General features: G+C 35.3%; 4 protein-coding genes and 1 non-coding gene across 11 annotated transcripts; 2 read left to right on the forward strand and 3 right to left on the reverse strand.

Moving 5' to 3' along the window:
- The first annotated feature begins 2,397 nt into the window (after window positions 1-2,397).
- LOC133295597 (syntaxin-121-like) lies at window positions 2,398-4,308 on the forward strand. Of its 2 annotated transcripts, XM_061494435.1 has the most exons (3): window positions 2,398-2,554; window positions 2,591-3,086; window positions 3,836-4,308. In XM_061494435.1, exons 1-3 carry the CDS (start codon window positions 2,504-2,506, stop codon window positions 4,189-4,191), a joined length of 903 nt encoding a protein of 300 aa, XP_061350419.1. In that variant the 5' UTR covers window positions 2,398-2,503; the 3' UTR covers window positions 4,192-4,308. The 2 variants fall into 2 exon arrangements, with proteins under 2 accessions (XP_061350419.1, XP_061350418.1); XM_061494434.1 differs by having other exon boundaries at window positions 2,398-3,086.
- Window positions 4,031-9,800, reverse strand: LOC133295598 (33 kDa ribonucleoprotein, chloroplastic-like). Of its 5 annotated transcripts, none has more exons than XR_009749370.1 (5): window positions 9,337-9,800; window positions 9,042-9,143; window positions 8,118-8,409; window positions 7,875-8,004; window positions 4,031-4,121 (listed from the first exon to the last, which is right to left on the reverse strand). XR_009749370.1 is itself a non-coding variant. In XM_061494437.1 (5 exons), the coding sequence occupies exons 1-4, from the start codon at window positions 9,712-9,714 to the stop codon at window positions 7,876-7,878; spliced, it is 906 nt and encodes a 301-aa protein (XP_061350421.1). In that variant the 5' UTR covers window positions 9,715-9,800; the 3' UTR covers window positions 4,031-4,121; window position 7,875. The 5 variants fall into 5 exon arrangements, 3 of the variants coding, with proteins under 3 accessions (XP_061350421.1, XP_061350420.1, XP_061350422.1); XM_061494437.1 differs by having other exon boundaries at window positions 8,113-8,409; XR_009749369.1 differs by lacking the exon at window positions 4,031-4,121 and adding an exon at window positions 6,156-6,432.
- A 2,151-nt stretch (window positions 9,801-11,951) lies between these two features.
- Window positions 11,952-17,470, reverse strand: LOC133295601 (nuclear transcription factor Y subunit A-10-like). 2 transcript variants are annotated; one of them, XM_061494441.1, is made up of 6 exons: window positions 17,339-17,470; window positions 16,376-16,699; window positions 14,664-14,770; window positions 14,502-14,570; window positions 13,422-13,562; window positions 11,952-12,712 (listed from the first exon to the last, which is right to left on the reverse strand). In XM_061494441.1, the coding sequence occupies exons 2-6, from the start codon at window positions 16,635-16,637 to the stop codon at window positions 12,314-12,316; spliced, it is 978 nt and encodes a 325-aa protein (XP_061350425.1). In that variant the 5' UTR covers window positions 16,638-16,699; window positions 17,339-17,470; the 3' UTR covers window positions 11,952-12,313. The 2 variants fall into 2 exon arrangements, with proteins under 2 accessions (XP_061350425.1, XP_061350424.1); XM_061494440.1 differs by lacking the exon at window positions 17,339-17,470 and adding an exon at window positions 17,138-17,223.
- Window positions 17,471-30,590: 13,120 nt separating this feature from the next.
- On the forward strand, window positions 30,591-30,697 carry LOC133295606 (small nucleolar RNA R71). The gene has a single exon (XR_009749373.1). It is a non-coding gene; the product is annotated as a small nucleolar RNA R71 (small nucleolar RNA).
- A 37,940-nt stretch (window positions 30,698-68,637) lies between these two features.
- LOC133295603 (uncharacterized) lies at window positions 68,638-70,622 on the reverse strand. The gene is made up of 3 exons (XM_061494442.1): window positions 70,168-70,622; window positions 69,236-69,340; window positions 68,638-69,137 (listed from the first exon to the last, which is right to left on the reverse strand). Exons 1-3 carry the CDS (start codon window positions 70,492-70,494, stop codon window positions 68,826-68,828), a joined length of 744 nt encoding a protein of 247 aa, XP_061350426.1. The 5' UTR covers window positions 70,495-70,622; the 3' UTR covers window positions 68,638-68,825.
- Window positions 70,623-72,089: the final 1,467 nt, after the last annotated feature.

Consider the following 72,089-nt stretch of genomic DNA (forward strand, 5'->3'; position numbering starts at 1 on the left):
TAGGGAAGATATACGATATGATTTTTCCTTTGCCAAAAAGCATTCGGAAGATCAGAACAAATTGTATTTTGGATTTGTTCAAGCAAAACTTTGATCTTTTGTTGAACTTCAGGCTGCTTTAACTGATTTTCAATATTCTTAAAAGAAATTTCTTCTTTAAGGAAATTGATTTGTTTTTGTTTGTAATGGATAAAATTCAAATCTCTTATGATGGGTTTCTTAAGAAATTTAAAAACAATTGGTTTGTCCAAATGATAAGTAATTATACCCTCATCTGTGATAGTTAGAGGAAAAAGAGATTTGATGAACGGAGTTCCAAGAATAACTCCATTTTTTAGGTTTTTAACAAGGAGAAACGGTGTTTCAACTTTTAAATTATCATTTTCAATGATTGCTTTCGGAAGTTTATAATTAACCTGAAGTTTTGAACCACTAGCAGTACTAAGCCGTTCAGAAGTCTTTTCAAAATATTTAGTAGGAATTAGACCTTCTTGAATGCAGTTTGAATCTGCCCCTGTGTCAAACAGAGCTTCAATTTCAAGGTCAAAATTACCTACATTGAGTTTGATTGGGATATAGAATTTTTGAATTGTTAATTGATTAATTAATCCTAAAAATTCTTCGTCTTTAAGATTCTTATCTTCATCTGGTTTAGACAGAGTATTTTCCATACTCGTTCCCGTTGATTCTTCATTTTGTAATTGAAGAAGGATGTTCTGATGAGTTTGTTGTTGTTCTTTGATTTGTTTAACTTCAGTTTTGAGAATATTGATCTCATACTGAAGATCTTGGACAGTTATAGGTTTGACAGTAATACTCTTTTCAAGTTTTTTAAGGGTATCTTTAAGATTAAACTTATTAGGAACCAACAACTCTTTAGATTTAGAAGAACTGGTTTCCAAGGATGATTTTAATTTTGCTAAGTAAGCTTTCTTTTCATGGGGATCACTGATTGAATCTATGACCTCGAACAAAAGATCTTGTTCTTTAGTCAAGACATTAATTTCTTGCGAGGTTTGTGAGTCCTCACTAGAAGATAGATCATCTTCATGAATTTGGTTTAAATCTTCTGAGGATTCTTTTCCAGATTCTTCATCCGAGGACTGGATTAGAAGATTATTGATTTGTTCTTCAATAGAAGGATCAAGGTTTAGGTTATTTAGTTTTTTCTTAAGCCTACAATATTTACTAATATGTCCAGGTTTACCACAGTTGTAGCAAATAGTTGGCTTAATTGGTTTGGATGTATTTTGTGATTTATTTGTTTCAGTATTTGGCTTAGGATTTTCATTTTTAAACCTTTTATTGTAATTGGGTTTCTTACGAAAATTCCTAAAAGTTTTAACCTGTTTTTGTTCCTGTTTTTTATGTTTTTTAGGTTTTGTAGTACAAGGCAGACCAAATTGTTCACAAAATGATCCTAGATCTTTACGATTTTGAGTTTTTTCTTTTGCAAGTTGACGTTGGATTTTATCATCTTGACAGATTTTTAAAGCTACCTTTTGGATATAAGCAACTAATTGTCCATAACTTAATTGCTCATAAGGGATATCTCCAGTTAGAGATTGATGACGGATTTTATCCCTAACTTTGTCTCCTAAAGATTTTGGAAGACCAGCTAAGAATTTTTCTTTCCAGAAAGGTTGTAGGTACAGCAGCTGCAGAAATCATTTTGCCTATATATATATATATATATATATATATATATATATATATATTTCTACATACACTTTTTTTTTTGGAAATATTCCAATCGGTTCATCGCTTCGCGACTGGTCCGATTCGGGACAGGTCCAGGATTAAGGCTTTAAACCACTCCTAAAGGTGGTACTTGGGAGGATCGAACACATGCTCTCACCCCCACCTGCTTAGCTCCCATGCGCCAACTGAGCTACCACCATTCGGTCATTTCTACAAATACTTTAGATAAAGTTATCTACAACTACTCAAAAACTACATCGTTTTGATTAATGAAGGGTGTTTCTGTAATTTTATATTTTGTTTATCATATGCATTTTACTGAAATACCCTTCATTAATTCACCTAATATTTACAAAAAATACCCTTCATTAATCAAAACGACGTAATTTTTGAGTAGCTTTAAATAACCTTATCTTATTTAAAGTGCCCGAAAAAATATTTTTTTTTCATATATATGGAGCCGCCATTTGTGCAAGACTTACCAACTTTGAATAAAATAATCCGTGTTTTCCTAACTGTTTCTTATATAATCAAAATGACAGGTTCACATAGGATTGCAATTTGAACCAGTCTTGCCCATTTGCCATTTATTATTAGTCAAAGAAAAATCAAAACTCTTCGTTCAGAAGCACTGCATTGTATTATATAAATATTTACGTCCTGAAGCCATAAATTTGATCAAAATAGATACATGCTCATTCAGATTCTCTGATCATATTCAATTACACTCAACTTCCCGAAAACCCTTCTCTCTGATCCATTCTTTTTCTGCGTATAACCGAAAACCAAACCCACAAAAAACATGAACGACTTGTTCTCCGGCTCCTTCTCCCGCTTCCGCAACAACGAGCAAGTCTCCCCGGACAACAACAACCACCACGTCATCCAGATGACCGCGGCGACATCATCATCGCCGCCGTCTGACGGCGGCGTCGTGAACCTTGACAAATTCTTCGCGGAAGTTGAAACGGTGAAGGAGGAACTGAAGGAGCTTGAGCGTCTCCACGAGAGCCTGCGTGGGTCCCACGAGAAGAGCAAGACCCTTCACAGCGCCAAAGCCGTTAAGGATCTTCGGTCCCGCATGGACGCTGACGTGGCACTGGCCCTCAAGAAAGCCAAGCTCGTCAAGGTCCGGCTCGAGGCGCTCGACCGGTCCAACGAAGCAAGCCGGAACTTGCCAGGTGGAGGACCCGGTTCATCCTCGGACCGGACCAGGACCTCCGTTGTGAGCGGATTGAGGAAGAAGCTGAAGGATTCAATGGACAGCTTCAACAACCTCAGACAACAGATATCCTCCGAGTACAGAGAAACCGTACAACGTAGATACTATACTGTCACCGGAGAGAACCCTGATGATAAAACCATTGACCTCCTCATCTCAACTGGTATATATCGTTTCACAAAACTTTATATTATAAAATGTTCATAACCTCTTCACCTTGTTTAAGAAACTTTTGTTTGTGTTCCATAGGTTAAAATAATTCTTAGGAGCATAATATAAATTCAAGTTTTTGACAATTTTGAATTTTTTTATGATCAAACTCAAAGGCCAAACATTAATTAAGAGTTTCATGTCATAACTACTTGTGTGTATTAGAATTCAAAAGAAAAATACAATATTAATTATTGATTCAAGTTGTCATGAACTTATTATAATTAATCAAAGGTTCAAGTTTTAGAATATAAAGAAAATGATGTTGGAAGAACTATTCCTAAATAGGTCCAATAATACTTGAATCGGACTAATTAGTAGATAAAGGTCTATTGTTACCTATTGAACGATGAACGTGTAGGAATAAATTTTTTGTTATATTTATGAGTACAATAGTAGAGGGCGAGTTGTGAAGCAGTAATATAATTGATCACGAGTTTGAGTAGAGGCACATGAAATAATGTCCTTGCAAAATACAAGAATAAGGATGCATACAATCTGTCATCGTCCCTAGTATCTATCAATAGAATAATACCCAATTTATTATAATGCATTTTGTATTGTGAATTATTTTTGTATTCAATAAAATTTACTTAATAACATGAGAATGGTAGAATTTTTTTTTTTTTTTTTTTTTTTTTTAAGATTGTTAATTAGGGTGCACTTTAAGATTGATGGTACATAATAATTGTGGTGGAGCAGGTGAAAGTGAAACTTTCTTACAGAAAGCCATCCAGCAGCAAGGTAGAGCTAGTGTAATGGACACCATCCAAGAGATTCAAGAGAGGCATGACACGGTGAAAGAGATAGAGAGAAATCTGAACGAGCTGCACCAAGTGTTCTTGGACATGGTTGTGTTGGTCCAAACCCAAGGTGAACAATTGGATGACATTGAGAGCCACGTGGCACGAGCCAATTCGTACGTGAGGGGTGGGGTCCAGCAGTTGCATATTGCTAGGAAGCACCAGAAGAATACCCGAAAGTGGACCTGCATTGCCATTATAATCCTGCTCATTATAATCTTGATTATAGTTCTTCCTATTGTTTTAAGGAAGTGACATTTTCAAAGGTGGACTAGTTCAAAGCTTATCAGTCAAGTCAACGATCTTTGGCATTGCATTAGAAAAATACCTTGCTTTTGTAATCAATATTGTTTTTGGTCACATGTGTTGCTTTACCCCTTCCATATATTGGTACCTGCTTGAAGATTGGGACGTTTTAGCTTAGTTTCTAGAACCTCATGGTCATGGTCCTTCAGGGTACAAGTTACTATGTAAGACTTAACTACCATGATATGAAGAGACCTCAATGAAGCGATTTTATCCCGTTTTGAGGTATGTGTGAGGAGAAGGGAGAGGTGATTGTTCATGGTGGTAATTCTTTAATTTGCAGATATGTATTTTTTTGGCTTTATTGAATTTTAAATATATAGCTGTGTGCTATGTGTGAATTACCTAGTTTATATGTTGCAGGATTGAGTTCAATTGTTTTGCACTTTTATGCTGTTGTACAAAAGAATAGCACCTTATTCAATAGCATTACTTTCACATACTTTTGTTATTGTTGTTATTTTTATTTCGTTAAAAGTCTTTGCTTCTACTATTAATATTTTCCATACAAAAGTGTTAGCTTGAAATTATAAAAATATATATACATAATCTTGGAGAAGCATAGCAATTCAGGCGATGCACCTTAAGATGACCCGTAAATAGCGCTATAAATCCCGTAAATCGACATATGTCAGCTTAGACCTAATCTAATATATTAATAAAATAAAATATGCTCATATTTTTAAACAAGCAAATTTACAAAATAGGCCATAAGATCTAAAAGTATACAAACTAACTTATATCATATTATTTAAAATAAAATAAAAATTTAAATGTATTTCAATAATATTATTTTTATTAGCTTTATGTTGATAAGTTTTGAAGATTTGATAGACTTAAATATAAACAATCTAAGAAACTTATGCTAGATGTTTTGATTTTCGAATATAGGCCATGACATGCCTAAAGTTTAACTTGCACAAGATTAATAAGGCAAGCCACACTAATAATTGACTTAATTTTGCATTACGTTTTAATTTTTTTAGCCTGACTAGACTTGAATCAATTAAGTTACCATAAATATAGTTTAAGAAAATATTTAAATAAAAAATACTTTTTTATTTATTTTTTAAAAAACTTATTTTAAAACGACGTAATTTCGATCAAATTTATTGAAAAAAAAGTCAACTCAATTACCCAAACCGACCAAGATCTAATTTGGTTGTTAAAAGAAAATTCTAATAACAAAATCAAACCTAACTCGATTTGGTTTTTACTTTTATTCAAAACCAACCCAAAGTGACGTGATGTCTGTATATAAAATAAGAGTATGGTAAATCAAATAATAAATTTATCTCTCCTTTTGGATGTTTATAATTTTCCATGATCATAAAAATAAGTAAGTGTTCATAAAATATAGAGCAAATGTTCATTTCAATCTTTCAATGAATATACTTGACATCATATTAGTCTTCCATTTAAAAATATATCAAATTAGTTGTCAAAAGATATATGCAATATAAAATTGAACCTTTAATGTCATTTCTACCATCACATCAGTATTTTAAAACTCGGACCGGTCATCAACTCGGTCGAGTACTGAATTACTAGATCATTGATTCAATCGGATTCAACCAAATTTACTGTTCACATATTAAAAAAATATAAACATATTACTTATATTAAAAATTCACATAAAAAAACTATCAATGGGCTTTAAATAATAAATTGGTTTTCAGTGATAGCAAATATTATATACTTGTAGGCTTCTAGCTCTAGACCATATCTTAACATTGGATTAAAATTGTAATATAAGCTAAATGCATCTTTTGTACCTTCACATAACAAAAATAAACTAAATCATGATAACAAATAGTAGGCATGAAATATATACTAAGGAGAAAGTGTCCATCGTTGAAATGAGACTATCAGTGTTTATCCCCACTTAACTTCTTGAGATCATTATAAGATGCAACTAAATTATATAAACGAACTGCACTAATCAAAAATATCTTCTTGTTTTTTCCTTACTTTTTAATCATATTTATTACAAAATATGAATATGATTTAATTCAAGAGTTCTCAGTAATAAAGAAAAAAGGGTCAACCGGGTCACTGAGTCTCAATCGGGTCAACCGGTCCAAACCAAGTTGACTACAGAACCGGTTCAAATGACCGCTTGGACCGAGGAAGCCACCGAGTCATCGAGACTTGGGTCGACCCGGCTGGTCCGAGCCGATTTTTAAAACACTGCATCATATTGGTAGCTAAAATAACATCAAATTGGTTCTTGAAAACGAAAAAAATGACATTAAATATTACTGAAGAAACAATTTGATGTCAATTTTTAATGAAAAACTAATGCAATGTCACATATATATTCGGAGAACCAAAATATATGATTACTTTCAAGTTTAATAAGGGAGAATTTAGGAGGGATTATATGAAAATGGCTCATTTTCCTCCTTTAATTTTAAAAACTTTAAAACAAGAGTGAGGCTTACTTACAGCCTTTCCTTCAATTCTCTTACATCAAAAAGTACCATAATGATATCTCATGGCAGACTACAAAGCACGGACACGCTTTATTTTTGAAATTGTGCGTGTCGGATACAGACACGCTCCGACACGTTCAAACACGCGGTCAACATTTTAGGACACGTGGTTAATTTTCCGACACGCTCCGACACGTTTTTTCGACACGCAGTCAACTTTTTACGACATGTGGTCAACGCTGGGACACGTCTTTTTTTTTTTACTCTTAATTTTATTTTATTAACTAAAAATAAAAAAATCATTTATAAATTAATTTTTTTCTGTTATGAAATTTGACATGAAAAATTAACAAGATACGAAAAATTATTTTTGTTTATATTTATGTTATGAAATTTGAATATTTGATTGGTTATATAACTTATTATGGACTGTTATATCTATTAAATATAAATTATATTATATATTTTTATAATATTATTTAATATCAAAACGTGTCCCGACGTGTCGAAATATGCCATTTTTTAGAATTAACGTGTCGTCGTGTCCGTGTCCGTGTCCGTGTCCGTGTCCGTGTCCGTGTCCGTGTCCGTGTCCGTGTCCGTGTCCGTGCATCATAGATGGCAGATGTAGCCAATGTGAGGGAGTAATGGATCTAAGTTCATGTGAAAAATTCTCAGCTGTCCATATACAAATGAATGGTAATGGAAGAATGTATTAAGATAAAGAGCATAAAAAAGAAAACCATTGATTTGTATCTGGTCGGCTGAGGTCCTCTCATATGACCTTATGTCACATGAGAGCATCTATTCCCATGTGAGGGAGGCTGTGCATAGTGGTAGAAGTTTGTACTTAGATATAATGAAAAATAAAAAATAAAAATGATGAGGCTTTTATGCTGCATTCATTATTTTTCCAAGTGCCAACAGCATAAAGTTCAGGACTAGAGGTTCTGATCTATGTTCCCTTAGCTTCCATTACAGAGCTACAGAATTAACATCAACCTTTTATATATGTCCAGTTCCAGTATATGTTCAGTAACACAGATACATCTCACAACTGCCTTAAGGTGTAATTAGTGTATATGCCAATGTGACTAATAATTGACTACAAATATGACAGGAGGAGCACTGTGCACAAAGCTAAATGGAAGAACATATGTACTTTTTTGCAGGCAAAAATAATGCTCAATCATATACCTCATGTGCTGACACTAAGCAGCATTTCCAAGCTATGAACATTATTTCCTGTATTTTCATCAATTACCAGAGGAGATGATGGCTTTTTGTCTGCAGCCGAATTCAGTATTAAGGGTCTGCCTTGAATCTCCTGAAAACAGTACATTACAAATGCAAATAAAGTGGTTACATAGTTAGATTAATATGTAACAAGATTAACACACAAGTTGCAAAACTATTCTACCAAAATTGTTCATACCACACCATTCATATCATTCAAAGCAGCCTCTACATCCTTGGCAGTTTCAAAAGTGACAAATCCATATCCCCGAGATTTTCCTCTGTTCCTTTCATAGATGACCTTGGCACTCAGTAAGCCTGGCTGCTCAGCAAAGGCATCTCTAAGACCCTGGGAAGTCAAACCCCAATCAAGGTTTCCAGCATAGATCTTGTGAGGGCTGTCTACATAGCCTTTGTATTTTGAACCCATTACTAGCCCTTCATCTCCTTTGGGAACTTTAGGGACGTTTACCTTAATAATCCTACCTCCAACTTGCTGTTAACATAGCCATTCGAGGTTATCAATTCGCAATTCAAATCGGGAATAGCCAAGTTAGTTTTTGAAACATGAATCACAAATCGTATCGAATCAATTGTAAGATTGAGAGACATAATAAAATAGCTTGAAATATATCACATAGATGATGGATAATGCACAATGCAATGTTTTAAACTCGGAAACTAGAAATTGACAAAATAATTTAATCAGAAGTCTTGAAAAACAAAATCATAAGTCATAACCGAATCACATAAAGTGACCACACGAAGCTTATGTTTCAAAAGAACGAAAGAAGAGTAATGATATAACCAAATAAGCAAGTGATTGTGTGAAGCCTCTGTTTCACAAGAATAAAAGCGTTTAACATTCAATGTGCAACTTACACCAGCTTAAAATGATCCTGGCCCTTAATAAATTACCATCCAAAATAATATAATAAGACAAGCCAAACTAAAATGGGATCTCCAACTAATTGATAACCAAGTTTTGATAGTGCAGGAAGTTATTTTGGTTGTGTCCATCTTCACAAATCACAATATTATAATAGAAAGAGTACCCTCCTTTGCAATATGGATTCTTTCATTTTCAATGAACAATGAAACACTCATATGAGAATCAACGTCACTTACAGAGCCATCAAACATTCGAATTGCTTGTTCAGCATCCTCAACGCTCCCCATTGTAACAAACGCAAACCCTCTGCTTCTATCCGTAATGTCATCATACACAATCTACATTATTCAATCCAACAAAAATAGGCACAAACACAATCCAAAATAAGATTATATTAACATAACCCAATAAAAAAAATCTTAAATTTATCAACCAAACAAGAAAAGAATCACAAAAACTGAAAAGGGGTGGGAAAGAGAGTAAAGAAAAAACATTATATGCAGAAGAAGAAGGGGTAGGGAATTTGCAAACCTCCACAGAGACAACATTGCCAGCTTCACCAAAGAGCTCAGCCAATTGGGAAGAAGGCAATGAATAAGGTAAGTTTCCCACAAAGAGTCTCTCTGATTGGTTAGAGTGTGACACCTTTGGCTCTGATTTTTGGAAGGTTTCAGGTTCAGGGTCTTCTTGAGTGACTTGGAAATTGTGGGAGGAAACTGAAGGCAGGTGAAGATGGTAGGGTGAGAGATGAGAAATAGTGAAAAGTTTGGGCTTGAGGTTGAGGGGTTTTGGGGATTTGGTTCTTTGTGGGAAGTTAAGGGTGTGTGAAATGGAAGAGTTGGTGAAGGAGAGGATATAGATTCTGTTGCAGATAGAAGATGAAGCAGTAGGTGTAGAAGCCATGCTCATGGAGACTGACACCCTAAAAAATCAGACAGGATAAACCATTTTTGCAGGTAATAGGTTTGGAAAAGACTAAAATTATGTATTGGTGTCTAGAAATTTACAACAGCCACAATTCCAAATAAACTTTTTTTTTGGGTTAATTTCATCTTTTTCTTCTTCAGTTGCTACGCCTTTAAAATAGGAAAAAGACAAAAAAAAAAAGAAAAAAAAAAAAAGAAGAAGCTTAATTACATGTTTATTATGCACGATTTGGTCTTATAGTTATTTTTTTCCTTCCAAATTTGTTTTTTTTATGTAAATAAATCAAGTCCTTATTTTTTTAAAATGAAGAGTCCATATTAAAAAAAAAACAAAATAAAGTTTTCTAATTTTTTTTTTTTTTTTTTTTGATAACAAGTTTTCTAATTTTTAACATAGATTGGTTCTGGTTCGCCAATTTTTCGCATACTTCATCTTAGATGTCAAGACAAGAACAACTCCACGTTAAATTCTATAAAATACTTTAGAGAGTTAATTCTCTTTAAATAATATTCGGGATTTGTCTCTGTTTTTCTGTATCAGTTTTTAAATTCATTTTTTTAGGTATAGGATATTATGATTTTTATTTTAACTATTTCTCTCTAACATTAACTTGTTAAATTACAATGTCAATTGATTTTTATTATTTCTCTTTTTCTTGAAATTGTGATATAATAATATTAAAAAAAAGTAGATAGAGCATACATAAAAAAAATATATAAATTTTTTTTATATATGTAACTTTGAATGAGACAACAAAAAATTTGGGATAGTATATTATACCTATTTTTTTCAGGTTTATTTTACTTATTTATCTCCAATACTGGTGAATAAGAATTTCAAGAGAAGAGAGAAAGAGTAAAAGATTTTGATATAACATGTTAGATATAAATAAATAAGATGGGTATACAAAATGAGGAAGGATATTGTAACAACCAACTAGTGTTACTACTAATTAATTTTACCGTTAGATCAATTATGTTGATCCAATGATTATATTTATTTTCATCTTTGTATGGTTACGATTCCCCATATATAATACTTTATATTTATTTTCACTATAATTCTCCATATTTAATGTTTTCACATTAAATATAGGGAATCATAATCATACAAATACAAAGATGAAAATAAATATAACTGTTAGATCAACATAATCGATCTAACGATGAAATCTGATTGATAGTAACATTGATAATAATATTAGTTAGTTGTTACAATATCCTATCCCACGAAAAATAAGTAGGTAGAATATTATATATGGGGAATTTTTTGATAAGCAGTTGAGAAGTTTCTTGTTTGGATGAAATAAATAATGTTATGAAGTGACATGATTCAAAATGAGGGAGTCATTGTGCAGGATCCGCTAACTCTTACCACCTTATCTACTTTAACCTAGTGGCTCCTGGGATCCACCATGAGCATTCTTATTATCTTATCCTACTTAAATCACATTTCTTATTTTCTTAATCAAATTTTGGAGTTACTTCATTTATCTTGTCCACATTAATAACCAAGTGTTAGGAGGAAGAACTTCCCTATGTAGTTATCTTCCTTGTGAGTATGTATGGGCTTCCGCAAGTCTAATTTGCCCTAAACAATATTGAAATCACACTCAACATCCAAGAATGGGATTAGATAGGTGTAAATTATTTAGCATCTGCTTTAACGTTTTTTTCTTTCATAAACCAAAAAAAAATGATATCATGAAAATAAATTTTTAAAAGCTTATTAAAATGTAACTTAATTATACATTACAAACATATCCCTCTTAATAGAATATGAGAAATATATTTCTGCAGTTGTTGCAGAAGTTTTTATCTGCTAGATATTATGTACTTTTCGAAATATATAGTGTAATTTTTTGTCACGAACTTTATTACAAGGGAATCCACTCCTTTGTTTTCAAAAAAAAAAAAGGGGCCCACTCCTTTTTTGTGGGATCCATTTCTTTTTTTGTGAGAGTCGCAGACAAACTTTCCTATAACAATTGCAGACTTAAACCCATAGAATATATGGGGATGATCATTCTTGTCATTCAGCTCATGGATTGATGTGGCTACCAAGACCACCAATTTTTCTTGAAATTTGTCTACCTCTTGTTCCTTGTAGGAAACTAGACCTCCATATTTTCCAAATGCAAAAGACAATATAATTTTAACATTTCCAGAGGAGAAATCCAGATCAATATTTTATTTTTGTAACAAAGATCACATGCCAAAGTTCAAGAATACATTGCTCCACAAAAGTCAGAAATCCAGAATAAAACACCAAGCCTAAACATGATTAAAGAAGCACACATATAGCTAGAATTCATGCTTTTATTTGAACAGAAAGACACATCATAGTCTAATGTATCACAAAGACAGAAAAAAAAAGTACTATATAGTTATAATGAGCCAAGGATGAGTTGCCTGAGCACCAGCCAAGAATGATTTGCCTTAAAACCAGATGTTGGGGCAAGCCTCCAGAATGAAATTTGTCACAGTAAACACTTGAAACTGCAACAAAACTTCTTCATCTGGTTGCAGCAAGGATGGGGTTTGGTGCAACATTGCACCAAGCCCACTAATCTCCTTGCCAATCAAATCTTAAGGTTACAGCAGTTTCCTGCTGCTGCAACCCAATTTGTAGGCATGGTACCTATCATATCTGCCAGAGTGTGCACAGAAGATCCAAGATGATTGATAGCAAAGCTATCAAGAGTTTCCCTTGAATACATGCTTGTCACCTCTGACCCTGAGATATTTGAACTGCTTCCATTTGTATCCTTTGATGTGTTTAAAGTTCCAACCTCAGATTGCAGGACTTCAGAACTCTGAGAGCCACTAGACTGCAATTTTTGGCCACCAGTTTTGTTCACTTCACTTCCAATTCCACTTTTACCATTTCCATTAGTAGAAGTTTTTGTGTTCAAGAATCGGCCACCGTTTCCTCTTGGTCTCCTCATTGCATGTAGATGGCGTGATTCATGCATATATGGCTTCAAGATAAACACAAAACTCAAATTGGTATAAAAAGGACTAAAGGAAACAACCCTATTTCACAAGTAGTCAAACATTGTCATGAGGAAAGAATGTGATTTATCTTTTGACTGAATAAAGGAGTATCATGCTGATGTTTATTAGCACTATCTTTGGTTATTTGAATATAAATTGCCTTCTGAATGAAATTATTATTTAAAAGCTCCAACTTATTTTATGGGTACTTTTCTCATAACTCATCGTCATACTATTTCTGCTTGACATAAGGGAAGGTTATACTTACTACCATTTTAGGTTTATCACTCTCATTATCTATTTGGTTATTGTTGGGTTAATTAGAAATCAACGGTTGAAAAAGAGAAAAAATTAGTTAACGTTGATTTCGAATTAATCTAACGATAACCAAACAGGTAGTAAGAGTAATAAGTTTAAAATGGTGGTAAATATAACCGCGCCCTTAACACAAATACAAAAGAATAACAGTGGTTTGCTACGGAATATAGCTAAGAAACAAAGTGATCTTTCCCCATTGTCTCTTGTCTTGCATTTAGAAGTGCAGATGGCTTTGGACCAAGACAATGATAATGAAACACTTTCCACATAAATTTGGTCAAAACATCCTATCACAACTACATTGTTTCAAGATCACATTATCCTCGTTAATTTTAGCATGACAAAAAGATTGAATTCTAATATGATGGATCATACCTTGCGACGTCTTGTCAATTTTTTCTCAAGTACAGCTTTTGCTCGGGATTGCCGGCGTCTGATGATTCCATGGTACTGCTTAGCATTTACATAAGTTGGTCCATCATCGGATGTCAAGTTAAGTGGAAGCATTATACGTCCCTAATTTATCAAACATGGATACATATATGAATTAATAATAGTGAAATATTTACAGCAGATAAACAAATGATAACCAAAAGCAGAAGATGAAGAATGCATACATAAACTGCAACTTAGACTGCATTGTATAATTTAATGTCAAGGGTTTAGTTCACTGCATTCCAATTTTGTTCTTATTTGTGTGTTAATAATATTAACTTCATATTGTCACCTTTTACATCCATAACGATAATATTGTTGTTTTCTCATTACTTATCTTATAATTTAAATAAAAAGGCTTATGTAACATGTCTAGAAGTTATGCAAAACCTTTGTTGCTCTTCTTTGATTTGGCATCAGAGTATAACATGGTGATGGTACCTAATTTCCCTACTACAACACATAACTTAAAATTAAGTACCAAATTAAAATTAGTATCTACAGTACAATGGAATTCACAACTATAACTTGAAGATGGGAACAGGATATATGCAGCAAATTGACAAATACATAGGAACTTGTTAATATATTATTATAGGACCAAATCTTATGCTGCTTGTTCAGAAATTTGCTTAAGGTTAAAAATTACTAGAATCAATCTTATGTATTTATTGAATTCTCTCTTTCTTCCTTAACAAGTAACTTATTCAATTGCCATTTGTTTCAAACCAAATAACTAAAACTCAGTAACTTCTATGGGCATGTCCAACTGCACATCCACATGAACGTGTAGATTATGGGTAGAGAGACATACAAACACAGTAATGACATATTTCAGAATTAACTAATTACATTTTAAAATAAGACTCATAAAAACACTAACAAGATAGATCTAAATTGATTTCTGGCTTTCTCATGTATGCATATACTATACATAGATCAAACAAATTCCCATTTAAGCATGTTGAAAGCATTGAATATTTTATATAGAATAAGAAGCTAGTTGAGGAAAAGACAAACCGAAATTTGAGGTCCATAAGTTGAGAAGAGCCCATAAAATTGATCCATGTAAGGATATTTTGCATAGATCTAACAAGGAAAGCATACCAAACATAAGGAATTTATGTCCAGCATAAATAAAATACCAAAACATCAAAGGGATCCTTTTGTGAGAAGTTTTACCATAGGCTGATTAAACCCTAGCTCAAAACGATTGTGGGGCTCAGCAAGAGATGACTGCAGTGATAAGGCCTGAGTTTTCTGTGCATCACCTGACATTTTACAATCATCTGAAGAAAACATGTCTGAATGGTCAACCACAAGAAAATTCAAGTTTCTCACTTCAAATATTTGTAAAAAGAATCTTTTCTTTAGTAATGTAAAGCAACCAAAACTTTAATATTAGTGTAAGTCAGTTAGCATAATATGAACACACTTTAATATCAGTAAATCAACTTGAAGTCTTTAGATCTTTCATATGTAGACATGTAATCAATTTCCTTGTGGTCATGGTAAGGGTGGAGCTAGAAAGGTTATGTTGGGGTGGCCAAAGAAGAATTTTTTTTAAGGGAATAATTAAAGAAAATGATAGTATGGTTTTGTTGAACTGTTAAAGGAAACAATTGAAGATAAATAGAGTTAAAGGACAAAATATTGTCACTTATTATTTTGTACCATTATGTTGCAGTGTTTAGTTATAAAGAGGAAGCATCTCCATCCCAAACATAATCCCACTATTCTATCATCCTCTATCTATACTTAATGCTTTTGCATTGTACATGACTGGATGGGAAACACTACCTCCACCCCTGAGCCATGGTAACCCATCATTCTGAACAATAAGCTCATTGCTTGCATATCTTTCTTCTCTCAACCAAGAATGTGTCTTTTAAAATAAAGGCCCTCATAACCAAGCTATTTATCCATGTCCTATTCATGGAAGCAAAAATAATTCAAAAGTTGACCATAAAAAGCTATGCCACAATGCATTTCCAACATCCAGAGCTCAATAAAAAGGAATATTGTTTGCTTTATCGGTGTCAAACTATGCACAGCCGTGCTAATCTTACTACGGATTACTTTCTTAGTAAGAAAAGTTCAAGAAGAGTGAGTAAATCATGCTGAAAGCAGGGAGGGCGATCAAAGCTTTCTAGGTTAATTGGAACTGGAAATTGAAATAGACAAATGAAATCATAGACTTGAAGATAAAGATATTTTTTTGTAGAAAGTTACATCAACACAATGAAGGGTACAATGAGATATTAAGAGGAGATATCTGAAATTGACTCAGGTCAAGTAGTTATGGAATGTAACACTTCTTTCATTCTTTTGAGTGCTGAACATTCTGTCTCATTTCTTCATTTAGATACTGTCATTCTCTTGTAAAACTTTGAACCCATCTATATTGGATTATTATATTATTATTGCTACCCAACTCGAATCTGACTAGTCAAGTAATCGATGAACCGATAGATAATATTCAAAATAAAAAAGGACATAAACTCATTACACATCCTAAGTTATTCCTTAGCTATTTAGGAGAATTGGCAGTAATTTCAGTGCAAAATGGAAATTAATTTATACAAAAGTAATTTTCATTTTCAAAAAAGAGTAGGCCATCTAAATCTGCAGATCCCCTCAATTTACCTTCCCCAGAACAGAAAAAATTGCACAATTTACATGTTTCTTTATCATAAGCCAGCTCTCATGATACCCATCTCCCAAATTTTTATGGCAAAAAGATGGACTAGAACTAGTGTTTGTGATATCAATCTGTTGTATATATAAAGTCACAACCATTTCAACAATTCATATAAATGCCTAGTTTGGTATAATCATGAGTAGCAAATTATGAAACTCTAATAGAGACACACATCCAAAATTATATTAAATACCTGGAAAGATGGTAAATTGGGTTGTATGTCCTTTATCCAACAATTGTTCAACTCCTCGTACTGATTGCTTACTTGTAGCAAATTGGTCTACAAAATTGGAAAGCTCCAATGAAAAGGGTTTCATTTGGCCACAAGATTCTCCATAAACTGATTGAGACCCAAAAGCACTCCACCATGGTGCTGAAGTTGCAGATGACAACTGTCCAACAGAATTGTGGACAATTCCTTCATGTTCTTTTAGATAAACAGTTTGCATCGCCATATCTAGCCTCCAATGTGATCCAAACGATAATTTATTCCTAATTTGATAAACTGAACTAATTCCTGTAAACAAAGATTGAAAAGTTAGTTACCAACACTAGTGAAATAATAGTACTCAATCAAAAGAACAACTTTCCAACAAAGACAAATAACAAGTGAGCTTGAACCATAGTTTATAAAAAAATTAGCATCAATAAAAACTTCAATTTCCATAGCAATCTATAAAGAAGTTTAAGATTATCCTAGAAAGCCAAAGCAATAAGGACTCAACACTTTGATGCTCCAAAATGAAACATGAGAGTGAAGATAAGGAGACAAAAGTAAGATGAGAAAAAAATAACTTCCAAGATTGAGTTGACAAGACCCTTTACTTCCAAGAATTAAAGGGTCAGTGGTAAAACCAAAAAACATACAAAAGAGCAATAAGTCAAGCTCAATAGATTGAGTTGACAAGACCCTTTACTTCCAAGAAGAATAAACAAAGATAGGGAGAGCATTCACATCTCAGAGAAGCAGAATAATGAGAAGCAGCATCAGTTTCTATGAAGAAGCAGATAAACCCCATTAGGTTGGAGTCATGTCTGTACTTAATGAGGCAAAAGTGCACGCATACTCATACAAAGAAGAGAGAGAGAAAGAGAAAGAGATAGTGAAGAACAAGCAGAAAGAGATTATGGAAGAGAGCGGATAAAGAAAGCTTACAAGTGCAATGAAACAAGAAGCCAAACCACCAATGGACTTTGGCATTCATGGATCACTAGTACCCCTCCCTTTAGTACCATGTTGTTCTATTTTTTATTTGTCAGTCTCTCTCACTCATCACTTCTCTTTTCACAATTTATAATTCAAAATTTATCCCTTGTTTTTAGATTACTTATAGAATAACTTGTATTTTCATATTCTGATTGCATTTTTAACATGTAAGAATATAACTTCAGACATATTAAATAATAATTTGAATATCAATTATAAAAGAGATTTTGATATATTCTGTATTATATCATTCTATTAAAAATATAACATGTAGCATCTCATAGCCACATATTTGGCTAATAATAAAATATTATTTATGCAAGATTTTTTATTTTTTTTTCTATTATTAAGTGGCCGCGCTTGCTTAAAATTGTTTATAGTTTCTACTGTAAAGAACCTTGGGATACACCACCCCAAAAGCTAGCTCAAAGGGTGGGAGTGCCCAAGGCCTTATAAATGCCATATTAGTTGCCCATCCAATCAATGTGGGACTATATATCTCAACACGCCCCCTCACGCAAGAGCCCTTTAGGCTAGAAGCGTGGAAATTGCACAGGCCCATTTTTGGTTTACCTTTTTGTGCTTTTTTTATTTTAATTCCACTTTTTAAAACGGGGGACGGTGAGGCTCTGATACCATGTAAAGAACCTTGGGATACACCACCCTAAAAGCTAGCTCAAGGGGTGGGAGTGCCCAAGGCCTTATAAATGTCATATTAGTTGCCCATCCAATCAATGTGGGACTATATATCTCAACATCTACCTTCCTCTTCTCTCCTTTTTGCTCATTCAAAGTTTGTCAAACTGAGGAGGGTGATGTATGGAGAACATGGCCAAACAAATGGCAATATTTTAACAGCCATGGAGCTATTAGTGGTAAAGTTTATTAACAGTTTTCATATTATATTATCCTCACTATTGCAAGTGGAAGTGGATTCTTCATGGTAAGTTTTTGATATTTGAATGAAAGGTGGTCCTGAGTTTGTATAGTTAGTCTTATGGTGCATGAGTTGGCTCTGGCCCATCAACTCATGTGAGAGGTGCCTCCCATTAGGAATAACCTCATTTTTCTATTGAAAACTTTGGTTATTCAAGAATCTCCCGTTTCTTTCTATGGGATTTGCTATGTGTGAATCTAATAGTTGTTTTCATCACTTAAAACATTCCTGCCCCTTGATAATTACATTTGACTTAACCAATTGATTCTTTTTAGTTTAAGTAATTTACACTTTGTTTCAAGATATTAAAACCTTTGAATTTTTTTTTTCCAGCATCCTTTTAAATTATTTACTTTTCGGTTTGCCCATGTAAAATGAGATGGTGGGGTGTAGATAAAAAGAAATTTACATACATTAACTATTCATAATTAGTTTCCTTCGTGCCTACGGTGTGACCTTTTTCTTATTATTTTTTTGTATTAAGCGCCATAATTTATTTGACCATATATTAAGTGTCATAATTAGCTTAGCTGGCATTAGAGAAACGGTTACCTATTCTTATAGCAGCAATTAATTAGTAACTCCTAATAAAAAGATGCCTGTTTACTAGACCTTGTTATCAATCATAGTTTTCCTTCATGCTTCTATTAAAATTTCAAAATTAATCTATATTTATCACTAAATTGTCTCACAAGTAAGCCAGACGAACTAAAATCTCATTAAATGATTAAACTTTCACAGACCAAACATGTAGAGTAAAAGAGCTAATTAATATCATACAAGTAATTAATATGGTCAAAGCAATTTCAATTTTGACTACTAATTATAGTGTCAGCTGTCCAAACTGAATAATACTCCTTTACTAAAAATAAGAAAAAATTAAACCCAGTGACAGTAAACATAAAAGGGTGGTGTGGTTTACCAAAAAAAGAAAAAAGAAAAAAAGGGTGGTGTGAAATAATTAAAGTTAAATAAATTATTTTTTTTCAACTTTAATAAGTGATATACCGAGTCTCCAATACTACATGAGTACTAGAAATATTTTTCATAATTATGTACACTATTCAACTGATCAATTAACTCATGCATGTTTCTCAACTAGCACCTAAATCCCGACATAATTGCATTACATACGGAGAATTTTAATTATATTAATTTCCAAAAGGCAAATTGGAAAGTTGAAGGCCAATTCAGCTTATGAAACTTTGTAGTACTTGTTAAGCTAGTTATGTCACATTCATAGAATCATTCTAGGAGATGATACAGTAATTAGATGGGACCATTTAAACTAGAACTTCTAGCCATGATAAATCACAAGTCAAATCTTTAGCCCTTTGGTATACAGTAACTACACTACAATGCACGTCTAAATGCCTTCACGCTTCAAGTTTGGGCTGTTTCTATGGCCGGCCATAGGAATTTCTGTGTTAAAATATAGTAACAAATTTAAAAGAAATAGTTTATAAAGATTTGGCTCTCCGAGTCATTGGAATTCAATCGCTGATATGCAGATTCTGCTTTGAGCTTCATTTTCATAAGCCGGCTAATTGTATTTAAGACCCAAAACATTTCCCATTTAAGGTGTCTAATAAAGTCAACTTTCACTTATCAAGAACTCCTTTGTGGCACCATATGGATCTTTTTCATCACCTTTGTTGCTTTCCCCCCTCTTTTGTGATATAAGAACTTTTATCACCTAATTATTATATTATATAAGTTTCTTCTGCAATTCAAAATAATATCGTTTTAGGATTTAATAAAAATATATATAAAGTATTTTAAAAAATTTATTTCTCTTGTATCATCAATTTTATTAAAATACCCTGCATTTTTTTTTAAAATTCCAAAACAACGTTATAGTGTATGAGATAAATTCATCTCTTATTGTAAGAAAAATATTAATCTCTTATTTAAATGAAATGACCATATATCTTTACCAAAAAAAAAAAAATGACCATATATAATTATTGGGTTCTTTTTTTTTTTGCCGTGAATACAAAGAAATTATTTGTGTTGATCCCAAAACGATATTTTTTTGAGATTGAAATCAATGTGTTTTTGTAATTATAATTTATTCAAGGTTATAACAATTTTTATCATTATAATATTTTAATTTTTCCACCTAAAATGATGTCATTTTAGAAGTAAATGTAGATAACTTCTATATATCAATAAAGCCATAATTTTTAACCACTAACTAAAAGGAAAAAAAAATGATAAGAGAAAGGTATTAGAGGGCAAGGAGCACACACATTAATATCAACGAGTTGGGACTTGTCATAGTTTTTTTATTCGTAAGATGCAGTCGCTGTCTCGAGTTTATCTTTATTGTTCCCTTTGTTATATATTGTGAGTCACAGAGATAAGTATGGATCTTTCTTCTTTTCTCACTGGTTTTTTTTTTTTTTTTTTTTAAATGATAAGTGTGAGGTTGGAATGGCTAATCAAATTGGAAAAGAATATATTAAAGAAATCAAATCTTACACCGCCTACTATGTCTTCCTGTTATGTTCTCCCTAACATAACAAATAAGGCAATTTATGGTATACTAGCATCCATTAATGCTATTGTTGAAAAAAAAGAAAAGAAAAGAGAAAGAAAGTGTTCCTCTCTGTTTTTAATAGTGTACTACATTTTAATTAGATTAGTTTGAAGGTATATATTGCACTTACTCTACATATAGAATCGTTGTTTACATTTTCAAAAAAATAAAAAAATAAATAAAAATCGTTGTTTACTCTCCCCTCTTTCTTTCTATGATGTAAGGTTATTTTCCTTTTATCTAAAACTATAGAAGATCTGTAACTCAAAAAAAAAAAAAAAAAACTATAGAAGATCAGAAACCTAGGAGCATCGAAGAAGATACCTAGTTATCTCCAAATTCTACAAAAAGTCATGGTGGGTCCTTATCATTTACCCCATAATTTATGTCCTACGTTTTCATCACTTGTCACATCTTCAAACGGTAGGTATTACTTTGGATTGAACGATAATGTTTATTTGAAAAAAAAAAAAAGACAAGGTCCATTGTCCCTCCTGTATTGTCAAGAAGTCGGAATTTTTGAAAATCCAAGAAAACTGTTAATATATTTTTCTTTTGTTTTTATTTCATAAATTTGTTTGCATTCAAGTAGTCAATATAAGTGTTGAAATTCAAAAGATATTGTTCCGGATGGCCCAACGCCATATTAACCAATGACTTAAGCCCATATCCTTTTTCTCTTGTTCACACTCAGTCCTACCAACTCACCAGCCTCTCTACCCCCAAGGCGATTGCATTCTTTAGGTGAAACACCAAAATGACTTACCTTGGGATTCCAACTCCCTAGGAGACCGCCTCAGACATCATAAGTGGTATCCCCCCTACCATCATACGTTGGCGTCGCCAGACGCAGAGGTCGCATCACTGCTATCATAGCAGTGTCAGCCACCCCTAACTGATCCTAAGGAGGGTTGACCTCCTCTCACCAACCCAGGAAGGATCGACCTTTCCTTCACCTATAAATACCCTTTCCCACACACAAGGAAGGGTATCTTATGTATCGTTATTCTGCTCATTTATCTTGAGTCACATACACACACATCCTACCCCCATTATCATCTGTTAGCTTTATACTTGGGATTGTATCTTCTAGCTTGGTCTTTACCTTTGCTAGAGGTATAACACATACAATGACTCTATCCCCGAAGGGAACATAGTGGGCTTATAGATCCCAACAATACAGATACATAGATAAATAATTTATTAATGATCAAATGCGAGTGAACATAATATGGGAAAAGTGTGTATCATTTTAAAGGATGTAAAGTTGTGTCATTTTAAGTGAGAGAAAGAGATCGATAAAGGAGGAGAGAGAGTGGACAAAAAATATAAATGTGTAGATCCCACCTCTTTGTGAGAGAGAAATGACATAAGTTGTGTCATTTAAAAGGACAAACACTTTTCTCATATAATATATGGGTTCGCTTTTTCTGCAGTTATTGCAGATAAATTATCTGCAGTAAGCCCAATATGACGTCGTTTTGGGGCAGAAATCATGATATTTTTGTAATTTTAATTTATTTTAGGATTATTATAGTCTTTATAATTATAATTTTCTAATATTTCAATCCCAAAACGACGTCATTTTGGAAGTAAATACAGATAACTTATCTGCATTAATTGCATAAATATTTTTCTGATAATATATATAGGTAATCTATGAGTGAAAAAGAAGGCTAAATAATTACAAAATCAATCATAATTGATAATGGAAACTAATCCTAATTGATTTCCATAAATCAGGGACATGATGATAATGAAATTTTTTCTAATTTTCTATTGGTCAAAATAATTTGGTTGATCTCACCCTCAATCATATCACTAATTGCTTTATTTTAGGAAGGAATCAATATCTAATTGGTCAACACTCTCCCTCAAGTTGGCCCATAGATATTTATCTTGCCTAATTTGTCAATTACTACATGATAGGTCTTTCATGATAAATCCATGACTTGGTTTTCATTTTTAATTGAGAACTCTCATGATCCAACTTTTTCTCTAATAAAATGACTGTCAACCTCAATATACTTGGTGTGATCTGTGATCATATTTGACAGAATTTCGGGTAATTTGGATCACGACTTTATTATCACATAATAGGTCCATAGGCTTAGAACATACCACTCTTAGATATTCCAGAACTCTTTGTATCCATAAAAATTGACACACGCCTTGTGGCATACCTTAAAATTATGCTTCTTTCACTAGATCAAGCAGTTATCTTTTGCTTCTAGCTCCTCTACGTGATAAGATTTCTTTCTATAAATGTGAGATATCTTGAGGTAGACTTCATTGTGGATTGATCTTCTAACCAATTTGCATTTGTGTAACCTTTTATTGCGGAAGTCTCAGTCGGTTTATATAATAACCCGAATAATTAAATTACACTAATTAGATATTAAAAGGTGTAATTATAGGGTCAATTAGAGGAAAAGCTAAATTTAGAGTCAAATCACTTTTTGGGACAAAAGTGAAAATAATACAAGTGCTTGGTTATACAATTTATGCAAAGTAGGTGAGATCCAAAATAAATTAAGTGTGTAATACACTTTTCATGAACCAATTAAGTTAAGGTTCCCAATTAGATTGCCTAGGATTGGATTGTAAAAAAGGATAGGAGTTAAGGGAAAAATGATCATCTCACCCCAAAGTATATTAAAAATCCTCAAGACACACACACTCATCCCATTTTCTTCTTCCTCTCTATCGACAACCCTCCCCTTTCCTCCATAGAAATTTTCGCTACCTCCATTGCTAAGTGAGAAATCCTTGGTTTCATCCTTGCAACTCACTAAGCTCTTCACTTTGAGAGAGACCCATATATTGTCTTCAACCTAGGAGCTTTATTGAGAGAAAATAAACCACCAAAATTATACCTATTTTTATACAACACTAGGGGATAGTCAAGGAAGGAGGTTTTGGTCTCTTGGAGGCTTGTAGACTTCTCTTTTCTAGTGGTTGAAGCCTTGAGGTAAGAAATCCTAACTCATTTTCAGCTTCCATGGAAGTTTCTTACTTAGGGTTCATGAGAAATTGGGTTATGAATTGTGATTTGGAAGTAATGAATTGATGGTTAGGTTATGCTCATTTGATGTAGGAATGTTGACCCTAGTGGTTGATTTGTAAAGAGATCTCCATTGGACCCAACCTTGATTTAGGGTTCCACTTTGGGGTTTCAAGAATTGTGGTAAATCCCTAAATTTATGATATTGTTAATATTAAAGGACATAGTTTGATTTTAATGTATATACATATGTATTAATTGGAACCACACCCTTTGAATAGGTATTGTGGGTGATTTTGGTGATAATGGATTTCTTGGGTCAAGAAGAATCTAGATGATATAACTTCAAAGAGGTAAACTCATGGACTTTAGAGTTAATCCTCTTTGTTGTTCCACTATACTGCATGAGGAGTAATGATTTTATGGATTGATATGCATTGTGTGTTTAAATGAGTGGTGATGCATGATATGATAATGTATGCTATATATAAATGCATGATTAAGGAGATTCCCTGGCCAAGAGAATATGAAATATGGACTTTCCTTGGAATCAGAGTTGCGTGGAGAAAATTTCTCGTGGTTGACAATATGAGCATTCCTGTGTTTGGCAAGTTGGCCAATGGAAAGGGTCTAGTGCTATTATAAATGAAATGATATAACACCTCGCATAATTAATTATAATATCAAATGTTTAATTGAGGGATAGAGGGTTCAATTAGTGAAAATCCTGAAATTTGGGGTCAAAATACCCATTAGGGACAAGATGATAATTTACCAATTGTGTAACCCTAGATAGTGAAATGATAAATCAGAGCTTAATTTAAGGAAAATAATACCAAAAATGGATTCAGAATGAAATTTGAAGTCCGTAGGCATGTTTTGAGAAATTTGATGAATAGTAATTTTCACCGGGTAAAATACTGTGGTATAATTTTATCGGTAAGAGTAACATTGGAAATACTGACCTAGGGAATAAAATATGTAGGGTTATGGTAAAATTAATGGATTGTGAATTTGGTGAATTAAATGGGTAGGTTTAAGTGAGTTAAGTGATAAGTGGGATCCACCTCCCACATAAATAAGTTCAAACAAATGTGGAGGGGTCATTTTTCAGCACACTCTCTCTCCTCTCTTCTTATCCCTCTCGCAGCTCTCCATCGTTTTTAGGGCTTTTAGAACTACCCAAATTCCACTTTGAGTTAGATCCATTTTATGAGAAACTACGAACTACAAACTTGTTCCCCTTGAGATTGTGAGTGTGTTCCATGTTGAGTGCATCTTGTGAGGAGCATTGTGTGAAAAGTTCTTCCTCCTTGAGCATTTTGAATTTGTTGAGTAAATGAGTAACTTTGGAGCTCTCTTGGCTCGATAAATTGATTGGAAACATATCCTAGGATCATTTGAAGACCATTGGTGGAAAGTTTCTACACTCTCTTGGAGTTTTCATGGAAGTCATAAAATGGATGAGTGTTTGGTTATATGTTGATGAGTTGTGGTAGTTAGGAGCATTAAATGGTATGTCTCCTTTGGAATTAAATGCTTAAAATGATGTATAATGATGATTGAACCAATAAAATTTATAGTGATATGTAAATTTTAACTTAGTGAAATTTATGGTTGGAAAGTGTTGAAAATTATAGTGGTTGATGGACCTTATGTGTAGTTATTGGGGAATTTAATATGGATGTTGGATTAACATGAAACATGTTTGAACTATTGAAATTGTCTTGGACCTTGCATGTTGTCACTAGTGGCTATGTAAGCACATTTGAGGGAAATTGTGGTTATGATCAATAAATGTGGTTGTTGGAGATGAAATATAAATTATTGGAGAGATTAAAAAAGAATGTGAATGAGAGAACCTTGAATTATGGCAATGTGTAATTTGGCCATGTGCATAGGGTTTAGGGCTAATGTTTATTCTTATGTGGTTTGGTATTAATTGTGTTTTGCGAAACATATGGTTGATCAGGGTACATTGATCAATGTAGGTTGCCTATCTCGAAATCCATAAAAGAGGGTTGAACTTGGAGCTAACGTTGAAGAGCTTGCTATAAGGAGTTCTTCCAGGTAAACTTTTGTTGTCCTGGGGTTAATCCCATGGTGTGTTTCACCACGCCCAAGTTGGGGGGTAGTAGTTGGATGTGTACTCTTTGATTCTGCATTATAGAGTATGTTCATGCATTATTAACATGTTGATTGACATGCGTGTGGCATGTTGTGTGATATTCTATTTTGATATCTGGCCAGTAGATTTGATTGTTTGGACTTCATTGGAATAGGCTCCTTTGAAGAGTTTCGGTCGGGTTTTATCGTGGGGCTGTTTCTGGGAGCGGTACTAAGGAGATCCAAACATTGGACTTTCGCTGGATAGGTCTCTGTTGGGAGTTCCAGTCGAGTTTTGCCGTGGAGTCACCTCAACCATGGGAGAGGCACAAGGAAGGTTCCCGGGAGTTGTATAATAGGGTCCTTGAATGAATCCTTGTGTGGATGTTCTTGGATGTGAGCCCAGTGATTGATATGATTTTGTATGTTATACTGTTCATATGTTTATCATAGCATGCACATTGAGTGAGCCAGTAAGATGATTGACACTTCAGGATCCTTGGTTTACTGAGATATATATGTATATCTCACCCCAAGTTTCGAGGCACCATTTAAGGTACTATTGATCAGATTGGAGCATCGGGTAAAAGGCCTGCTTAGAGGTGGAGATGGATATATGGAGTGCATATGCGTATATAGCATTCTGGATAGATTTCATTTGATGCACATTATACCATTATTTTGTATCATGGACTTAAGTTATGAACATGGTATTGCATGAGGTTATAATTGTCATGCATTCGTTGTTCATAGTTAGTTCTAAGTCATTTGATCATGGTTTGTATTTTGGGTACATGTATATACATGTCTCACATGTTATTTTGAGTTATTGGTGAGCATCAGACATATCCATTGCCACTTGATGTATTTGAGATATTGGTACTCTAGCTTATGTAAAAATTGCCAACTGAGGTATCATATATATGTAATCATATAGATAATGTAAATGATATATCTATGGAAAAATATATGCATGATGGAAGCGCCTTAGGCCTATTTTAGATGTTGGAGTGTTTGATTTTGTGGGATGATAGTTGATTAGGTATATGACTGAAAAATTGACAATTATTGAAAATATAAACAGAGTGTTGTCCAGATTTCATATACCATATGATAGAAGTGGATCCCTTGGCCTTCTTGGAAGTTATAGATATTTCTTTTAGCTTTCTAATGAGACCAAGATTATGTCAATTGGATTAGTATAACTTAAATTATGGAGGAAACACCAAAGTAGGTTGAAATCCCCTGTTTTGATGCATATCTCCCGACCCACGGCGCTTTTGGCGCCATGGTGGCACTATTAGTGCCGCCAAACAGTGGGAAATCGTATCCTTGGCGCTATAACACTGTTTCATGGTGCTATTAGCGCCAGGTTGGCGCTATCAGTGGGGGCCCTGTGAGTTTCAACATCTTTTTCTTAGAAAATTCATAACTTGAGCTACGGTGCTCCAAATTAAACGCGGTTTAAACCCACGCGAAGCTAACAAAGAAATATATAATATAGCAATAGATGACAACCATAGAGGTATTATATAATTCCTAAAGCAATAAAAAGCTGAAGACATTTAGTGTTGAATATGAATAAAATGAATATTTAGCTTTGTTGGTTTATGGGAACCACTTAGCAACTTTAAAACCATGTTGTATGATGTTAAGCTATAACAATTATATTTCGCGTTAAGAATTCAGTTATGACCACAGTTCGTAAAATGTTTTAATACAATTGTTTCAAAAGTGAGAACGTTATAAAAGTAAAAAAAATTTCGTATTTTTAAATGAACTGTTGTGATTGTAACTGCAGTTAGTATCATAATTGATGATAACATTACCGGTATGTAATGGGGTGTTACAGATGCCATGATTATTTAATGCATATATATCATGAAAGTGAACTTAAGGGTGGAGCAATTTCTAAGGACCTTTAGTTTATAGAGATAATTATCTCACCCTGCATAGGGATTTATATTTCAGGTACACCAAGAAGTGGAGATGAGATTTCCCATGGCAAGAGGTCAACTTAAGGATTTATGTCATGAATATTTTGGATTTGACCCTTTTTGGCATAAGAATATAATAGGACTATATTTTGAGATGTATATGGGACTCATGTTTTACAAGGTGTTGTAGAATTAGTCATGCATGTACCTATGCCAAAAAAGAGAGCCAATAGGCTTATTTTGTGATCTTGAACATAATAAGAAATGTACATTTTGATTTGTCAATTGTGGATGGCTTTATGTAAGAATCACATTATAAGGATTATATGGATGATACATTGTGAATGATTTTGATGGCTTGATGCCAATGGTTAGGAACTCATAAATTAATTGTGTATATTGATGTATATCTTTCATGGAAGATGGTCATATAATCTGTTAGGTACCTTTAAAAATATATAGATACCTTGGAGGGTAGTTAAACGAACCAAAAGGACCATCTCATTTCCTAGGGAGCCCACAAAAACGCACTCTGAGACAGTAGGCAACCCCTTAAACGCGCTAAAGGAATCCGAAAATGCTCACTCGAGTGTGCTAAAACGTGCTATGAGTATTCAAGACAATAAGCAACCCTTCGAGCGCGTTAAAGCTCTCTAGAAACGCATTATAACTCGCTAATTGGGTGAAAGAATACCTGTTATGTGTGTTACAACACGCTAGAGCGCTCTACAGCACGCTAAGCAAGAGGAATTTCACATATAGGAGCACGCTAAAACGTGTTGACCTTGCACTTTAATATTGAGTTTTGCCCCTTTTGGCCTATGTGGGCCACATTTTAGGGGGTTGTAGGATAATGTAGGACACTTCTAACTAATATGTGATCAATAATTAGGGAAGTATCATTGAACAAGAAATGAATTTTATAGAGAAAAAGAAAAAAAAGTTATTTATGAATTCCGCAATATTAAATAAATATAGCTACGCTTAATGCCATAATCAATGATAATACATCAGGTGCACATGTGGTGTTATAGTTTGCAGGATAGCATTCCAATTTCAATCAATAGATCCAAGACATACTTCCACAAAGGGATAAAAACACCTTTTTTCCAAACTTGATACTTCAATACCTAGGAAATAGTGTAGTTGTCCTAGAACTTTCATTTTGAATTTGGTTGCCAGGTACTTTTGTAGGATCTCCATCTCTTCTATGTCATCACCTATTAGAAACATATCATCCATGTATACAATGAGAGATATTACCTTCATTTTCTTGTGTTTTACAAACAAGGCGTGATCACAATTACTTTGCTTATATCCAATAACCTTCGTTTTTGCAGTAAATCAACTAAATCAATCTATGGGTGATTTTTTCAACATGTATAAGGAGTTCTTCAATTTACAAATCTTTCCTACATGCTTGGTTCCCGGGGGTAGTTCCATGTACACTTCTTCTAATTTGTCGTTTAGGAAGGCATTCTTTACATCAAACTGTTGTAGGGGCCAGTCCCTATTTGTTGCAATGGATATAAAAAGATGACCTCAATGTTTAGCTTTGCTACTAGTTCACAAGTCTCATATAATCCACCCTATAATTTTGTATCTTTTTCCACAAGTCTTGCTTTGTACCTATCAATGTTGTCACCAGCCTTAAGTTTTATTATATAGACCCATTTACATCTAATTATTTTTTTCCTTTGGGTATGAGACAAGTTCCTAAGTTATGTTCTTTTGTATGACTTTCATATCTTGATTCCTTGCCTTTTTCCACTTAGGGTCAACTAACACTTTCTGCACACTACTAGAAATATATACTTTGGACAATTGATCAACTATTTGAGCATAGAAATATGACAATATTTTAGGAGAGGTATAATTATAAATGTGCTATTTGACAATGTCATTGATATCAAGTTAATATGTTTTCTAGGAATATCTTTGTTAAAACAAAGTGGGTACCAGGAAAAAGGTTCTAAAGTGGAAGCATCATATGGAGTATTCTGGGAGGACTCTTTGATCTAGGGTGTTATTACAATCCCTCAAATGCTTCTTCAATGGCATAATTTGAGCATAGTGCCCGCATCAGTGTATTCTCTTCATACAATGTCGCCTCCTTGAAGAGAGACACTAGAAGGATCATAATGGTAGTAAGGCTCGGATTCACCAAAGGAATCATACAAGGTGACATATAACTTTCGAGTGAGAGGATCATAACAATGATAGCCATCTGAACATTAAAATAGCCAAAGAAGACACACCGCATGACATAAGGATCTAGTTAAGTCCATAGAATTTTAGGAATGTGAGGATAAACAATACATCCAAAGATGAGGGATTCTAGATTTGGCATATGGGATAAGGCACAAAACAAGCCCAACTTTTGCTAAGATGTGTGAAAATCAAGAACTTGAGAAGGAGTCCAGTTGATAAGATAAATAATCGATTCAACTACTTCACCCAATAGAAATGCATCATACCCTTCTAGCTTCATAATTTTAGCTCTTTTGTCTTGCACTAGAGCATTATCAAATTCTTGGGAAGCAAGAGATTCAAGTAACTCCAATGCTTCTTCAGGAGTTTTCATCTTCAAAGAACCTCTAGTTGCAGCATTGACCAAAGTTCTGGTGTTAGGCGTCATCCCTTGGAAGAAAATTTTTCCCTGCTCCTAAGCTTCAACACCATGCTGTGGGCATTTCTTGAGAAATCCTTTGAATCTCCCCCAAGTCTCATAAAGAGACTCTGTCTCTTTTTGTTTGAATATCGATATGTCTTCCTTAAGTAGCCCGTTTTGAAGATGAAAATAACCGAGCTAAGAATTTAACTTGTAGATCTTTCCAGTTGGTGATGATTCCTTGAGGTAGTGACTGTAGCCATCTTCTGGCATCATCCTTCAGAGAGTGTGTAAACAGTCAGAGCAAGATTGTATCTCTGATAACTCTGTTCATCTTGAGAGTATCGCATAAAAGCAAGAAATTCTCAAGATGTAGATAAGGATTTCTGTGTTCCCTCTAGAAAATTGTTCTTTCTGAACCAACTGCACCAAAGCTGGATTGAGCTCAAAGTTGTTAGCATCCACGTTTGGTCTAACAATGCTCCCAGTCTGAGAAACTACAGTTGGAGAGATATAGTCTCCCAATGTCCTCGAGGGATTGACTATTTGGTTATTTTCTGCCATTGTTTCCTTCTTTGGTTCCGTAGAACTTCAAGCCTCCTTTGCTCTTATCTCTTTTGTGCTTTTTCTAAGTTTCGTAGATGTCTTCCTTATTTTCGGGTCAAATTGCAAAGATCATCAACAATACCTCACATAAACCAGAAAAAATAGAGAGGTTAATAGATTGTAGAAAAATGTAGAAAACAAAAAATTATGCAGAAAATTTTTGCAGAAAATTAAGAAGATATGTAGAAAATAAATTGCAGAAAATTAAAAACGTCCAATCTAAAAGGCTTTTAGCTACTTCTAATGTTGAAGAGTCAAATCCCTAGCAACGACACCAAAAACTTGTTGCGACTTCAGCAAGTGCACCAGTCGTTAAGTAATAAAGTGTACCAGAGTACGAGATCGTTCCAACGAAGATTGATTTTCAAGCACTAGTTCACTATTTATAATTTAGTTGAAAACCATGATTAAGATCAAATGAATTGAAATTAAAAACAATCAATAACATGTAAATTCAAAATTAAAATAATTATAGAGATAAGTTGTTTAACTATCAAAAACGCGTGTAGTTAGGGTTCGATTTTCCCCATTCTCTTCTTTATATTATAAGTCAAACAAAATTATAAAACGTCCTTTATATCTTGTCAATCAATTCTTTCTAAACTAATTAAGGTTTAATCTCTTGTTACCCTAATTCTATGAAATCTTGAAAGAACCCTAGTTCCCCGTTTATTCCCAAGAAAATATGCATTACGATCAAGAATCTAAAGATTGCATAATTTTTCTATGTCTATTCCTAGATCACAAGGATTATGAAGAATTTATCAACTCAGGGTTCATGTACCAACATTTCTATTTTCATACAATTCCCCTAAATCAATCTATAAGGAGCAAACTCATAGAACGTATTAAGAAAGGATAAATTCATTCATAGATAAGAAGGAAGAATTTTCAAGACAAATTAACTCATAACAAAAGACCTTAACTACATAGAAACTTAGCCTAGCAAGGCAAATTCAAAAACACAAGAAAATAAAATAAATCCCCAAGACTTTATTGATGTGATGTTGTCTTGAATCTTCAATATTCCCAATTGCTCCACAATAGGATTCTCCACTCTCAGATGTCACAAAGCCCCCTTCTATATGAATGTGCAACCCTTTTATAATAAAGAAACCATATCTTTTAATTTCTTATAAGATCTTTCATGAAATCTTTCTAAAATCTCCAATCATATCTTTCATTAAATGATTCCATAAATTGGGTCTAGCTTGGTTCGTGTTGAGCGCTATAGCGCGCTGTAAGGCGCTTGAGCGTGCTCCCACATTCAAAACCTCAAAAATTCTTTGTCTTAACGCGCTGGAGAGCGCTCGAGCGTAATCCTCGACAAAAATTTTCTCCTCTTAGCACGCTCGAGCACGCTATTGAGCGCTTAAGCGCTCTCCTTGAGTGGATTTGGCCAAATTTGTTGTCCTAATGCGCTTGAGCGTGCTGTTGAGCCCTCGAGCGCGCTCCAATATCCTTTGTTTTGATTGTAACTTGCTTCAATCTGAATTCATTTAATCTCTACTTTAACTTTCAAGTTCCTTACTTCGTTTAGATATTTTTTACTGTCAAATTACCTTCAAAACAAGCAAGATTACAAAATGTTAGCTCAAAATCCAATCTTCAAGCTTTTTCACTATAAAACCTTAATTTCCATGCAATTGACTATGTATTTTATGTATAAAGTATCCCTATAACATGGTAAACCAGAGGTTTATCAGTAGAAGACAAGGTGGAAGAATTCATTCGAAATTTAAAAGGTGCTATTAAATTAGGGTGAAAAGCAAGAGCTCTATAGTTAGTTCTATAGTTATGAAAAATGATATTAAATTTACAAAGATGCAAGAGTTCTATAGTTATAAAAAGCAAGTAAATGCCTATCTAGTAAACTGACCATTTGAGCAGGAGACTAATTGAAGATGACGATATCCTATTCCATGCCAAGGCCTTGTTTATAAACTAGTTCGCACATATGTTGCCAAACATAATTTTAGATAGACATAATCGTGGATTTTGCTAGACAACATAGAAGTTATTATAAGAAATTTTGAGTATAGAATATAAATTTATATACATCTATATGGGTTATGAGGTTCAACCAGCATGACCCAATACCCTAGCACAATCCAATGATTGATCCGGTGACCCAGTACCCTAGCAGATTCGATAATCAATTCGGGTTGAATAACATTGATAAATAGTCATGAGGATCAAAATAATTCACTTGAATTAAAGTTTATATAAAGCTTGCTTGTAACATATGTTTTGATTATAAAATGCGAGTGTAAATTTAATATATATCTATCATAGACTCTAGATACTAGCAATGACTGAGTTGGAAGGGGCAGAGAATTAAAAATTCAAATAAATTAGGCAGGGAAATATAGTAGTAGGTTTATATATAATCAAATTTGAATAACTTTCCAAAAAAATTTCATACATAAGAAATAATAAGGACGAAGGGAATGAACTTATGTTACTTAAGTTTTTTTTTTTTTTAATCTGAATGTAGTTTAAAATAAATGCTTGATGGATTTGGGGGAGGATGATCCTCTCTCCTAACACTTTTCTGAATCCATCCTTGAATACTTGGTTGACATAAAACATGTATTAAAGGTAAGCTTAATTACGATAATTACTTGGAATGAATAACTCTAATAATATGAACTACCAAAAAGAAAAGTATCAACTTATAAATTCAAGAGTAAATACCCTTTTTTCATTCCTGACAATTTTCACAAAGTCCTTTTTGGTCTCCAACAATTAAAAAAGGCTCATTTTGATCTTTAATTTTACAAAAATAGTGCCACGTTTGTTCTTCTGTTAGTTGGCATCCAACGGCCCAACTAACGGAACACACGTGGAACGTTAGTTTGCTAGGTCGCTATTAAGTAGTCCAGTGTGGAAGTAATATGATGACGTTTTGAACATGCCTTATGTCTTCTTGGAGTTTTGAGCAGCTGACCCTAGCATCAAAGGCCCTATTTGGGTCCTGACAAATTTATCGAGGCCCTATTTGGTCCTTAACACTAAAAAATGGACATGAACACAGAAGTTGCAAGGCATATTGCAACTAACCACCATTGCAAACCTTTCAAACCACCATTGCAACAATCTAATGGCCATATTACAACAATCCAATGGCCCTATTTGGAATTGTAAATCATGATAAATCAATTGGTAAACCACCAACCACAAGTCTTTCAAATATTATTTGTTAGTATCAGTTAGGTGTTGGCGTTAATCGTGTACGGTGTATTGGATTTGACGGTTGCTGGGGTGTCTTTGATAATGGTGTGCTTTTTTACTTTCATTGCTTTCGTTCTAAGCTCTGTTGCATTCTTGCACAACTCCAAGTATGTCTCCTGGATTGTAAATCTTGAAAGGTCATGGTTTCAAATCATGCAGTTCTAATCAAACGTTGGCAAGTCAATGTTTTCCTTCTCATATTTCTCAATATTGTCCTCCTTGTTTATTATTGTGTCCTTACTGTGGAACCAATGCACTCTACGTAAAAAATATAAAGGTTCAATTATTTTGATTATAACAAACAAGCATGGAAAGAAAGCTTCAAGGTGCAACCATAAAAAAGAAGTCTAAACAAGATCAAGACTCAAGCTTCAAGAGAAGTACCTAAGTCCAAGAAATCTCCAAGTAATATAGTATACGACTTAGGATCATTCGAAAAGGTAATTGATTCCTTACGTGAACAAAGCTCAAAGTGCTTTTTGAAATACATGCATTAAATCATCATTTGACATTCAAATACATCCCTAGTGTAACACCCCGTGTATACCCGGAATATTAACATTAAATCGTATTAAGCGGTGCTTAATTAAAAATGCGGAATATTCTTTTTCTTTCCAATTATGACGTCATTATTAATTACAAACTTGATTACTTAATCAATTTCATAAAATATCGCCTGTATTTAAATTGCAATAAGACATCTACTGAAATACCTCAATATATAAATAAAGTGTGTATCTAAATTACGGCATTACATCTCGTAATCCGGACAATATCCTGATACATTATTACAACTCCAAAAGACTCAAGACACAAACAAGACATAACAATACTATGTGTCATGGACAATCCCCATGCTCACCAAATAAACATAGTAAACAACCAGTCTCAACATAAAACTCCATAAACATAACTGAAGCTATAAGCATATAAACAGCATGCAAATCCAGCATCCAATCATGGCAGCATAATATAACAGCAATCTAACTCAGCTCCGGCCTCCTGCCGCCTGAGGTCTCAACATTACCTGACCCTGAAATAAGCATTCCCCAAATGTGGGGTGAGATCTCTAAACACGAAATCTCAGTAAGACAAGGGGTCCTCAAGGATCTTCCACCCCAAGCTCACTTACATGTGCAATATAAGTTCAAAAAGCATTTATATCATTATCAGTTCCAAAACTATGTAGTGCAACAGATATCTATGGCATGTGTGTAATCACTATCTACTGGCCAGAGAAATGTAGGAATATGTATATTCCCTACATGTAGTACAAGGAACACCGCTTGCACCTCCCCCACAGTCTCACCCTATTGTATGTTCTACATACTCAGGCTTACCGTATAGGTGGAACACCTCCATGCATATCAACAAGGCACTATCATACAATAGCTCAACAGCATTTCCAAAACATCAAAAGCATGTAACACAGCATGCATATAACCATATCCCTATGGGACATGGTGGAACCACAACATGGCTAAACCGAGGACACAGAAGCTTACCTCTAAGCTAGTTATCCAATGCCACAAGCTCAAAGTCCAATCACAGCAGATCACAATCTGATATGGACCAAATATGAATCAATAAACATGTACCACATGCATACAAATTAAAGACAACGCCTTTTTATTACGTTTTATGTCTTAAAGCTTCTAACAAAGCCACAAGCCCTTAATCTCATGATTCTGGCTTAGACCATTAAATACAGAAGTTCAACTTCATCAATCTAGGGTCAACAAACCCCCAATAGCCTACTGTACACACAGCACAGATATTGTTCTGCGAAATCCCATAATATCCAGATATTCCTCGGGACCATATCCGGATATGCAATATCCGGATATGTCACTGTCCATATCCGGATATGCAATATCTGGATATACAGATTCACATATCCGGATATCCAATATCCAGATATCCTAAAACCCATATCCGGATATCCAATATCCGGATATCTGTTCGACAAATATCCGGATATTTCATGACAGAATGCAGTTTCTGCATTTTCGTGAAGATATCCCTTAAAGGTTCCCTTTTTACCGATTTTAAACACCTAATCATGCATTTCTAGGTGTGTTAAGCATTACCCAACAACAAGTTATCATCTTTTAACCTTAACATGCATCAAGCTTCCATTTTTAAGCATAAAACTCAAGATCAAAGGGTGGTACAACATACCAAGGCTCAAAACTCAGAATGGAGATGCTCTTGGAGCTCACCAACAGTCCCTCAACTACTGACCACACAGGGTGTGCGAAAATGGAAGACAAGCAAGGCTCTTGCTCACCAAAGGTGGCTCCTTGGACCTCCAAAAATGAAGCACAAGGTTCACTCCCTCCACCAACCCAAAGTCAGCCCCCAACACTCCCTCAAGCTGATCTCCTTACTCAGAAACAGCACCACAAACCCCTTCCCAAAGGTGACTCTCCCTCACACAAGTGTTTAAGAAGAAGAAACCACAAAGAACAAGGAAGAAATGCCTCCAAGACTCTTAAGGAAGAAGAACACAACAATGAAACAGTGCCAAGGTGCACTCAGCCGCTCAAGTCACGTAGGAGTAGTGGTTCTAGGGTTTTGTGCCCAATTATTAGAGTATATATAGGCACTTAAGCATTAAACACACAGTATTAACTTTAATTGCTACGCTTAGCATTTTAATACCAAACTTTGGATTCTGAAATTACACATTTTTCCAAGAATTATCATATTTTTATTATATTTTTCTGAGCACCTTTCCGGTACACGCTTTTCAAAGCCAGTACCGGTTTCTAGCACCAGTTCTCATTATTTGTACTTGAAACTCGTTTTACAAGTCCTACATATTATTCTAGTAATTATCATGTACTTACATTAATTTTCCGGGATACTTTTTTGGTACACATTTATATCGACTAGCAGAACCGGTATCTGCACTTTTCTTCCGAAAAGCGACTTTCAACATTCTAACCCACTTATTATAATTATTAAGCCTCATAAATAATTATTATGGTCAATTATGGAATCATTTTCTATTTTTTCATAATTAATTAATTAAACCCCTTAATTAACGGTGCGGGTTCTTACACCTAACATGAAAATATAGTTTTCAATGTTCATGAAATGTTTAAACTAATATGAATCAAGAGAAAAATCATTTTAGGGCGAAATTCAACCTTTCAACAGGTTGGTAATCGATTACCCACTTAATGGTAATCGATTACCTACTGTACAGAAGACAAAATAACGGATATAAAACGGCTAGTTTGGGAAAATGAGTGTGAAAAAGGTCATGGGGGCCCTCTATAAATAGAGACTATTGTTCCCATTAATGAGACATACTTCTTGATCATTATTACTCATTAATTCTCATCCTATTTGCATTATTCTTGTCTTCTTGATCATAAATTCTCTTTGAGCTTTATTCTTGTGAGAGTGTCATATACCATTGTTCTTCAACTTGTGTTATTTGTACTTTGAGAGTACGTAGCCATTGTTAAACACCTTCTTTTGATTTCTTGAGTAGTTAGGGGAGTGAACCCTATACACTTGAAAGGTCACCAAATTCCTATGAAAATTTGGAGTGAAAAATTGTAAGGCATCAAGAGCCCGAAGTCTTGAAAGGTTGTAGAGGTTTGTCAAGCACCCTCAAACTTGATAGTTAGTGAAAAGAATTGATCGAGCGGATTCAATCTGGACGTAGGTCACGGTGGTGGTGACCGAACCAAGATACATCTAGTTTGCAATTTCTCTAACCTTAATCTCTTTATTTAAGTATTAAAATTGCATTTTAGATTGTCTTTATATATTCGTTTGCTTACTTTATTGATCACTGCACTTGCTCTTACAGTTAATTTTTTCCTTATTAAATCACTTTATTGAAGAAATAGTCTTTAAAATATCAAAGGAGGTACTTTGCAAAAAGATTTTGTAAAACTCAATTCACCCTCCCTCTTGAGTATTGAAGCCAATTGTCCAACAAGTGGTATCAGAGCTTGAACTCTTGTGTAAAGAGCTTAACCACTTCAAGAGATAGGATGGCTTTTTTGAACCATGATATGCCCCTTGAGGGATCGTCTAGTACTAGACCTCCATTTTTCAATGGTGTCGATTATTCTTATTGGAAGAGTCGGATGAAAATATTTCTTCAATCTAATGATTTAAGAGTATGGAATGTGGTTGAAAAAGGGTACACACCACCTACTATAAAAAATGCTAAAGATGAAGTTGTTTCTAAAGATATAGATAATTACACCAAAGATGAAATTAAGAAAGGAAATTGGAATGCTAGAGCTCAAAATTTGATCACAAATGCCTTAGGTCGTGATGAATACTTTCGTGTTTCAAATTGAAAGAATGCTAAGGAAATGTGGGATATTCTTCAAATATCCCATGAAGGAACTAGTGATGTTAAATTTACAAAATTAAATGCACTCACTAGAGATTTTGAAATGTTTGAGATTCATGAAAAAGAAAGTATTCAAAGTATGCAAAAAATATTCACACACCTTGTCACTCATCTAAATGATTTAGATAAATCTTTTACTAACATTGAGTTAATTGCTAAGGTGATGAGAAGTGTTCACAATAGGGAATGGCAACCCAAGTTGACGGCTATAACGGAATCAAAAGATTTGAAGACCTTGGATCTTGCAACCTTGTTTGGCAAACTCCAAGAGTATAAAATAGAGTTAAGTAGAATAACCTTGAAGGAACAAGCCATTAAGAAAAGTAAGGGAATTGCCTTGAAAGCCTCAATACCAAGCAAAGAGAAGGATGAGGAAAAAGAAGATGGAGATTTCGAAAATGATCTTGATGAAGATGAGATTAGTCTCTTCGTGAAAAAGTATGGAAAATTCTTTAAGAAGAATTTCTCAAAAAGACCCGCATTTCCTCCTATAAGAAGATCTAAAGATGAAGGATCCTCACAACTCACCATCACTTGCTATGAATGTGGAAAGACCGGTCACTACAAATCAGATTGTCCAAATATTCAAAAAAAAGACAAATATGAAAAGAAACAAGGCAAAGATAGAAAGGACTTCAAGAAGGCTTATCTTGCTTAGGATGATGAATCTAGTTCTTCCGATGATGGTTCCAAGGAAGAAGCAAACCTATGCTTCATGCAAGATGGGAGACCACCGGAGAAATCAAGCAAAGTGTGACACCCCGTATATATCTGGTAATGTTATCATATCATCGTATTAATCCGCGCTTAATTAAAAATGCGGAATATCTTTTTCTTTTCATTTATGACGTCATTATCATTACCAACTTGCTTAATTAATCATTTAAATCAAACCATGTCTGTATGTAAATTGCAAAAGACAGCTAACTGAATACATCATTAATTAAAATAACAGATATAAGTCCCTAGTCACGTAACTACAACACGTAGACCGGACAACCTACTAAGTTATACAACTCAACTCAAAGAACTAACATAAAGTGGCATGGACAAACCCTATGCTCACCCAAATAAGGCATCAAGCCCAACATGAGTCTCAACCTCAACAGCATAATAACAAGGCGAAAAACATAAACAGCATCCAATCCAGACATGTCAGCATAGATATAACAGCAATATCATCAGCTAAGCTCTGGCCTCCTACCGCCAGAGGCATCAGCCCCCATATTACCTGAACCTAAAATAAGCGCCCCCAAACGTGGCGTGAGATCTCTAAACAAGAAATCTCAATAAGATAAGGGTCATCAAGGATCTTCCATCCCAAGCTCACTTACATGTGCAATATAAGTTCTAAAAGCAGTACTTCAATATCAGTTCCAAAATCAGTGCAATGCAACAGATATTCATGTCATGTGTGTTATAACAATTCTACTGATCAGAGAAATGCAGGAATACGTCTATTACCCACATAAATACCAGCCCATGTTGTACCAGCCCATGCTGTACCCGCCCACAGGAATACCCCATGGCTTCCTGTTTAGACAGAACACTACATGCATATCATATAACATTTGCACTTAACAATTCAATAGCATTTCAGCAAAATAATACATGAAAATACATCATGCATATGAACCATCCCCCCATGGGATATGGTGGAACAAACAATGGCTAAACCGAGGACACGAAAGCTTACCTTGCAAGCTAACAACCCAAGCCAAGAGTTCAACCAATGCTCAAAGTCTAAACACAGCAGAATCACAATCTGATTTGGACCAGCAAACATATCAATACACATAGCTCATAAGCATAAACATAAAGACAACGCTTCTCTTTTATGTTTTACGTCTTTAGGCTCCTTACAAAGCCTCAAGCCCTTAATCACTTGATTCTGACTTAGTTCAATTATTACATAAGTCCAAACTAGCCAATCATGGGTCCACAAACCCAAAATAGCAATCTGTATGAACAGTGCCCTCACTGTTCTTCGAAACCAGAATATCCGGATATCTGTCGGGCGAATATCCCGATATCAATATCCGGATATCTCTCTGCCAATAACCGGATATGCATATCCGGATATTTCGCGACAGAATGCAGTTCTGCATTTCGCGATATATCCTTCCAAAGGTTGGATTTTTAACCCATTCCAACGTCCAAGCATGCATGTTTAACCTATTTTAAGTTCATATAACAGTTGGTTACTTGTTTAACTCATTAAACATGCCAAGACACCTCTTTTAACCATTAAAACTCATGATCAAAGGTGATGAAGCTTACCCAAGCTTAAACTCAGAAAATGGACACTCTTGGAGCTCACCAAACTGACTCAAAGGTTCAGACTTGAAGGTGCACGAAAATGAGCATCAAGATGGCTCCTTTCTCCACAAAGGTTGCTTCTTGGAGTATCAAAACACCATGGCAATGGCTCCTTCAACCCTCACTGTGAAGTCAGCCCACAAACTCTCCCAAGGTAATGCTCACAACTCAGAAACAAGGTTCTCTCACCCACCCAATATGGCTCACACCAAGCAATGATGATCAAATGAAGGAATAATGGTCAAAGGTGGTGCCTTTGGTGAGAAATGGAGGAAGAAAGGATGTGGCAAAGGGCTGGTCACAAGGCTTCAACAATTCTCACGTAGAGAATATGAACATGCCTAGGGTTTTGGGCCCAAATGTTGCATTTATAGTCCACTCAAGCCTTAATCGCACTGTACTAGCATTAATAGGTACGCTTAGTATTTTGATCCCAAACTTTGGAGTCGGAGCCTACTCATTTTTCTAAAAGTTTTCATATTTTTATTTTATTTTTCGCAGCACCTTTCTGGTACGCGCTTTTTCAATAGCCAGTATCAGTTCTGGCACCAGTTCACATTATTTAGGCCTGAAACTCGTTTTCCTAGTCCTATATAATATTCTAGGAATTATCATGCACTGATTATAATCTTTCGGGAAACTTTTTCGGTACGCATTTATACCGAGTAGCAGAACCGATATCTGCACTTTTCGTCCGAAAAGCGACTTTCAGCATTATTAACCACTTTCTATATTTATTTAAGCCTCATAATATTTATTAGGGTCAATTATGGAATTATTTCCTAATTTCACACAATTAATTAATTAACTTTCTTAATTAACGGTGCGGGTTCTTACATTCACCCCACTTTTTTTAAGGATTTTGTCCTCAAAATCAGAATATACCTGTCTCTGAAGTCTAGATACTGCCGGAGAAACTCGTCTTTTCGCTCCCAGGTACATTCTTCAGGAGTTCTTCCTGTCCACTGCAGTTTGACCATCGGAATGATCTTGCTCCTCAGCTGCTTCTCGCCTCGATTGAGAATTCGGAGTGGTCCGACGGGAGTTCTCAAGTTCTCTCGAACCTCCACATCATCCGGTTGCACCACGTGCGAAGGATCCGCTACGTATTTCCGAAGCTGAGACACGTGAAACACGTCGTGGATGTTGGCTAGGTTCGGAGGCAAGGCAAGCCGGTAGGCAACAGGTCATACTTTACCAAGAATCTGGTATGGCCCAATAAACCGCGGGCTCAGCTTCCTCACTCCGAGTGCCCGTCCATTCCGGAATCTCAAGAGGTTGCAGTTTACCAGACAGCTTTTGGTGTTCTATCTTCGCTTTCTGGCAAACTAAGCACTTGGACACAAAAACAACTATGTCCTTCTTCATGCCCGGCCACCAATAGTTTCTCTTCAAGTCCTGATACATCTTGGTAGCACCAGGGTGGACAGTAAACTGGCCCTTATGAGCCTCTGTCATCACCTCAACAGTCAACGGACCTCGAGGAACCACAATCCTCTTCTGAAAGATCAACAAACCATCCCCATTCCAAGACACTTTGTCCTGGTTCTTCACATAATCAAGGCACTCTCTCTGCACTTGCTCCTCTTTGATCTTTTCCATGAGCTCGTTCTCCACTTGCACGGTTTCCATTTCGAGAAGTGCACCCCCAAACAAGGAAGTCACTGTCAGATCTCGAAACTGTTCAATGATGTCATAATCGCCCATGGTCAAACTGGATAGACTAACGGATTTCCGACTCAAAGCATCAGCTACCACATTGGCCTTGCTGGGATGGTACTTCAACTCGAAGTCGTAGTCCTTCAGATACTCCATCCATATTCTCTGTCTCATGTTCAGCTCCTTCTAATCAAACAAATACTTCAAGCTCTTGTGATCACTGAACACAGCAAACTTTATCCCAAACAGGTAATGCCTCTAAATCTTGAAAGCAAATACAATAGCAGCCATCTCCAAATCATGAGTCGGGTAGTCCTCCTCATGAGGCTTCAACTGCCTCGAAGCATAGGCGATCACTTTGCCCAACTGCATCAACACACATCCGAGTCCCTTTCCAGAAGCGTCGGTGTACAACTCAACTTCCTCAGCAGGATCAGGAAGAACCAACACAGGTACAGTAGTCAGTCTCTCCTTCAACTCCTGGAAATATTCCTCACACTCGTGAGTCCACACAAATAGAGTTTCCTTGCAGGTAAGGCGAGTCAATGGCTGAACCAGCATGGAAAATCCCTTGATGAACCTCTGGTAATACCCTGCCAAACCCAGAAAACTCTTCACTTCGGTTACCGTCTTGGGCCTCTCCCAATCTAGCACGACATCAATCTTGTTCGGGTCAACTGGAACTCTTTCTGCAGAAATCACATGGCCAAGAAACTTCACAGACTTGAGTCAAAACTCATATTTCGAAGGCTTAGCGTAAAGCCTTTTCTCCTTCAGCACTTGCAACACAATCTTTAAGTGCTCAGCATACTCCTTCTCCGTCTTAGAGTAAATCAAAATGTCGTCAATGAAGACAATCACAAACTGATCCAGGTATGACTGGAAAATCCTGTTCATGTAATCCATGAACACTGCAGGTGCATTTGTGAGTCCAAAAGGAATCACCAAATACTCATAGTGACCGTATCTCGAACGAAACGCGGTCTTCGGGACGTCTTCCGACTTCACCCGAATCTGATGGTATCCGGACCGGAGATCAATCTTCGAATACACACAAGCACCCTTCAGCTGATCTAACAGATCATCAATGTGCGGAAAGGGATACTTGTTCTTGATTTTCACCTTGTTCAGCTGCCTGTAGTCGGTGCACAATCGCATAGTTTCGTCTTTCTTCTTCACAAAAATGACCGGTGCTCCCCATGGAGACACACTCGGTCGAATGAAGCCTTTCCCAGAAAGGTCCTCAATGTGCTTCTTCAGCTCAACCAACTCTGGCGGCGACATCTGATATGAAGCCAATGAAACGAGCCCACACCAGGCAATAAGTCAATGGAGAACTCAATCTCTCTCTGCGGCGGAAACTCAGGGATGTCCTCAGGAAATACCTCGAGGAACCCCCTCACCACAAGAATGCCAGTGATATCCTCCTGTGTCCCACTCACCAAACCTCCCAACATCACATAGCCAAATGCCCCTGCTCTCAAGGCTCTCCTAGTCTGCAGGACTGAAATGAACGGCGAGGAACTGGTTGTGGACCCACACGGAGATATCACCACTCTCTTGGCACAACAATCAATCAAAGCACAGTTTCTGGACAGCCAATCCATGCCCAGAATAATCTCAATGTTGGCCATCGGCAATCCTATCAGATCCACCGAGAACTCACGGCCATCCCACTGAAACTCCACATCGCGATGAACAGTGAAGGAATAACACCTTTCTCCGGTGGCGGTGGTCACTCGCAACGGTGGAGAAAGAACAGACATGGGCAACTCAAGCCCCACAGCAATCGGGGTAGCAATGAAAGAATGCGTAGCCCCAGAGTCAAATAACACATCAACAGAAGATCCACCAATGGAAACAGTACCTCTAACCAGGTTCGGAGCTCTGTCCGACTGCTAACGATCTAAAGTATACACTCATCCCGTGGAAAGTGGCACCTCTGGTGCCGCTATAGGTGGAAGGGGAACCATCCGCAAGGGAACTGCCTGAACTGCTGCAGCTCTCGCTGTCGATGACAGACACTCTCTAGCATAGTGGCCCTCCTTGCCACACTGGAAACAGATAGTCTAACCAGTAGCACACGGCCCCAAATGAACCTTCCCACAACCCGAGCATCTGGGAGTAGGAGGTCTCGCTGAACTCCCTTGAGTGAAACTCCTCTTGAACTGACTAGGCGCCTGCCTAGCTGCCAACTGCTTCCCTTTGCCTTTGCCAGTAAAATTCTTGTCCTTCCAGGAAGTGGAACTACCAGCTACCTTCGTCTCAGCCACCTTGGCCCTCTTGGCCTTACTCGAGTTACAGAAATCCTCGATATCCTGACACTGCTGCACCAGTGTCCCGAAGTCTTTAGAAGCAGACCCCGCAAGGTAACCAGCAATGTCCTCACTAAGTTCCCTGCAGAACTTAGCAGCCAAGAATACATGAGTAGGTCCCTCCATCCGGAAGTGCGCAAACTTCACTAGCTCATTGAACTTGGCCAGGTACTCGTCAACAGATAGCGAGCCCTGAACCAACTTGTCGAACTCTCCCTGTTTGCTCTCCTGTGCATCATAGGGAAAGTATCTGCCCAAAAAGTAGTCCTCAAAGAATGGCCATGTCATAACATGACCCTGCATCTCGAACGCATGAGAGGTGTTCATCCACCACTCATGGGCATCACCCTCTAACATATAGGTAGCGAACATCAGCTTCTGCGGGTCGATACACTGCATGACCCGGAAGATCTTGTCTAGCGCCTGTAGCCATCTCGCCACAGCAATAGGATCATAAGACCCATCAAAGGAAGGTGGCTTATGCTTACGGAAAGCATTCAGCCGGCGATCAATCACATCTTTATCCTCCGCAGGCATCGGGAAGGCCTTCATCGCCCCAGTCAGGTGGCTGCCATCTCCCATATGGCTTTGACTGTCGTCCTATAGACTGGGTGGAGGTTGAGGCGGTGGCGGCGGTGGAGGTGGTGGCGGTGGGAACTGACCAACAATAGGACCAGCTCTCATCTCCTCCAACATGACCATCATCATAGTCATGTTTGCCAAACGATTCACCTCAAGAGCATCCTCTGTGGCCTTCTGGTTCACTTCTCTAATAGCGTCCATCATTGCCACGTTGGCCAATCTAGTGGCCTGCATCTCAGCCAATGCAGTCAGGATTGGGTCGGGTTGACCCTCAACAGTCTCTCGTGTTCTCCTGGATCCTACCATGACTCTGCACAAGTTACACAAATTATGAGTTGATCAGGCCCATACAATGTGATCACATATGCATCATCATAATAAAACCCAATGGAGCAAACACATAAGACAGACACAACCAGACATCCTAATCATTGCAATACATACAGGCTTTTCCCTCGAACCATTGCTCTGATACCATAAAATGTGACACCCCGTATATATCCGGTAATGTTATCATATTATCGTATTAAGCTGCGCTTAATTAAAAATGCGGAATATCTTTTTCTTTTCATTTATGACGTCATTATCATTACCAACTTGCTTAATTAATCATTTAAATCAAACCATGCCTGTATGTAAATTGCAAAAGACAGCTATCTAAATACCTCATTAATTAAAATAACAGATATAAGTCCCTAGTCACAGAACTACAACACGTAGACTGGACAACCTACTAAGTTATACAACTCAACTCAAAGAACTAACATAAAGTGGCATGGACAAACCCCATGCTCACCCAAATAAGGCATCAAGCCCAACATGAGTCTCAACCTCGACACCATAATAATAAGGCGGAAAACATAAACAGCATCAAATCCAGGCATGCCAGCATAGATATAACAGCAATATCATCAGCTAAGCTCTGGCCTCCTGCCGCCAGAGGCATCAGCCCCCATATTACCTGAACCTGAAATAAGCGGCCCCAAACGTGGGGTGAGATCTCTAAACAAGAAATCTCAGTAAGACAAGGGGTCCTCAAGGATCTTCCACCCCAAGCTCACTTACATGTGTAATATAAGTTATAAAAGCAGTACTTCAATATCAGTTCCAAAATCAATGCAATGCAATAGATACTCATGTCATGTGTGTTATAACAATTCTACTGATCAGAGAAATGCAGGAATACGTCTATTACCCACATAAATACCAGCCCATGTTGTACCCGCCCACAGGAATACCCCATGGCTTCCTGTTTAGATGAAACACCACATACATATCATATAACATTTTCACTTAACAGTTCAATAGCATTTCAGCAAAACAATACAAGAAAACACATCATGCATATAAACCATCCCCCATGGGACATGGTGGAACAAACAATGGCTAAACCGAGGACACGAAAGCTAACCTTGCAAGCTAACAACCCAAGCCAAGAGTGCAACCAATGCTCAAAGTCCAAACACAGCAGAATCACAATCTGATTTGGACCAGCAAACATATCAATACACATAGCTCATAAGCATAAACATAAAGACAACGCTTTTCTTTTAGGTTTTACGTCTTTAGGCTCCTCACAAAGCCTCAAGCCCTTAATCACTTGATTCTGACTTAGTTCAATTATTACATAAGTCCAAACTAGCCAATCATGGGTCCATAAACCCAAAATAGCAATATGTATGAACAGTGCCCTCACTGTTCTTTGAAACCCAGAATATCCAGATATTTGTCGGGGGAATATCCGGATATCTCTCTGCCTATATCCGGATATCAATATCCGCATATGCATATCCAGATATTTCGCGACAGAATGCAGTTCTGCATTTCGCGAGATATCCTTCCAAAGGTTGGGTTTTTAACCCATTCCAACGTCCAAGCATGCATGTTTAACCTATTTTAAGTTCATATGACAGTTGGTTACTTGTTTAACTCATTAAACATGCCAAGAAACCTCTTTTAATCATTAAAACTCATGATCAAAGGTGATGAAGCTTACCCAAGCTTAAACTCAGAAAATGGACACTCTTAGAGCTCAGCAAACTGACTAAAAGGTTCAGACTTGAAGGTGCACGAAAATGAGCTTCAAGATGGCTCTTTTCTCCACAAAGGTTGCTTCTTGGAGTATCAAAACACCATGAAAATGGCTCCTTCAACCCTCACTGTGAAGTCAGCCCACAAACTCTCCCAAGGTAATGCTCACAACTCAGAAACAAGGTTCTCTCACCCACCCAAGATGGCTCACACCAAGCAATGATGATCAAATGAAGGAATAATGGTCAAAGGTGGTGCCTTTGGTGAGAAATGGAGGAAGAAAGGATGTGGCAAAGGGCTGGTCACAAGGCTTCAGCAATTCTCACGTAGAGAATCTGAGCATGCCTAGGGTTTTGGGCGCAAATGTTGCATTTATAGTCCAGTTAAGCCTTAATCACACTGCACTAGCATTAATAGCTACGCTTAGTATTTTGATCCCAAACTTTGGAATCAGAGCCTACTCATTTTTCTAAGATTTTTCATATTTTTATTTTATTTTTCGCAGCACCTTTCTGGTACGCGCTTTTTCAATAGCCAGTATCAGTTCTGGCACCAGTTCACATTATTTCCGGGATACTTTTTCGGTACGCATTTATACCGAGTAACAGAATCGGTATCTGCACTTTTCGTCCGAAAAGCGACTTTCAACATTATTAACCACTTTCTATATTTATTTAAGCCTCATAATAATTATTAGGGTCAATTAAAGAATTATTTCCTAATTTCACACAATTAATTAATTAACTTCCTTAATTAACGGTCGGGTTCTTACACAAAGGAACTCAACATATATGTCTAATGGCAAATGAGGACAAAAATGAATCTGAAACTGAGGTAAACTCATCTTGCTCCACTATTTCCCCTTTATATGATGAGTTGTCTAACATGTTTGAAGAAATGCATAATGAAACACTAGAACATGTTAAAACTCTTAGAGCATCAAGAAAAACTATTAGTTTTTTGGAAAAACAAATTGCATCTTTAGAAAAGGAAGTGAAAGTTTTGAAAGATGAAAATGAAACTCTCAAATTACTTGATGCTAGCACTAGTTGTATCAAATGCCTATCTTCAAATGATTATGCATGTTCATCATCTTGTACATTATGTAAAGATCTAAACAATGAAATTGATGATTTAAATGAAATTCTAAGCAAATTCACACGTGGAAGAGATAACTTAAATGTGTTGCTTGGTAAACAAAGATGCATGTTAAACAAATCCGACTTAGGTTTTGACACAATCACACAAGAAAAACCATATAAAAACTTTTTCATCTCTCCATCCTACATGACAAGTAGCCCATTCATTAAATGTTTTCATTGTGGTGGAAAGGGTCATAGTGCTTCCACATGTAAAGTTAGAAAGAATGGTATTATTGGGAAAAAGTTAGTGTGGGTTCCTAAGGGAACTAAGCCCAAGACTAACACACAAGGACCCAACATGGTGTGGGTACCAAAGATTAAATCTTTTGACTTTGTGATGTAGGTTTGTTTGAAGGCTAAACGCTCTAAGTCGTACTTGGATAGTGGTTGCTCAAGTCACATGACGGGAGATTTAACTAAATTCCATTCATTCACAAAGAAAGAGCATGGACATGTTTCCTATGGAGACAACAACAAAGGAAAGATACTCGGTATTGGAAAAGTTGGTAATTTCTCCTCCGTCTCTATAGAAAATGTTTTACTTGTTGAGGGCCTTAGACATAACTTGCTTAGCATTAGTCAATTATGTGATAAAAATTATAGAGTTATTTTTGACTCAACCTCTTGTAAAATCGAAAGTCTAATTGATGGGCAAGTTAAGTTTCTTAGTCATAGAGTGGATAACATTTATATGATAGACTTAGATGGTATGCCTTCAAATGACGATAAATGTTTGATTAGTAAGGAAGATGACTCTTGGTTATGGCATAGAAGAATAGCACACATTGGCATGGATCAATTAGGGAAATTGATTTCCTTAGACCTAGTAATTGGGTTACCAAAGCTCAAATTTGAAAAAGATAAAGTTTGTGATGCTTGTCAAATAGGAAAACAAGTAAAGACTTCTTTTAAATCAAAAAATATTGTTTCTACCACAAAGCCTTTACAACTTTTGCATATGGGTCTTTTTGGACCAGCTAGTACCATGAGCTTTGGTGGCAATTACTATGCATTAGTCATTGTGGATGATTATTCTCGCTATACTTGGACTTTATTTCTTACATATAAAAGCGATGCTTTTAAATCAATCAAGAGACTAGCCAAGTTTATTCAAAATGAACAATCTTCAAATATTATTTCAATTAGAACCGATCATGGTGGAGAATTTAAAAATCAAGATTTTGAAACCTTTTGTGAAGAAAATGGCATTGAACATAATTTTTTCGCTCCTAGGACTCCACAACAAAATGGAGTTGTAGAAAGGAAAAATCGTGTATTGAAAGAACTTGCTAGAACCATGTTAAATGAAAATGATCTTCCAAAATATTTTTGGGCGTAAGCCGTTGGCACCGCGTGTTATGTTATGAACCGTGCCTTAATTAGACCTATTTTGAATAAAACTCCATATGAACTTTTTTTTTTTTTTTGTAAATAAAGAGGGGCTAAGCCCCAAACTCCATATGAACTTTACAAAGGAAGAAAACCCAATATTTCATATTGTCATGTCTTTGGTTGCAAATGTTTTGTTTTAAACAATGGAAAAGAAAACTTTGGCAAATTTGAATCTAAAGCCGATGAAGGCATATTTCTAGGCTATTCACTCACGAGTAGAGCTTATAGAGTTTATAATAAAAGAACAATGGTCATTGAAGAGTCTATTCATGTTGTATTTAATGAGACTAATAATGCTTTGCCTAAAAAGGAACTTTGTGATGATGATCTTATAGAAAGCATGTAAAACATAAACTTGGATGGAAAAGAGAACAATGAAAGACAAAAAGAAGATGAAGCAAACAATAAAGAAACACCAAGTCAACAAATCAATGACGGGAACAAGCTACCACAAGATTGGAGAGTAGCTAGAGGACACCCCATTGATGTGGTAATTGGTGATATATCCAAAGGGGTAACTACTAGAAACTCAATTAGAAATATTTGTAATCACTTAGCATTTGTTTCTCAAATTGAGTCTAAGACCATAAATGAAGCAATTATTGATGAACATTGGTTCTTGACAATGCAAAAAGAACTAAATCAATTTGAAAGAAATCAAGTTTTGGAACTTGTGCCAAAACCAAATGATTATCCAATAATTTGAACCAAATGGGTCTTTAGGAATAAACTTGATGAAAATGGCATAATTACTAGAAATAAAGCTAGACTTCTTGCTAAAGGTTACAATCAAGAGAAAGGTATTGATTATGATGAAACTTATGCTCCCGTTGCTAGATTAGAAGTTATTAGATTATTACTTGCATTTGCATGTATAATGGATTTTAAACTCTTTCAAATGGATGTTAAAAGTGCATTTTAAATGGATACATTCAAGAAGAAGTGTATGTTGATCAACCTCCCGGTTTTGAAGATCATGATTTACCTAACCATGTTTTTAAACTCAAAAAGGCTTTATATGGTTTAAAACAAGCTCCAAGAGCTTGGTATGAAAGATTAAGCAAATTTCTTTTGGAAAAAGGTTTTTCAAGAGGAAAAGTGGACACAACTCTCTTTATAAATAAGAAATATGATCATCTATTATTTGCACAAATCTATGTTGATGACATTATATTTGGTGCCACTAATGTTCACCTTTGTGAAGAATTTGTCAACCTTATGCAAAGTGAATTTGAGATATCTATGATGGGAGAGCTCAACTTCTTTCTTGGTCTCCAAATAAAGCAACAAAAAGATGAAATATTTATCAATCAAGCTAAATATTGCAAGGAGTTACTCAAAAAAATTGGAATGGATAACTCCAAGGCCATTGACACTCCCATGGGCTATGAAGCGCCGACACTTCAAAAATCCTGACGTGTCGTGTCCGACACTCTCCGACACTCCGACACTCCCCCGACACTCCAACACGTGTTATAGAAATTCAAAAAAAGGTTTAAGGGTTGCGTTGTGTTGAGTTTTTAGTCTCAACTATTAGATTCATTGGATTATGATTACCATTTTATTGAGTTTAACATAAATATTTGGGATATCTTATGTTTCTTTGCAAAATTGATGAATATTATAAGTTTAGTTTTATTTTTTTGTTAAATTATTAAATATTAAATATAATATACACTACATAAATTAAAATTATTACTTAATATCAAAACGTGTCCTAACATGTTAAAATATAACAATTTTTGGAATTAACGTGTCGGAGTGTCGTGTCGGAGTGTCACGTGTCACGTGTCGGTATCGGTGCTACATAGCCCATGGTACATCTTGTTCCTTAGACAAGGATGAAGGAGGTAAATCCATAGAAATCACTACATATCGAGGTATGATTGGCTCACTCCTTTACTTGACCGCAAGTAGGCCCGATATTATGTTTAGTGTATGCATGTGTGCTAGATTCTAAGCTAATCCTAAGGAATCACACTTAAGTGCCGTAAAAAAAATTATGAGATATCTTGTAGGCACTTCACAAATAGGATTATAGTATCCTAAGGGTGCTTCATGTGAGTTAAAAGGCTATTCCGATTTCGATTTTGCGAGATGCAAATTGGATAAGAAGAGCACTAGTGGCACTTGCCACTTTCTTGGTTGCTCTTTAGTATCTTGGCATAGCAAGAAACAAAATAGCGTGGCTTTGTCCACGGCAGAAGCCGAATATGTGGCGGCCGAAAATTGTTATGCTCAAATCATTTGGATGAAACAATAACTCAAGGACTTTGGGGTTGAACTTGATCACATCCTCATAAGGTGTGAAAACACTAGTACCATAAACCTCACAAAGAATCCCATCATGCACTCTAGAACTAAACATATTGACATTAGGCTGAAAGAAAATGGCCTTGAAGGCCGTAGGCATGTGAGAATGAAAACAAAATTTTCAAAGCGGAATTACACATACCATATCAAGAAACATGCTTTAGGACATGGATGTTACCTTGTTTGTTTTCCAAAACTTGAAGATGATCAAGGTGAGGCTTGAAGATACAAGCCCTCTAATGTTGATCCACACCACCCTTTGTCAAGACGGAAGAACTCTTCTTCAAGGCCACCAACGAACACCAAGGGAGGCAAGCTAGGCGTCCCTAATGGAGAGGTAGGAGGCAAGGTTTCAAGGTGTTTAGTTGAGTGAATTTTCAGCAAGAAAAACACAAAAGTGGCGCATGGAATTCACTTAGAAAGTGCTAGGTAGTTTTCAAAACTCTCTTAAGAAAAACCTCACAAAAGGATGACCAAAGGAGATGAGAGAATGAGTGAATAAAAATCTGATTTCTTCGCTAAAAAATCAGCCCTATGTAGCGCACACTAGGAGAGGAATGAGTGGAGTTGTTGCAAATCAAATCTTGCCAACAACCTCCTATCATATCCTCATGATATCAAGTGCATATCTCAACAAAAATCTGACTTAACAACCATCATATGGCCAGCCATATGGTGCACCCCATTCAGCCTCAAAACAGTCCAGATACGTTGAGCAATTGCATTCAACTTGAACCAACTCACTCACTTATTCTCTCAACAAACCAAATCTGATTGGAGCTCATTTGGTTGATCCTATGACCATCACAAGACCCCAAAATCAGCGCCCCAAATCAGCCTTGGATGATGCTCAAAGATCTCCTCTTGATACTTGGGATTTGTTCCAACAAGATCTTACTTTATCCTTCTGTTATGAAACAACTTTTCATAGCCAATTCAAATTCAAATTCAAACATTTAAATTCAAACATTTAAATTCAAAATTCAAATTCTAAATTTAAATTCTAAATTCAAAATTCAAAATTCAAATTCAAATTTCAAATTTCAAATTCAAAATTCCAATTTCAAAATTCAAATTCAAATTTCAAATTTCAAAATTCAAATTTCAAATTCAAAATTCAAAATTTAAATATTTGATAATTAATTTAACTAATTAAATTAATTAGTAATGTCTTGGACCATCCAAGCCCATTACATGATCCATGCGCCCTTTTCCCTTTTGGTGGGCTTCCAAACTTCTTCTTGGGCTAACAACCATTATTAGGCCCAATACCTTTAATGATATATTATCATGACAATAGGGTGTTAGTGTGTGACCCATTAGGCCCAACATAGCCACTGATACAAATGGGCTTGGGCCCAACAAGCCCACAACCCATCTAATGACAACACAGAGCACTAGCAATGCTTTGTTGCCCCAGAGCTAGTTAGGTTAATGACATAATCATCCTATTACACATATTTAGTTGCCGTATATATTTCCTTTCGTCTCGGTTACCTTCCTCATTAAACCTAGGGTAAGAAAACGTATCAACCCTTGCGGTTTAGGGTAAGCTTTATTCGAAATAGGGAATCTTCAATTTACTGACTCTAACGGCAGATCATCTCATGACCTCTTTTACTATGCATAGATTCCTGAGTCCTTGTAAATGTCATTCTGATTTCTCCGGTTTACAGATAATCTAATCTCTCACAGAGATTTGACGAATTCCTTCAGCTTATCACCCTAGCCTTGTGCTCTTTCAGGACAAGCCCAACAGTGTACCTACGAGTCTCCATGTTTCAGGCAGACGAGGTATACAGTCAAAGCGTGCCTTCTAGAATACAGTTTAGGTAATAACTTCTGGTCTAAGGAAAGACATACCCAAATATAAAAAGACTACTCTAATGATACTCTCTGTGAGATTTCCTCATAGAGTCTCTTTGTGGGTCTGTTCAGTGCGAGCTATACCCTTATAGGTCCACCCACGACTTTAGCTAAGACATCTCCATATCTGTAGCAGATGAGGTCTTTACCTTGTATCCAAATACAAGTAGATAAGTCGTGCTAGTCTTACCCGAGATCACTGATCCCCATTCTCAGTGTCTCTAGACTAGGAACATAGAATTAGGAATAAACGTGTGGTATCCTTGAATCCTCATAATCGTGATCTCATCACAGATACTCAAGAAATACATGTTCTATTCCAAGGGGTTTATCCAGTTTATTCATAATATATTAACAATAATATCGAGACAAAATATGAAACAGGATAAAGAGTGCTTATTATTTATTTGCGACAAAAAGGTCCACATTGTATGTCCTTATTTAATCAAAAAGATTGTCTCTTGGACACCCATATACTAACATAGGCATCATTTCATAAGAGATCATGTGCAACATGGTGATTGTATCTTGGAATTTATGGAATCTTCAAAGCAATTGGCTGACATCTTTACCAAACCACTCCCAAAGGAAGCATTCTATAACTTAAAAAGAGAAATTGGTCTCATTGATCCATCCTATATATAGCTACATCATTATATGCTTAATTTGCTTCACTTGCTTTAAATGTTTAAATTCATTTTTTAAAGCACCTCCACTTGTTTTTCACTTTTAAGACACATCTTCCGTGAATCTTCCATTGTCAAAAATTCTTCCTCTCTCGTTCCTCTGTATCTGATGTCCCTAGTCTGCCCAAATCACTTGGGTAATCAATTACCACTCAATTGGTAATCGATTACCAAGAAGGGTAATCAATTACCAATCGTTTTCAGCATCTTTTAAAAAAAAGGCAGAGAACAGAACCGTCTAAGTTCAATCGTTTCTGGTCTCCTCTCTTCTCTTTCAAAATAGAGAGCACCTCCAACTATACAGAATCATTCGTGTCTCAACTGATATTTCAAGAACTACCACTTCCCTTAAACATTTGTTTTCTTTCTGGAACAAAGAGTGAAAACCCTACATTTTTTTTCCTTCTTCCACTCGTGTTGGGCCTATCCCGTCAAGATTTACAGCAAGGGTCCGCGGACTCAACTTCATTGGTGCTCGGTCCCTCTTTCGATTTCTGAAAGGTTCTTCTTCAACTTCCCCTTTAGTAATTTTTTTTAAACCTGCTGATAGATTTGGTATCCGATTTTGGTTTAGGGTTTAGGGAATCTGAGTTTAGTCTGTTAATTTTTTTTTAAATACATCTCTGCTGAACCATTCGGGATTTCATATGTGCATGTGCACACCGTGCCATTTGTTCATCTGCTCCCTGCATAATTGGTTCATCAATTTCTTTTCTCTGTTCATAATTTTCCTTTGGTCGATTCATTTGTTTGATTGCTAAGTGAATGACATTCCCATACCTATGATGTAAACTCTCCTTGAACTTGCCATTTTACAATAACATGCCTCTACTTTTTGCATAAACCTTCTGTTTACTGTCTAATTTTTTTAACCGTTCTTAGTTCTCTGGTGTATATTTTTCTATCTATGATATCCATCCAATTTTCGTTCTCTATGCATGTTCTCTGTTTCATGATTTTTTTGGCTCAATTCTTTTCCCTGTGAGCCATCGATTTATGAATGACATTATATTTGTATGCATCCTTTTCGTGCCATTTCTTCTTGTATCACCCTTATGGAGGACCTGTACATACACTGTAAATTTAATAGCAATCTAAACTTATGGTAGCTGTCCAGTTTTATATCCCCGATGTGTGCTTTGTGCTTGCTGATCATTACGGTCAATCAATTTGTGGCTGTATGTGGCTATTTCAATCAATATTTTTTTTTGGCTGCTGCTATGAATGACCATTTTGGTGACCATTTTTGTGTCCTCTTAATTTCTAATTCAAGATTACCACTCAAATTAGATTACCTTTGTTTCTGTGACAATATCTTTCTAAGTTCGTTCTATGAATATTTTTTTTGGTTCATTCGGTCATTACTTTCAAATGCATCTTATCTTTACTGTTCCAATATTAATTTACCAAATGCTTCAAGTTGTCTCTCTTCACATGCACTCTACCTCTTCTAATTTATATCATGTGTTCATTGGTCATTAATATCATTCCTTCACAGCAATTTCTATTGTATAGCCATCTTGTTTGGTGAATGCATACATACACCATTTCACTTAAAGATGGTTTTGTACTAAGTTCTTATTTCTTTACTCATTTTTCTGGAAACAATATCATCTTATTCTGAGTTATTATTTTGAGCCATATATTCGGAATCTAACTTCGTGAAATTCTATTTTGTAGGATTTCCAATTTGCCATTACTCTCTCACTTCATTCCATGGCTTCATCATCTGCCCCTATTCGCAAGAGGCCCCGAGGTGCTCCGTTTCTTCATGGCAAATACTTCTCCATGGCTTCTCAGTATGCCACATTCAAGAAATATTATGCCTCCGGCCACATCATTGCTCTGAAGTATTTAGATATTAAATTTTTGAGTGATGAGGACTTTGAAATTTGCGATCTACTAACTCATGCTCGGGTCCTATGGTTGACTCTCCTCAGTCGCAAATATTCAGAAGATATTGTTAGGGCCTTCTCCTGCACTGTGAGCTTTACAAATAACACCCTCAAGGCCGACATCAAGGGCAAGTCCATCTCTGTTCCACCTGAGGAATGACCTTGTATATTTGGTCATGCCTATGACGGACACAAGTATGGTGAATATGAATTTCCTGAATATGACAAATACACCTTTGTGCAGTCAATTGTGGAACCAGGAATCATAGTCACTCAATCCAAGTTTAGCGTCTCTTCGTTGACTATGAACAACAGGATCCTGCATTACGTGGTTACTCACATGCTATCACCACGGGCATCTAATTATTCTCGCATGCTTGATTCTGATCTCTTTCTTATGTGGGTCATACGTCATGACATCAGCTTCAATTGGCCTTACTACATATGCTCTCAAATGATCAAGTCTAAGAATTCCTTTGGTGCACTTCCCTATGCCAGTGCGATTATTGAGATTCTGCGTCATCAGCAAATCTTTGATGATGGTGAGATTCTGTCCGATAACTTGCACAACTTTGGATTACATTTGTTGGCCCAGATGCAGATTAAAAAAATTAATGGTATATGGCGTAAAGCAACTGCTCCTCCTGAAGTCGGAGCAGCCCCTGCTGATATTACTGAGGACCATCCTCCATATGATCCTCCGGCTACTGATCCTTGTACCGACTCTTCTTCCTCAGCAGATCATACTTTGGCTTCCATTCGCACATCTCTTAATCGCTTAAACACTAATGTGGAATCAGGCTTTGCTTCTATAAACTCCAGGCATGCTAATATAGAATTACGTCTGAAGCACATTGAGGATTATCTTCACATTCCTCCTCTTCCATCTCTACCACCACCGCCTCCACCTGACTCTGATGACTTTTAGTCCCTGATCTCTATTTTCTATGCTTTTGGACTTATATTATGCTTCTCTTTTGCTATGCTACTTTGGATATTTTGCATCTCTAGGACTTTAGCTTTATGGACTATGGTTGATTAGATTGTGAACTATTATGCCCTTTTATGGATTATTATGATTTCCTTCTTCCTTCTTGCATGGATTGTTTTAAGGTTTCTATTTATCCACTTACGCTTTTTGATGTTGCAAAAGGGGGAGAAAAATACGTAAATTGAGAAAATCATAGGCATATATTAAGGTAAAGAGAGGGATAATGAAATTCAAATAAAAAAAGGGAGATTACATGACACCTAGTTTTTCACCTTGCATATCAATCATATATTAAGGGGGAGTTTCAATGCTACATTTGTCTAAATACATGCTATACTAATCCTTTTCTCAATTTGAGTTTGTCATCATCAAAAAGAGGGAGATTGTGGAACCAATGCACTCTACGTAAATGCGATTATTGAGATTCTGCGTCATCAGCAAATCTTTGATGATGGTGAGATTCTGTCCGATAACTTGCACAACTTTGGATTACATTTGTTGGCCCAGATGCAGATTAAAAAAATTAATGGTATATGGCGTAAAGCAACTGTTCCTCCTGAAGCCGGAGCAGCCCCTGCTGATATTGCTGAGGATCATCCTCCATATGATCCTCCGGCTACTGATCCTTGTACTGACTCTTCTTCCTCAGCAGATCATACTTTGGCTTCCATTCGCACATCTCTTAATTGCTTAAACACTAATGTGGAATCAGGCTTTCCTTCTATAAACTTCAGGCATGCTAATATAGAATTACGTCTGAAGCGCATTGAGGATTATCTTCACATTCCTCCTCTTCCATCTCTACCACCACCGCCTCCACCTGACTCTGATGACTTTTAGTCCCTGATCTCTATTTTCTATGCTTTTGGACTTATATTATGCTTCTCTTTTGCTATACTACTTTGGATACTTTGCATCTCTAGGACTTTAGCTTTATGGACTATGGTTGATTAGATTGTGAACTATTATGCCCTTTTATGGATTATTATGATTTCCTTCTTGCTTCTTGCATGGATTGTTTTAAGGTTTCTATTTATCCACTTACGCTTTTTGATGTTGCAAAAGGGGGAGAAAAATACGTAAATTGAGAAAATCATAGGCATATATTAAGGTAAAGAGAGGGATAATGAAATTCAAATAAAAAAGGGAGATTACATGACACCTAGTTTTTCACCTTGCATATCAATCATATATTAAGGGGGAGTTTCAATGCTACATTTGTCTAAATACATGCTATACTAATCCTTTTCTCAATTTGAGTTTGTCATCATAAAAAAGGAGGAGATTGTGGAACCAATGCACTCTACGTAAAAAATGTAAAGGTTCAATGATTTTGATGATAACAAACAAGCATGGAAAGAAAGCTTCAAGGTGCAACCATCAAAAAGAAGTCTAAACAAGATCAAGACTCAAGCTTCAAGAGAAGTCTCTAAGTCCAAGCAATCTCCAAGTAATATAGTATAGGACTTAGGATCATTCGAAAAGGTAATTGATTCCTTACGTGAACGAAGCTCAAAGTATTTTTTGAAATACATGCATTAAATCATCGTTTGACATTCAAATACATTCCTAGCATGAAAATATAGTTTTCAATGTTCATAAAATGTTTAAACAATATTTGAAACTAATATGAATAAAGAGAAAACCATTTTAGGGCGAAATCCAACCTTTCAACAGGTTGGTAATCGATTACCCAACAATGGTAATCGATTACCCTTCATGGTAATCGATTACCCACTTAATGGTAATGGATTACCTATTGTACATAAGACAAATAAACTGCTATAAAATGGCTAGTTTGCGAAAATGAGTGTGAAAAAGGCCATGGGGGCCCTCTATAAATAGAGACTACTGTTCCCATTGATGGGACACACTTCTTGATCATTATTACTCATTAATTCTCATCCTATTTGCATTATTCTTGTCTTCTTGATCATAAATTCTCTTTGAGCTTTATTCTTGTGAGAGTGTCATATACCATTGTTCTTCAACTTGTGTTATTTGTACTTTGAGAGTACGTAGCCATTGTTAAACACCTTCTTTTGATTTCTTGAGTAGTTAGGGGAGTGAACCCTATACACTTGAAAGGTCACCAAATTCCTAAGAAAATTTGGAGTGAAAAATTGAAAGGCATCAAGAGCCCGAAGTCTTGAAAGGTTGTAGAGGTTTGTCAAGCACCCTCAAGCTTGATAGTTAGTGAAAAAAATTGATCGAGCGGATTCAGTCTGGACGTAGGTCACGGTGGTGGTGACCGAACCAGAATACATCTAGTTTGGAATTTCTCTAACCTTAATCTCTTTATTTAAGTATTAAAATTACATTTTAGATTGTCTTTATATATTCGCTTGCTTACTTTATTGATCACTACACTTGCTCTTACACTTAATTTTTTCCTTATTAAATCACTTTATTGAAGAAATAGTCTTTAAAATATCAAAGGAGGTACTTTGCAAAAAGATTTTGTAAAACTCAATTCACCCCCCCTCTTGAGTATTGAAGCCACTTGTCCAACACTTACCTGAAATAGTAGATGTTGTATGATTGATGGTATATTTTAAAAGATATATTACTCGTAACAGAATACTTGTTAGGGAATTCAAAATAAACACTAAAAAAAGAGATGACTCGCAGCTTAATGTCTTATAATTGTTAATTGAATCATGATAAAGAAATAAAATAACTAAAACAAAATATCTCAAAATTCACCTGACCTCCTAAGTTTCTTCCTCTTCAGATACATGATATATCCAGCTATTGTGATGCCCAAGATGAGTGTCCCAACTCCTCCCAGAATCCCTGCTAGCTTTTTCTTGTTTGATTTATTCTTTGAATTATCTGAAATATTAAGAGAACAATAAGTCACACACAAACAACTTCAAGTAGTTTATCAGCAGAGAGGTAAAAAAATTGGTAACAATGACCATCAAATTTCTTATCATTCTTTCATGTTTTGTTTTCTACCTTCAATATGGATGATATTTCTAATATGCATTCTTATGATTGTCTACAACTTTCCATCAATATTTGCAGCATCTGAGGGTAGAATAGAATATTACCTAAAGCTGAGATCTTTATATTTCTGGTTCCGTGACTACTAAAACAAATAAATAGAAAGGGAGCTAAGATATGAGGTAAGTAGTACCTAATTCTGAAGCAGCCACTCTTATGTGAATCTCTTGCACTTCAGAGTTTTCTTTCCTCATGTCCATGATGTTATTAAACCGAATCATGCGACCACTTCCACCATCTCTAATATCTAAATTTGAATAGGCTATACAACTGCAGTTTTTTAAGCATTGTATCTCACATTCCTGAAGAGCCATGTTCTTATCAAACCAGGAGGAAGATGTGTCTGGTTCATTCCTGTATACTTAAGAAATCCATCTCTATTATCATAATCCAAATTTACCTTCTGAATACACTCATCAGTCCTATCTAATGAATTCCATTTTTCTGGAGATTTGAGTGTGTAACCTGTGAGGCATTCACATTGTGGAGAGTTATTAACATTGCATTCGGAGTTTGCACCACAAAAGGCATAATTATCAAATTTATCCACAAAGCTAGATAGGAAAAGATGCCAGGTTTCTATCTGATATGACCACAGGAAACGTTGCACAACACCTGTTGGGGTGATCATGTATCTTGAAAGGTCATGGTTTCAAATCAAGCAATTTGAGTTACAAATCCAATGGCCCTAATATTTGAAATACTTGTGGTTGGTGGTTTACCAACTGATTTACCATGATTTACAATTCCAAATAGGCTCATTGGATTGCTGCAATGGTGGTTTGCTGCAGTATGCCTTGCAACTTCTGCGTTCTTGTCTATTTTTTTTAGTGTAAAGGACCAAATAGGGCATCGATAAATTTGTCAGGGACCAAATAGAGCCTTCGATGCTAGGGGCAGCTGTCCAAAACTCCAAGAAGACATAAGACATGTTCAAAACGTCGTCGTATTACTTCCACGCTGGACTACTTAATAGTGACTCAGCAAACTAACATTCCACGTGTGCTCCATTAATTGAGCTGGTGGATGCCAACTAACAGAATTTTTGTAAAATTAAGAACCAAAATGAGCCTTTTTTATTGTTGGGGACCAAAAGGGGCTTGGTGAAAATTGTCAGGGATGCAAAAAGATATTTACTCTAAATTCAACCTATTTAATTATTCAACAAAATAGGCAACGATAAAAGTGGAAACGTAGAAAATTCTAACAAGAAATACTCCTACAACTTTAAGAGTGCTTCTTAATCCATCTCCCTACAAGGTTAATTATAACTTTTTGAGTTTTAAGTAACAAAAGTAATTAAACAGTATTGGGATGTCACCCGTGACGCGTGTTACCCAAAAACACAAGGGCTATCCAAGTGGAAATCTAGTGTAAGGGCACGTAGAAAAAGAGGTGGATAATTTGTAGTTTGGATATTGGATTTGCAATCCACATCATAATCCACAAATTTTGCACTTTGTAAAAAGATCTTAGCACGCACCACAACCAATGGGTTAGTGGGGATACGTCAAGGAACCTTTCTTACTTATTTTTTTGTATTAATTCAAAGGTTGTGGTGGATAAAGAGACCTTGTATTATTTACTATTTTTAACATTCCAGAGACAATTTTAGATTTTTAATTGTGAATATGTAATGCGAAACTCATGTCAAGTATTAGACATAAACTCAATAATTTGGATTTTTAGATGCAAATTTATAATCCTTTGAGCAGGTCAGATTTTAAAATCTAATTAGATCGTTACTACATCAAGAACTCTTGGGGTATCATTTTGCTATTTTTATTTTTATATTTCTTAAATTCACTTTGTCATTTGATCATATAAAACCGAGTAACTTCTGATCGTTAACTCATCAAAGCAACAGTCGTGAAGGTGACAAGCATGATTGAACAACAAGGAACAAAAATGTTAGGCTCTGTTTGAATACTGTTTTCAAAAACAGTTTTTTAGTTTTCAGAACAAAAAAATTAAAAAATTCGTTTGGTAAAACCTATTTTGTAAAAAATGTTTTGAAAACTATAACTGTTTTTTTGTTTTTAAAATCAAATTTAGAGAATATGTCTGAGTTGTTTTTTGTTTTTTGTTTTGGTTTTTAACTTTCAAAAAGAAAAAAAAAACATAGAAAACAACCGTTTCCATAACTATTTTACAAAACAGTTTTAAGAACAAAAAAATCAGAACACAATCAAACAGACCCTTAGATTCGGTGTATGTTTGTTTTAGATTAATTTTTAGGAAATAATCACTTTTTTGAAAAACAAATTTTATGTCAAAATATAATTATAAACTGTTCGTTAAAAAAGTTTAGGGATATAATTCAAAACTATATTCCTTTTTTTTATAAAATTAATCAAACTAAACATGCACTGCGTTTATGTGAAATCGACAATTAACGCAGAAAGTTGATTGTTATGTTGGAAGTGAAGGGAAGGGTGTATGAATCCTCAAATTTAAGGTAACATACAGCAGTTCATTCGTTATAACTGAAAATTAAGTAGAGCGTAATAAGTTAAATATTCTCATATTATAGTTTTTTCCCACAACTATTGACTACTACTCTAGTCTATTTAAGTGTTAAAAAAAAAATCTAGTGATTAATAGTAATTATTATAAATAACATTTTTTTAAGATTCCTTAATTCCATGATCAAATCCCAACCAAAGATACTTTACTTCTTTAACTGGTCACCTTCTTTTTCACAAGATCACACCCTCCACAAAGCAAAAACGGAAAAACAAATCCAATAAAAAAAGTTGTACAAGAAACGAATAGGAACTCATGTAAATTTGTTGTCAGTTTCAATTTTAATTTGCGACAGAGATAAAGTTACTTTGTACACGACAATTTGAGTTTCAAATGAATAATAAAATGACATTGGCATATTGACCTTTCACTGGGCACAAAATTGCCATAGCCCACGCATGACTATTTTATAGGTGAGCAAGGGCACAAATGTCTTCCTTTCACTTTATACTTAAAAGCACACATCAATTAATGTTTTCCCCTAAAAATGGGCTCAATGATTATTTTTTTATTTCACAATCATAATTATTTTTTTGGGCGAGTCGGGTGTTCCCACGATATCAGGACGGAAAAATGAATCTAAATAGATATGAGACGAATCTCAAATTGAGTAGCGAATTTAAATAAACATGAGACTAATCTTAAATTGAGCACCATGATAATTATCTAACTCTGATTCTAAAGATTCTTTCATGGAACCTCTATGGTATTTTATTACTCTTGGTTTTACACAAGATTTTCTTAGTTGGAGATCATTCAAAGCAAAACTTAATCAATATAACCATTAAAAACAGTTGGAGAGAAAGTGAATGCCTAAAGTTAAACTAAATAATATCAACAAAACCATAGTGGGTTTTGCTATGTAAAAAATGTGGATTTAGACTTTTGAGCATGAGGTGCATGGTGGTGTTTGGACACATAGGACCTGGAACAAAAAGGGAACTCCATTTCATATTTTGGACATAAAATTTGGTGGAAGCCAGAACTGGATTGGTAGCTGTAAGTACGAACAAATTCAATGATTCTTAGGTTAGGGTTGTTATTAAATGATCTATAGGGTAATTAAGGCATGGATCTTGGACTTGGAGTGGTAGTATGCCAAAATTTTAATAGTAAGCAACAAAAAGGGTTACTTATATGTAGTGGAAAACACTCAAAATCTATTGATTGATAAAAATATGGACCAAAAGTTAAAGGGTAAGTGAATGGTCATCAATTAAGCAATGATTGCTTTGATACTTGAACGTACTAAAAAATTTGTTGGGAGGATTCATGCTCAAGATCCTATGGAATCCATCTGAAGAAGGATACCCACTCACATGATTCACAGGTGAAGGAAAGATAGCATGCGTCCATAATAAACATATGTACGGGCAATAAAAGGTGGAAGACATTAAGAATTCAAATTAACAAAGCACTATGCTTTTGGACATGAGCTCTTCAAGGGTCCAATAACCAGAAAAATTAATTATAACAGATTTGTGATGAGTATATTTCCATTTGAGAAAAAAGTTATTGAAAGTAACATTAAAATGAATGGAATTACTTTTCTTATGTTACATAAAAAAATTATTATCTCCTACACTCACATTTTTCAAATGGATCCCACAAGATTTTTTTTTTCTCACCTTTAATTTTTTTATCTCTCCTAACTATTGTTTGAGCATGAGATAATACTTCTCTTATGCAACATAAGAGAAGTATTACCCTAAAATGAAACTCTCACTTAAAAATAACACACTTATTTTAATATATTTTGAAAAAATATATAATGTTTATCTTGACATATATTGATGTAATATTTTATAAATATAATCTATATTATAGGAACTTTTAATCTCTTGTTATGTACACTTATTTTGGAAGAAAATAGGGTATTTCAGTCCAAGTGAGTGAACATTGCCTCAAGCATACAAATAAGTGCACAAAATATTGTTTTTTATATGATTATCTTTTTTCAAATACTTCAAGGTTTAAATAAATAATACAAGTCAATCATAAAAGTAACTACTCACTAACACTATATAGGCTCCACTAATAGTTATGACCTAAAGTTGAAATTCAAATAACAAAACAAACAAAATAACTACCCACTACTTAAACACCCCAACAATTCATAAAATAATAAAAATAATTAGCAGTAACATTCTCTCTCTCTAAAAATTACTCTTGTCTTCAAGAGTAAGATCAAATAATTGAAACATCTTCAATATCCATGTCCGTCTCTCCATTGTTATTGATTGAAAAATATCATCTAGCAACTACTCTTTTTTCTTCTTCTCAAAGAATTTTAGAATTTAATTTCTCATTCGATATCTCATGTCTAAACCAAATTGGGCTCTTGGTCGAGGGGTTTTGTTTGATTGAGACACTTTGATCGTATTCAAATTTCTAATAGCAAAGGGTAAGGGGAATTGCTCGTTTGGTGGAGAGAAAAAGAGATAAATATTTGGGTGTGAAAGCCTCGGGTATGAAATGAGAACAATGAAAGTGGTAGAGTTTGGTGGTTGGTACTAAAGGGGACACCGACCAAAATGCCACTTTTCACCAACTTTTTTATCTAAATGCCACGCGAACAGTGTTATTTCTCAATATGCCATGTGAGCGAGTTCGCTACAGTGCCCAGCGAACTCGATTGGATAACGTGTCACGTTTTTAGTAGACACAGTACCAAGTTCGCTACTGGGAGTAGCGAACTTGGTTGGACTTTTTAATTGAAAAAAGCTGACATTCCAACCAAGTTTGCTACTCCCAGTAGCGAACTTGGTACTGTGTCCACTAAAAACGTGACACGTCATCCAATCGAGTTCGTTGGGCACTGTAGCGAACTCGCTCACGTGGCAGATTGAGAAATAATACTGTTCGCGTGGCATTTAAGTAAAAAAGTTGGTGAACAGTGACATTTTGGTCACTGTTCCGTACTAAAGCATATAGTCGATTTGAGAATTTGATAAACATCTCCTTCAATTGAATAGAGAGTGCCTAAATTGCATCTTCTAGTTTTTTCAACCGTTTCTCCATGCCTGGCTGCTCTGATACAAAGCTGTTACGTACATCTATTTTGGAAGAAAATAGAAGATTTGAGTTCAACTGAGGCAACCCTGCCTCAAGCATACAAACAAGTGCACAAAATATTGTTTCTTATTTATGATCTTTTTTCAAATATTTCAAGTTTAAATAAAAGACAACTTTAAAATTAACTATCCACTAACGCTAGATAAGCTCCACTAATAGTTATGACCTAAAGTTGGAACTCAAATAACAAAACAAATAAAAGAGCTACCCACTATTTAAACAACCAACAATTCTTAAAATAATAAAAATAACAAACTGGAACATCCCTCTTCATATATATATATATATATATATACTTCCTTTTTTGTTTTAATTTAGTTTAATTTTGAACTGAAGTGATAAATTAGTAAGGTTTGTCCCGTTTATTTCTTTAATACTTGAAGATAATTTCTCTTGTGGATTCAGGATGATTATTGATTCCATTATGAGGCTATGAGTAAATTATAGGAAATTTTACTATGCTTTTAATGAAGCGGATTAGTGTTCTTAATCTTTATTATTTCCACCAACTAGGGGCGATTTATACCATTTGGTTGTTAAGTTATGATAAAGATTTCCCTTTTCGAATCTTGTTCGGGTTTTTTAAATAAAAATTCTGCCCTAGAATCTTCTCCAACAAGTCCAACGGCCTGCTTAATTCCTTGTTATGGAGATAGCCACTAATAAATAAAACAGTAGTGGGGATCATTGTGTTCGTCAACTATATATAATTGATATTATAAGACACTATGAATATTTAATATTAATTTTTTGTGGGTTAGGCAAACTGTATGATGACATCTCATATTAGTGGATTTCAATTTTTTTTAGTGGAATTTATTAAATTACATTCAAAGAAAGCAACAAGTGACTCAACACGTTAGAATCAGATACGAATTGAGGAGAGGGAGGTGGGGGGATTGCCTTTTTTTAATAATACATTGCCTCTGCTATTTTTTTTATTTTTTATCCTTCTATTCAAGGGATGGGAATTGGGGTAAGGGACAGAGAAAGGGATGCAAATGTCTTCTTGGAATCAAACTTGACCCCTGTTCTTAGTTCTTAAGAAGCAGTGTTGGTCAAGTCATGCAAAATGTTGTTCACTGCCATTTGGTGTTTGAGCCAGAAGTCTTTGCTTGAGCTGTAGCCCAATCAAAATCTATTGGACTTCTCAGTGAGGCTCATTATCCACAAATGGACTATGAAGCAAAGTTGCAACTTTAATAGGCTTCGGTTTGATGGGCGATGTACGGACATTGGATCCATACAAGTTAATTTGCTGTTGCTTGCGACGATTCGGGTTAATACAAATAAAGCGACACTTATAAGTTACATCAACCCAAACACGAATTTATGTGTGTGAGTTTTTATACAACACAAAAATTCATAACATAGGTAAATTTGCTAAAAGCTTTAAACTAGAATGAAACATCATATGAATTCTGAATTCAGTTCTGTTTAGTGCATTTTATAAGACAAGCAACATTGAACATAGAATTAAAGAATCTTACATTTTAATTTCACTATCAAAGGAGAAACGATCCAAATCGTTTCACTTTGTTCCATTAGCGTACCAAACTGCTATCATACAATCTAACTACCCAAGCAAAGCTCATCTTGACAAGACTCTCAGATTTAATTAAAAATTATGGTTAACCCTACCCCTCACCACGAAAAGTACGATAATTTAAATAATTCACCATCTAATCCATGTCATAACTAAGCTGCGTCTGAGAATGTTGAATGTCAAAAACGGCCCTTTAGCAAAATAATAAAGGTATATCAGTTTATCACATCACTTCACGCCCTCACAAATCATTATTCATATTTTTGCATATTAGGAATAGTTTATGATGTTTGACACATCTGTTAAAGGATTAAAGGCAATAGTTAAATTATTTTAAAAAATCCTTATTCAATCCTCCCTTCACCGAAGACTACATATAAAACATGCATTCTTCAAGAATTCTTCATGTGAAACTAGAAGACTACTTGCATGTATGCCTTATCAAAGCTGGCCAAGCATACGCCAATCCAAGTATAGCTACTTGAAGGGTCAAGTATGCTATTTGGCATGTCAAACAGTTCACCGTAGTTAACGACAAATTGATATGCATTGTACTCCATCCAGCATAATGAAGATAACCTTGGTATACAAATGTACACGCCATTGTTCTAGGTTCTCACAAATATATATATATATAGAAGGGAAGGAAGAGAAGTCGATAAAGTTTAAACATGAGCAAATCACAACAGAATGGTACAAACAAATTACAGAAGAACTAAAGGGAATTAGAAAAACTTATTGTACTGGCTAGAAAGGGAATCTCTCAGATTTGAATAAAGGCCAAAGAGAGAATACTGGCGAAGGTTTTTCACTTCATACCAAGAGTTGAGAGCTGAAAGGTGTTTATCTGTGCCAGAGAACGCCAATTGTATTCCTATGCTGCAATCCACAGATCCTCCATGGCTCTTGCAGCTGGATGTTTGCAGCGCGCAATCCTGATTGTTTAGACAGACAGCTTTGGAGTTACCCGAGCATTTAGCACACCCATCTCTTTTCCAATAAAAATTTTGCAGCCTGCCCTTCTGAAACTCAAGGACCTGCAGGTCCAGATTTCAGTTGGTTCTCAGTAGGGGTTATGATTATGACAATCAAATAGAACACAACTGTTAAAAAGCATTATAAAAAAAATCCTTACAAGAGTAAAACTAGTTACAGTATATGAACCGTTTGCAACAAAAGCAGGAGGGGACCTTGCTGCATATTTCCGACCAGCAAATGCAACCATATAGCCATATGAGTCCTGGACAGGGAAAATATTATGAGACCCAAAATGACAAACAAACAATACCAGAGAAATCAATCAACGGAGACGCAAAAATAAAAGTTAACCAAACTGATAATGAAATCAATCCACCACAGGGCAAGTGTTAGGAACCTAACAGGCTCATTTGGGGAGCCATACAAATTTGTACTTTGCTTATAACTAAGGCAATGCTAGTTCGAGTAAGCAGAATAAAAGAAGACAACTGGAATCAGATTAAGTTTTGATCTCCACATTATCACTCAAAAATCAATTTATCAACTCACTTTCATGCCATAGGAGTGGCCAAAATTTGTATTGTAAATGAGTTTCGCTCCACTTTCAACAGTCCCACATTTTTGTGTTTTTTACCAAGCAGGAAAAAAGTAATTTTCCTTCCAAATTCTCCAACTCCCCCCTTTCCAGTTAATCACACAAGCACTTGGAAGCCAGACATATAACAAACATTTTCACCCTAAAAAACAAAAGACTTTGATCTATATGCACCAAGGGTTATCATTATAAGAGTAAATTACCATAGCAAATGCATTGTCAACAAAGCCATCACAGTCCAAAAGATACTGTGAAATTAGGTTTTAGGGGATATTTTCCACATGGCCAAACAATGATTATACGCCAGTGCTAGATTTTGCAATCATGTGTAGGAAAATGCAGAGAAAAAGAAAAAGCAGATAAATTAACCAAAATTTGAACTAATTGAATTCGGTTATTTCGATCACAAAACAACACAAACCAGTGACTCTCCAAAATCAAACAACTAAACACAATCGAAATTCAGAACAAAAATAGAGGGACAGAGAACGAACCGCGACGAAGGAAGAGGAGTTGACGGTGAGGAGCGAGATCTCGTCGACCTTGGGTCTGAACAGAGAGATCTGAGAGTTGGAATTGGAGAGAGAGAGTCTTGTATCGCACGGTGACAACTGAACGCTGCTGTTGTTGTTGTAGAAGAACTTGTCCTTCGATGCGAACACGATTCCCAACGTGAATCCGTCGGATCTCTGCACCCGTGTGTCTGTGCACGGAGAGAATACTCCGTTCGTGTCGCCGGCGTGTGCCGGCAAAGCCGCCACCAGCACTGCCACCGTGACTAAAGCCGCGATCGCCGTCGCTAGTCCTCTGAGACCCGCCATGGAAGAAGATTATGGAAGTTTTCGACAAGATCACTGTGCGAAACTGCGAATTCAAGTTTTCTTGCGATAACTTCTGCCGTTCATTCGGTTGAAGAGGCAATGTCGTTTACTAGGTTTGATCGCGTTTCCACGTTAAACGACTTCCAAAGGACTACAAGCGTTTCGTTTCTCGGAACACTTTCTGAGTCGGGGTCTCCCCTAATTGGTACTTCCAACAATTATTTTTTTTTTGAAAAACTTCAAAAACCATCCTAACTTGTTTCATTATTATTTATTCATTCTCCAAAATTTTGAATTATTTATTCCTTCACTTAAAGTTTTTTTATCATTTACTCTCCTAAGTGAGGGGTAAGTGATAAAAAAAACTTTAAGTCAGGAGATAAATGATAAAAAAATCTAAATAAAAATGTCAATGATTCAAAAAAATTGTGAGGAAAGTAAGTGATAATTAAAAAAATTCATAGGGATTATTTTTATGTTTTCCCTTTTTTTTTGGTAGGTGGTACTTCCAACAATTTACTAACGTTTAAATAAGATATTGGCAATTAGAGTTTTCATTCAATTTTATTTTTTATAATTATTTTGTTTGGGCTTTTTTTATATTTTTATTTATTTAAATAACTTGATAAATAAAAATGAGAAATGTTATACTTACAATTTTTTTTTCAACCTCTTACAACCATATCTTAACACCGTTGATTTTCGCCAATCAATGGTTATGATTTTCGTAAATTAAACTTATTAATTAATTATTAATTCACACGTTGAGTGGCGGAAATCAACGGTGTTAAGATATGGTTGTAAGAGGTTGTAAAAAAAAAGTTGTGAGTATAACCTTTCTCAATAAAAATTATAGAAAGAATTTTTTTTATGAAAAGTAAGAATTCAAATAAATAAAAAATATAAGAATTGATCAAGAGCAAAACTCAAATGAGAAAAAAATAAAATGATTAATATGAAAAATATATAAAAATTAAAAATTAAATAAATTAGAATTATAAGGATAATTTTTTATTAAATTACTTATTTAATGAAGTTTTAAATTATATATTAATAGTAATATTATTTACATAAAAATATTTAGATTTTTAATTCTTACTCTTCTAACCATAGTTGTGAAAACCATACCGGACCGGCCGGGCCGACCCGGAACCCTGTGAACCGGTCATCTGACCGGTCCGGTTATCACATTAGATCGGTCAAGTATCAGACCCGGTACGACCCGGTGAGACCCGCCGGTGAGACCCGGCCGGTTTTGATGAAAAACCGATGACCCAGCTCGGGTTTTTAAAAAAAAAATTCAAAAAAAAAAGTTTTCCAAAAATAAATAAATCATAATTGACATATTTGAGTGATCTGTTACTTATTGCTTTACATAAGTTATCTTAATATTATCTCAATTGCACTATGCAGAGAATTTTGATTTGATAGTTAGAGATGTCGTTTACCGAACCTGAAACACCAATATAACAAGCATTATGTATTTGTTTAATCCTTTATTGGATAATAATGAATAATTTATTATTTTTATATTAAAATATTTAGAATTTATATTATTTTTTTCAGCTATTTGAGCATATTTATAATTTTTTTAA

The sequence above is a fragment of the Gastrolobium bilobum genome, unplaced genomic scaffold, assembly GCF_033153095.1.
Source record: "Gastrolobium bilobum isolate Gb01-03AN ecotype WA unplaced genomic scaffold, APGP_CSIRO_Gbil_v1 utg2393, whole genome shotgun sequence".
Classification (NCBI taxonomy): Eukaryota; Viridiplantae; Streptophyta; class Magnoliopsida; order Fabales; family Fabaceae; genus Gastrolobium; species Gastrolobium bilobum.

Excerpts from the sequence above, each read along its gene's own strand:
- LOC133295597 (XM_061494434.1), top strand. The coding sequence starts at position 2,504 with ATGAACGACTTGTTCTCCGGCTCCTTCTCCCGCTTCCGCAACAACGAG. Across the intron at positions 3,087-3,835 it reads TGACCTCCTCATCTCAACTG|GTGAAAGTGAAACTTTCTTA; the intron begins GTATATATCGTT and ends GTGGTGGAGCAG.
- LOC133295603 (XM_061494442.1), bottom strand. The coding sequence starts at position 70,494 with ATGGCGGGTCTCAGAGGACTAGCGACGGCGATCGCGGCTTTAGTCACG. Across the intron at positions 69,341-70,167 it reads ACTCCTCTTCCTTCGTCGCG|GACTCATATGGCTATATGGT; the intron begins GTTCGTTCTCTG and ends TTCCCTGTCCAG. Across the intron at positions 69,138-69,235 it reads CTGTAACTAGTTTTACTCTT|GTCCTTGAGTTTCAGAAGGG; the intron begins GTAAGGATTTTT and ends CTGGACCTGCAG.
- LOC133295598 (XM_061494437.1), bottom strand. The coding sequence starts at position 9,714 with ATGAGCATGGCTTCTACACCTACTGCTTCATCTTCTATCTGCAACAGA. Across the intron at positions 9,144-9,336 it reads GCAATGTTGTCTCTGTGGAG|ATTGTGTATGATGACATTAC; the intron begins GTTTGCAAATTC and ends TGAATAATGTAG. Across the intron at positions 8,005-8,112 it reads TGAATGATATGAATGGTGTG|GAGATTCAAGGCAGACCCTT; the intron begins GTATGAACAATT and ends TACTGTTTTCAG.
- LOC133295601 (XM_061494441.1), bottom strand. The coding sequence starts at position 16,637 with ATGGCGATGCAAACTGTTTATCTAAAAGAACATGAAGGAATTGTCCAC. Across the intron at positions 14,571-14,663 it reads TAGGGTTTAATCAGCCTATG|ATCTATGCAAAATATCCTTA; the intron begins GTAAAACTTCTC and ends TTTCCTTGTTAG. Across the intron at positions 12,713-13,421 it reads AATTGACAAGACGTCGCAAG|CCATATATGCATGAATCACG; the intron begins GTATGATCCATC and ends TTTATCTTGAAG.